The following is a 72,089-nucleotide window of genomic DNA, read 5'->3' on the forward strand; positions in this document are numbered from 1 at the left end:
GGGATGTATCTAATTAATTAATTAATTGCTGTAAATAAGTGCATAGTAAAATTGACAAAATACAAATGAAATATATATGTGTATTTTTATGTGTATAATCTAGGACTGCACAATTGATTGCGAACGAACAATGGAATGTTTCCTAGCCCTTTGAGTAGAAGCCTGTGTGAAACAGTAATCCGTGGCTGATGTTGACTGCTGTCCTCTCTGATCTCAGCGTGTAGACTCCCGGCGAGCTGGGAGACTTGCTCCACACGCTCCTGCTACGCTCTTCTTCGTGGGTTTCTGAATCCTCTTGGCAACAGCTCCTCAAGCTCCACTCTGTTGTTGATCTCAATCGTTTCTGTCTGGTTAAATCCGTGGTTAAATCACCACATCAATGTCTCTTTCTACTCTGAAAAAGAAAGGTTGACACACAAAACCGTCAATTCACCAGTCAATGGACAGATAAGTTTTTGTTTCTAACTGTCACTGTGAAGCCTGTGTTTTTTATGTCAAGAGTACAACTTGATAAGGCATTTTAAGAAAAATCATGCTTTAACACCACTTTACCACTGGAGTGTAAAAAATACTCTGCATTTACATTACGTTAAATTTTGTCAGTCGAGTTTTTGATGAATAAACTAATGTTTCATATGTACTTTTAAGATTACTTCAGTTACTAGTTACTTTACCAATCAGTTAATGTAGTGGAGTAAAAAGAAGAGTATTTCCACTGATTTGTAGTGGAGTAGAAGTTTAAAGAAGCATAAAAAGAAAATACTCAAGTAGGGGGCAGGAGCCTCAAACATGTACTTTAGTACAATAATTGTTGAGTGTAAACCTCCGGTTAACAGGCAAGTTCCTTTATAAGGATTGCTACTATTTATATTGCTAAATAAATACGTTAAGTATAGACCTTTTTTAAGTTGTAAACATAAACATTCTACATGTGTCCAAGTTTGATTCCTGTTGCAGTGAATGTGAACAACATCAGCTGACAGGAAGTTAACAAGGACCAAGGCTGTTGCCTAGTAATGGAATTCCATTAAAAGGGTCTATACAGTTAACCTATTCAGAGGGAAATTCAGCTTCTCAGAAGAATTGGGTTTATCAAATAATCGATCGATTGATAAAATGAAACAACTATTGGTTAATGAATTATAATTTGCATCCCTAGTTGCCATGGGACAGTTGCCCAATTCGCTTGGTTGGTAATCCAGCCTTGGCTGTTGGTGCCAAAACCAATCATCTTGTCACTGATGTCAATCCTACTGCTATAGTGTATTTCTGCCGTACAACAGAACATGTCATAAAAATGAATGGTTCACAGAAAAAACAGGAAAACATGCCAGCACCATACCCCTTTAAAATAGTTAAATCAGACAATGCTAGTATTTAACGGACAAGAAGTTTAAAGTTTGAATGTAAGATGAGGACAAAATAGCGGCCGTGGAGAATCCAGTAAGATCCACCAAGATGCCTCTGTCAGTATCTTATAGAGTAACATGAGGGCAGCCATCAGCAGTACTTACTGCAATATAGGTAATGCTAATCGTTTAGCTGTGTTGTGTGTAGAAAAAGTAATATGACGTTGGGGAGCCCGAATCGCTAAATCCTCCTGAAAAACACACCCGTCACAGCTTATTGTGGTCGGAAACACACATGATGGAGCGGAGGTATTCATTTCCAAAGAGACGCCGGCATTAGTCCTTTTCTTCAACATAACCAGCGAGGTTATAAAGTACAAGGATTTGATTAGGTTTTTTTTTACTGGTGGTAACATTATTAGTATAAGTAAGAATGGCAAGCTTATAAAATTTGAGTTAAAATGACAGAATGGTGCTGTTCTTGTAGGTCATCTGCTCATGGTTGACTCCAGGTGTCATGAGAGAACCTCAGTTGTGATTTGGTGCTATTCAGATAAAATTGAAAAGTTGGACTAAAATATGGTGTTTTATTCATCTATTCGTCTGTCTGTTTTTGTGACATATTCCCCACCATAATTATTCATATTCTTATTTCTACTACCTTTATTCCCATTATTTCTACTATTCATTGGGATGGGAATCTCTAGGCACCTTCAATTTGATTACAATTCAGAGGACTGCACTGCGATTATAAAACGATTATCAATGCATCGTGTTTCATCTCTGTGATTGTTTCTATTATTGTACTATACAACTGCAAAACATATAAGTTATACTCACATTACTATAGCTATTATTATACTTACTGTTTTACTTTTGTGGTTGCTTGCATCTCTGGAACTGTCTCTCTTTCTGTGTTTGTGTCCGTCTTTGTCTCTCTCTCTTTCCATCTTTGTCTTTTCCCTCTCCTTTTCTTCCTCCCCAACCGGTCAAGACAGTTGTCCGTCCTCCATAGAGCTGGGTCTGTCAGACGTTCTTGCCTGTTAAAGGGAAGGTTTTCAACGCTACTGTGCTCAAAGGGGGAATTGTTGGGTCTCTGTAAATCCTATATAACTCATAGATTGTGGTCTTTACCTACTTTGTAAAGTGTCCTGAGATAACTTTTGTTATGATTTGGCACTGTAAATAAAATTTCATTGAAAATACTTTTTCTATGAAGAATTTATTTTTTCACAATGACTACTAAGTACATTTTAAGCAAAGTATTAGTAATGATCCGCAATGAATTTACGTACAATATATTTTATAAAAAAAACTAAAACAAATAGAAGTGATGTGACATTTACCAGCATATATACCTGCATTACAAAGAAAATGAAAAATCGGCATTGAAACAACAAGTTTTAACACTTAAAAAAAATGTTCAATTGAAAATAAAACACAAACATTAAAACATTATAATCTTACGATCATGATATGTTCTTTTATATTGATATTTCTAAGCATTATGATTTTTTTTTCAATCTCAATCTTTAATTTTTTTCTTGAGTGTCTTTTTTCAAGGTCACCGGTTTTCAGTTTCAACTTTCTGTCCCTCTTTTGGAGTGGAGAGGAGGGGCTTGAGGGGAGGGACAAGGAGGGGGCCTTTAAGGATAAGTTGCATACTTTAAGCACCGTGATCTGTGATCAATGGCTTCCACAATTTTACCAGATCTCAAGTAAGTCTGTATTTCTGCCACTGTTTTTTCAAATAAGAAGCAGCCTGGTTTAATGTTAACTTTTAATGGTCGCTGTGCTGTTTTGGCAGAGGTTAGCTGAACAAGCGCCAACGTTAATGATGGCTAATACCTCAACTCAGCCCCCGGATGTTCATCTGTCCTCTATGATCTAGTATTTATCGTCTACTAGGTCTTTCAGGGCAGTGTTATTGCTGATACACAAGGCCTCATAAATGTGGTAATTATTGAAAAAACACAGACATCAAGAAAAATCTATAGATTCAAATTGAAAAACCCATCATAATGCATAAAAATATTAAAATGAAAATGCAAAACATGATTGTGAGATGATTTCTTTTTTTTGTATTTTATTTTTAAGTTGAACATTTTTCAGTGCTTACTTTTTTTTCTTCAATACCTCAGTTAACTGTCACTGTTCTAGCTCCATACCTTATGACCTCAGCCCTCCCCTGACGGACACCTCTACGGTGTCCTTCACGCATGACCTGGTGAGAAGACAGCAGACAAGACTCCACTCTGAAATTCGTAGACACCAACAGACTGAACAAACTGATCAGGAGGGCCGGTGGAGAGTCTGTCACCTCCTCTCGGTAATTCAGACTCAACCACACACAATCTTTGATCATCTTTATACTTCACTACTGTAATTATTAATTTCTATAAATTTACATTTGAGTCTTTTCTAATACATGTTTAGTCTGTATAATACTTGTTTGTATATCTGGAGTTGTGTAACAAAAATAATTTCCCCTGGGGATTATTCAAGTATTTCTGATTCTGATTCTGATTAATGCTGAGTAGTCCTGAGCAGCTAACATTATCAGTCATTGTGTCTAACGTGTATTTAACAGGGTGACACAGTAACGGGTCTGAAAAGTTAACCAACAGTGAGACAGAAACTGTGGCAGCTGCTATACTTACGATTTAATCAGCAGAGATAATATGGAGCCAAGTCAGCAGAAACACAGAAGATAAACAAGACTGTAGCTGAATACATTCGCATGGACCAGATCACCGTTTACACTATGGAGAAACCTGACTAACAACAACTGATTTACCAACTGAATCCAAGGTTTAACCTCCTTCATGGAATCATTTAATGTCCACACAAATCCCTGAGCTCTACAACACAAGAAAACAAAGAAGAGAACTTGAAAATATTTGTCATATATAGACCCTACAGTTATGTGCTTTCTTTCAACTTTTCACTGCATCAGGGGGCTGTTGCAGGAAGGCAGAATTAAAACGTCCGCGATAAATGAAAAAGCCAAACTTGATCTAGTCTGTTCTGATCATTCTGGTTAAATTAGTTGCACATGCACCAAACCAGAATGAGAAGCTACGGCTTTGTCAAGCGAGGTGTACCAGTGGAACTAAACACCTTTAAAGGAACAACACACAGCTATTGGTTCAGATATGTGGACGACAGATGGGTTAAAATCAAATCCAAACACTGTCTGTCTGTCTGACTGTCTGACTGTCTACAGCAGGTACACAGAGTTATACTATTAACTGTCACTGATATATACACATATGAAGGGTCTCTGTCTCGCTCTGGGCTAATTTTATTTACAGCGCAGTGTATCTTAATCTATTACAATATATGGTATTAATTTGTTGATAATATTTTGTATTAAGAATCTGAATCGGTAAAATAACTAAGAATGTAGTGGAGTAAAAAGTACAATAGTTCTTCTGTAATGTAGTGGAGTATAAGTATAAAGTAGCATCAAATGTAATAAATCAAGTACCTCAAAATTGTACTTACTTGAGTAAATGTACTCAGTTACTTTCCACCTCTGCATCTGCGTGTGTGTGTGTGTGTGTGTGTGTGTGTGTGTATATATATATATATATATATATATATATATATATAAATAAATATATATGGTGTATGTTTGCCATTGTGCATTCTCATAAAATAAGACATTATTGGAAAATGAATGTAGGTGTGCGATATTAACAAAAATCAATATCCCCATATGTGCACGCACTATAGTCACGGCTGCCGAATTGAGATTTAATTTCCAAACCAGAAAAAAAACCTGGCAAAACCGCCTAAATCTTTTGGCTGATAAAAGTCTAATCTGGCAACAGCGGCAGTAGTCCGCTACTAGTCTTACGAGGCTTGATCATGCAGTGAATGTGTGGCCTCTCAAAATGGTGTGTTTTGATTGTTTTTCGCAAAACGAGGGACATTCGATTTTGTGATGTCATCTATCGTGAAAAACAACAATTTAGATACTATCGTAGACCATATACACTACTGTGCAAAATTTTTTAATTTTTCGATACCAAGGAAGAAAATTCAAAAAAATAAAGGCAGAATTAAAAAAAAAAAGATTAGAACAATAAAAACAACATCAATAACACTTTTAAAAAGTTGTCTGACATAGTGCAAAGAAAAACTAAAACACACAACTGTAGGGTGTATATATGACATATGTTCGAATTATCGCGTGTGATCTATTGTGCCGTATAGAGCAGGGATTTGTGTGGACATTAAATTATTCCACGAAAGTTGTCTTGGGGCTATTGCATGGAAGGTAGATAAGGGATTAGGCTGGGATATGCCTGTTATCCTGGTTTACTTTATCGATGACTCAGTTGCACAAGAGGCCATGGAGATTTATTCTGTGCTGGTGGCCCAGACCAGGCTAACAGCCAGGCTCGATTCATTCTGCTGCTTTATCTGTTCAGTCAGCTGTCACTCCGATCAAATCAAACCTGTTTTACAATTGTTCCATGATCTTTTAGCCTAAGAGGGAGACCGAGCCTGGAAGGACACTGTCGAGGAGGAGCTGCTGACCCCGACGGTGCAAACCAGGATTACTTTATCTTTTTTATTAATGTACTTATAAATTAATTTAGTCAATGTACTAAATCTGCTTTTTATTTATTTTTAAATTAATTTAGTCAATGTACTTGATCTGCTTTTTATTTATTTTTTAATTAATTTAGTCAATGTACTAAATCTAAATCTTCTTTATATTTTTTATTTTAAATTAATTTAATCAATGTACTTATCTACTTTTTATTTTAAATTAATTTTGTTAAAACACTAAATCTGCTTTTTATTTATTTTTAAATTAATTTAGTCACTGTACTAGTCTGCTTTTTACTTATTTTTAACTTAATTTAGTCAATGTACTTAACCTAAATCTGCATAATATTTATTTATTTTTAAATTAATTTAATCAATGTACTAATCTACTTTTTAATTTAAAATAATTAAGTCAATGTACTAAATCTGCTTTTTATTCATTTTTTAATTAATTTAGTCAATGTACTAAATCTGCTTTACATTTATTTTTAAATTAATTTAGTCAATGTACTAAATCTGCTTTACATTTATTTTTAACTTAATTTAGTCAATGTACTAAATCTAAATCTGCTTAATATTTATTAATTTCTAAATTAATTTAATCAATGTACTAATCTACTTTTTAGTTTAAAATAATTTAGTCAATGTACTAAATCTGCTTTTTATTCATTTTTAAATAAATTTGGTCAATGTACTAATCTACTTTTTATTTTAAATAAATTTAGTCAATGTACTAAATCTGCTTTTTTATTTTTTAAATAATTTCGTCAATGTACTTAATCTAAATCTGCTTTATATTTATTTATTGTTAAATTAATTTAATCAATGTACTAATCTACTTTTTATTTTAAATTAATTAAGTCAACATACTAAATCTGCTTTTCATTTATTTTTAAATTCATTTAGTCACTGTACTAGTCTGCTTATCACTTATTTTTAACTTAATTTAGTCAAAGTATTAAATCTGCTTTACATTTATTTTTAAATTAATTTAGTCAATGTACTAAATCTGCTTTTTTATTTTTAAAATGATTTAGTCAATGTTCTAAATCTAAATCTGCTTCATATTTTTTTATTTTAAATTAAGTTAGTCAATGTACTAATCTACTTTTTTATTTTAAATTAATTTATTCAATGTACTAAACCCACTTTTCATTTATTTTTAAATTAATTCAGTCACTGTACTAGTCTGCTTTTTACTTATTTTTAAATTAATTTAGTCAATGTACTAAATCTGCTTTACATTTATTTTTAAATTCATTTAGTCAATGTACTAAATCTGCTTTACATTTATTTTTAAATTCATTTAGTCAATGTACCAAATCTAAATCTGCTTAATATTTATTAGTTTTTAAATTAATTGAATCAATGTACTTATCTACTTTTTAATTTAAAATAATTAAGTCAATGTACTAAATCTGCTTTTTATTCATTTTTAAATTAATTTAGTCAATTTACTAAATCTAAATCTGCTTAATATTTTTAAATTAATTTAGTCACTGTACTAGTCTGCTTTTTACTTATTTTTAAATTAATTTAGTCAATGTACTAAATCTGCTTTTTTAAAATAATTTAGTCAATGTACTTAATCTAAATCTGCTTTATACTTATACTTATTTTTAAATTAATTTAATCAATGTACTTATCTACTTTTTAATTTAAAATAATTAAGTCAATGTACTAATTCTGCTTTTTAATTATTTTTTAAATTAATTTAGTCAATTTACTAAATCTAAATCTGCTTAATATTTTTAAATTTTTAAATTAATTTAGTCACTGTACTAGTCTGCTTTTTACTTATTTTTAAATTAATTTAGTCAATGTACTAAATCTGCTTTTTTAAAATAATTTAGTCAATGTACTTAATCTAAATCTGCTTTATACTTATACTTATTTTTAAATTAATTGAATCAATGTACTTATCTACTTTTTATTTTAAATTAATTCATTCAATGTACTAAATCCGCTTTTCATTCATTTTTAAATTAATTAAGTCAATGTACTAATCTACTTTTTATTTTAAATAAATTAAGTCAATGTACTAAATCTAAATCTGCTTTATATTTTTTATTTTTAAATTAAGTTAGTCAATGTTCTAATCTACTTTTTTATTTTAAAGTAATGTATTCAATGTACTAAATCCACTTTTTATTTATTTTTAAATTAATTTAGTCAATGTACTAAATCTGCTTTATATATTTTTATTTTTAAATTAATTTAAGCAATGTACCTATCTACTTTTTATTTTAAATTAATTTTGTTAATGTACTAAATCTGCTTTTTTTTAAAATAATTTAGTCAATGTACTTAATCTAAATCTGCTTTATACTTATACTTATTTTTAAATTAATTGAATCAATGTACTTATCTACTTTTTAATTTAAAATAATTAAGTCAATGTACTAAATCTGCTTTTTATTCATTTTTAAATTAATTTAGTCAATTTACTAAATCTAAATCTGCTTAATATTTTTAAATTAATTTAGTCACTGTACTAGTCTGCTTTTTACTTATTTTTAAATTAATTTAGTCAATGTACTAAATCTGCTTTTTTTAAATAATTTAGTCAATGTACTTAATCTAAATCTGCTTTATACTTATACTTATTTTTAAATTAATTTAATCAATGTACTTATCTACTTTTTAATTTAAAATAATTAAGTCAATGTACTAAATCTGCTTTTTAATTATTTTTTAAATTAATTTAGTCAATTTACTAAATCTAAATCTGCTTAATGTTTTTAAATTTTTAAATTAATTTAGTCACTGTTCTAGTCTGCTTTTTACTTATTTTTAAATTAATTTAGTCAATGTACTAAATCTGCTTTTTTAAAATAATTTAGTCAATGTACTAAATCTGCTTTATATATTTTTATTTTTAAATTAATTTAAGCAATGTACTTATCTACTTTTTATTTTAAATTAATTTTGTTAATGTATAAATCTGCTTTTTTTTAAATAATTTAGTCAATGTACTTAATCTAAATCTGCTTTATACTTATACTTATTTTTAAATTAATTGAATCAATGTACTTATCTACTTTTTAATTTAAAATAATTAAGTCTATGTACTAAATCTGCTTTTTATTCATTTTTAAATTAATTTAGTCAATTTACTAAATCTAAATCTGCTTAATATTTTTAAATTAATTTAGTCACTGTACTAGTCTGCTTTTTACTTATTTTTAAATTAATTTAGTCAATGTACTAAATCTGCTTTTTTTAAATAATTTAGTCAATGTACTTAATCTAAATCTGCTTTATACTTATACTTATTTTTAAATTAATTGAATCAATGTACTTATCTACTTTTTAATTTAAAATAATTAAGTCAATGTACTAAATCTGCTTTTTATTCATTTTTAAATTAATTTAGTCAATTTACTAAATCTAAATCTGCTTAATATTTTTAAATTAATTTAGTCACTGTACTAGTCTGCTTTTTACTTATTTTTAAATTAATTTAGTCAATGTACTAAATCTGCTTTTTTTTTAAATAATTTAGTCAATGTACTTAATCTAAATCTGCTTTATACTTATACTTATTTTTAAATTAATTGAACCAATGTACTTATCTACTTTTTATTTTAAATTAATTCATTCAATGTACTAAATCCGCTTTTTATTCATTTTTAAATTAATTAAGTCAATGTACTAATCTACTTTTTATTTTAAATTAATTCATTCAATGTACTAAATCTGCTTTTTATTCATTTTAAAATTAATTTAGTCAATGTACTAAATCTAAATCTGCTTTATATTTTTTATTTTTAAATTAAGTTAGTCAATGTTCTAATCTACTTTTTTATTTTAAAGTAATGTATTCAATGTACTAAATCCACTTTTTATTTATTTTTAAATTAATTTAGTCAATGAACTAAATCTGCTTTATATATTTTTATTTTTAAATTAATTTAAGCAATGTACTTATCTACTTTTTATTTTAATTAATTTTGTTAATGTACTAAATCTGCTTTTTTTTAAAATAATTTAGTCAATGTACCTAATCTAAATCTGCTTTATACTTATACTTATTTTTAAATTAATTGAATCAATGTACTTATCTACTTTTTAATTTAAAATAATTAAGTCAATGTACTAAATCTGCTTTTTATTCATTTTTAAATTAATTTAGTCAATTTACTAAATCTAAATCTGCTTAATATTTTTTATTTTTAAATTAAGTTAGTCAATGTTCTAATCTACTTTTTTATTTTAAAGTAATGTATTCAATGTACTAAAGCCACTTTTTATTTATTTTTAAATTAATTTAGTCAATGTACTAAATCTGCTTTATATATTTTTATTTTTAAATTAATTTAAGCAATGTACTTATCTACTTTTTATTTTAAATTAATTTTGTTAATGTACTAAATCTGCTTTTTTTTTAATAATTTAGTCAATGTACTTAATCTAAATCTGCTTTATACTTATACTTATTTTTAAATTAATTGAATCAATGTACTTATCTACTTTTTAATTTAAAATAATTAAGTCAATGTACTAAATCTGCTTTTTATTCATTTTTAAATTAATTTAGTCAATTTACTAAATCTAAATCTGCTTAATATTTTTAAATGAATTTAGTCACTGTACTAGTCTGCTTTTTACTTATTTTTAAATTAATTTAGTCAATGTACTAAATCTGCTTTTTTTAAATAATTTAGTCAATGTACTTAATCTAAATCTGCTTTATACTTATACTTATTTTTAAATTAATTGAATCAATGTACTTATCTACTTTTTAATTTAAAATAATTAAGTCAATGTACTAAATCTGCTTTTTATTCATTTTTAAATTAATTTAGTCAATTTACTAAATCTAAATCTGCTTAATATTTTTAAATTAATTTAGTCACTGTACTAGTCTGCTTTTTACTTATTTTTAAATTAATTTAGTCAATGTACTAAATCTGCTTTTTTTTAAAATAATTTAGTCAATGTACTTAATCTAAATCTGCTTTATACTTATACTTATTTTTAAATTAATTGAACCAATGTACTTATCTACTTTTTATTTTAAATTAATTCATTCAATGTACTAAATCCGCTTTTTATTCATTTTTAAATTAATTAAGTCAATGTACTAATCTACTTTTTATTTTAAATTAATTCATTCAATGTACTAAATCTGCTTTTTATTCATTTTAAAATTAATTTAGTCAATGTACTAAATCTAAATCTGCTTTATATTTTTTATTTTTAAATTAAGTTAGTCAATGTTCTAATCTACTTTTTTATTTTAAAGTAATGTATTCAATGTACTAAATCCACTTTTTATTTATTTTTTAATTCATTTAGTCAATGAACTAAATCTGCTTTATATATTTTTATTTTTAAATTAATTTAAGCAATGTACTTATCTACTTTTTATTTTAATTAATTTTGTTAATGTACTAAATCTGCTTTTTTTTTAAATAATTTAGTCAATGTACTTAATCTAAATCTGCTTTATACTTATACTTATTTTTAAATTAATTGAATCAATGTACTTATCTACTTTTTAATTTAAAATAATTAAGTCAATGTACTAAATCTGCTTTTTATTCATTTTTAAATTAATTTAGTCAATTTACTAAATCTAAATCTGCTTAATATTTTTAAATTAATTTAGTCACTGTACTAGTCTGATTTTTACTTATTTTTAAATTAATTTAGTCAATGTACTAAATCTGCTTTTTTTTTAAATAATTTAGTCAATGTACTTAATCTAAATCTGCTTTATACTTATACTTATTTTTAAATTAATTGAACCAATGTACTAATCTACTTTTTATTTTAAATAAATTAAGTCAATGTACTAAATCTGCTTTTTATTCATTTTAAAATTAATTTAGTCAATGTACTAAATCTAAATCTGCTTTATATTTTTTATTTTTAAATTAAGTTAGTCAATGTTCTAATCTACTTTTTTATTTTAAAGTAATGTATTCAATGTACTAAATCCACTTTTTATTTATTTTTAAATTAATTTATTCAATGTACTAAATCTGCTTTATATATTTTTATTTTTAAATTAATTTAAGCAATGTACTAATCTACTTTTTATTTTAAATTAATTTTGTTAATATACTAAATCTGCTTTTTATTTATTTTTAAATTGATTTAGTCACTGTACTAGTCTGCTTTTTACTTATTTTTAAATTAATTTAGTCAATGTACTAAATCTGCTTTACATTTATTTTTAAATTAATTTAGTCAATGTACTATATCTGCATTTTTATTTTTTAAATAATTTAGTCAATGTACTAGATCTAAATCTGCTTTATTTATTTTTATTTTTAAATTAATTTAGTCAATGTACTAATCTACTTTTATTTTAAATTAATTTTGTTAATATACTAAATCGGCTTTTTATCTATTTTTAAATTGATTTAGTCACTGTACTAGTCTGCTTTTTACTTATTTTAAAATTAATTTAGTCATTGTACTAAATCTGCTTTTTTTTAAAAATAATTTAGTCAATGTACTTAATCTAAATCTGCTTAATACATATATATTTTTAAATTAATTGAATCAATGTACTTATCTACTTTTTAATTTAAAATAATTAAGTCAATGTACTAAATCCGCTTTTTATTTATTTTTAAATTAATTAAGTCAATGTACTAATCTACTTATTATTTTCAATAAATTAAGTCAATGTACTAAATCTGCTTTTTATTCATTTTAAAATTAATTTAGTCAATGTACTAAATCTAAATCTATTCTATTTTTAAATTAAGTTAGTCAATGTTCTAATCTACTTTTTTATTTTAAAGTAATTTATTCAATGTACTAAATCCACTTTTTATTTATTTTTAAATTAATTTAGTCAATGTACTAAATCTGCTTTATATATTTTTATTTTTTAATTAATTTAAGCAATGTACTTATCTACTTTTTATTTTAAATTAATTTTGTTAATATACTAAATCTCCTTTTTATTTATTTTTAAATTGATTTAGTCACTGTACTGGTCTGCTTTTTACTTATTTTTAAATTAATTTAGTCAATGTACTAAATCTGCTTTACATTTATTTTTAAATTAATTTAGTCAATGTACTATATCTGCATTTTTATTTTTTAAATAATTTAGTCAATGTACTTAATCTAAATCTGCTTTATATTTTTAACTTAATTAAGTCAATGTACTAATCTACTTTTTTATTTTAAATTAATTTCATTCAATGTACTAAATCCACTTTCTATTTATTTTTAAATTAATTTAGTCAATGTACTAATCTACTTTTTTATTTTATATTAATTTATTCAATGTACTTGATCTGCTTTTTATTTATTTTTTAATTAATTTAGTCAATGTACTAGATCTAAATCTGCTTTATTTATTTTTATTTTTAAATTAATTTAGTCAATGTACTAATCTACTTTTATTTTAAATTAATTTTGTTAATATATTAAATCTGCTTTTTATCTATTTTTAAATAGATTTAGTCACTGTACTAGTCTGCTTTTTACTTTTTTTAAAATAATTTAGTCAATGTACTTAATCTAAATCTGCTTTATACTTATATATTTTTAAATTAATTGAATCAATGTACTTATCTACTTTTTAATTTAAAATAATTAAGTCAATGTACTAAATCTGCTTTTTATTCATTTTTAAATTAATTTAGTCAATGTACTAAATCTAAATGTGCTTAATATTTTTAAATTTTTTAAATTAATTTAGTCAATGTACTAATCTACTTTTTATTTTAAATTAATTCATTCAATGTACTTAATCCGCTTTTTAATTATTTTTAAATGAATTTAGTCAATGTACTAATCTACTTTTTATTTTAAATAAATTTAGTCAATGTACTAAATCTGCTTTTTTATTTTTTTAAATAATTTAGTCAATGTACTTAATCTAAATCTGATTTATATTTATTTATTGTTAAATTAATTTAATCAATGTACTAATCTACTTTTTTATTTTAAATTAATTAAGTCAATGTCCTAAATCTGCTTTTCATTTATTTTTAAATTAATTTAGTCAATGTACTAAATTTACTTTCATTCATAACATACGGCCCGCAGTTGTTAGCGGTCTAAAACCATGCCAACACAGTGTTTGGATCAGGAAGCAGAGTCGCAGTTTACTACACCTCTCTGCTCTGCCTTTATCACAGATACCCAGGGAGCAGAGTAGCAGTCTTATACGCCTCTCTGCGGTCCCTGTGGAGCGTTTTCCAGCTCAGTATATTATACAAACGCTGTGAACAGAAGAGGCGCTATACAGAAAAACTTGATACAAATCAACACCAAATCTGTGATAATGCAACAAAATCAGAAAATAAAATGTGGACTTTTAAACATCAGATCTCTGCCATTTAAAGCCGTATTAGTAAATGATCTGATATCAGATAACCATACTGATTTACTCTGTCTGACTGAAACCTGGCTGTGTCATGAAAAATATGTTAGCCTAAATTAATCCACTCCTCCAAGTCATATTAATACTCATATAGCTCGAGGCAGTGGTCGAGGAGGAAGCGTTGCAGCTATTTATGACTCAGGCCTATTAATCAATGTGACGGAGCGCCATTCAACGCCCGTCATTCCCAGACCGGCGCGCTCTTTCTCTCAGAGAGTGCCGGTGCTGGGAGCGCACGCTGCGCTCTCATTGTTCCGGCGGAGCCAAGCTCCATCCCAACTGTCTTCTAAAAGACCGCATCTCGCGGTCTAGCAGTGATACAAACGTTCGCACATTTCGCTAAACTCCCTAAACCACCGTACATCGTTCAGGGTGCACACTATGCAACTACGCAACACACATAGACGAACACACACGCTCACCTGCTGTTACTGTAGAGGTCTGTCTCGGGTTCACGGGCCGAACCGAAGCAGTTCCGGATCCTGATATAAATAGCGCTGGTTGGCGCGCTTTAATGGGTCAGCTGACCGCAGGCTATACTAAGATTATAATTTATGATGAATGTATGGGGAATTGAGGTGTTCTGTGTAAACAATGGCACAGCCATATGGAGGGTTTTTAGTGCAACATTGTGACGTGAAAGTTAATGTTTTTTTTTGTTTGTTTGGGTATTCTGTTTCTCTGTTTATGTGTTGAAACCCCTGTGCTGGGATAATTGGTTTGCCCGGGGGAGGGGCCAAAGGGTATTTAAAGGAAGCTTGGCTCACTTGAGGGGGGCATTTCAGCTGAGAGGCATGTGGGTCCAATTGCTGCTGTGAAATCCCGATCGATGTCAATATTTTTTCTCTGTCCTTTTGTAAATATTTTTTCTCTCTGTCCTGTTGTTAATATTCCTGTTACTTTTGCTTTGCCACCTGTGGATATTTTTCTTTGGTTTTGGGTGTCAATAAAAAAAATCACCACACTGAAGTTTGCCGACTGGGCCAACATCTATCCATCGCGAAGTCCGAACCCCGACATTTGGTGTCAGAAGTGGGATGGCCAGTTGACGAGGAGCATGCATCCGGTACACAGGAAGACGTACTGGATTGCACCCACAAAAGCAGGAACCAGCTCATCAGGAAGATGTTGAGGAGGGAGCCTGGTCCACAGACTAGGAGTGCGGAGGAGGTGCTGCAGCTCCAGTCCTGCAGGTCTGCCCTGGAGCTCCAAGTGCAGGAGAGGAGCTGCTGGCGGTCATGCGGACCTTCCTGGAGGGACAGCAGAAAAGAGAGGAGGGATTTCTGGCAGAGCTAAGGGGACCCCGGGCTGCGTGGCCAGCCCCGCAACTGGGTCAGGCAGTGGCAGAGCTGAGGCTGGACGCACCTATCCAAGCACCATCCAGGGCCCCATCACTATCTGAGTTGCTGATGAGCCTTAGAATGGACTTGCCTGCACCCGCTGCACCGCACCGCAGTTCACCCTTAAGGCCACCAAGGTTTAGGGTGAGCAGCGGGTCAGAACCTCCTAGGCCGGAGAGCAGACCCTTTGGCGACCCCAATATCCCACAGTACCTGGCTGGAGAGGACATCGGAAATTACCTGCTCCGCTTCGAGGGTATTGCCAGAACGTGGGGTTTGCCAGATAAGGAGTGGGCATGTCGCCTGGTGCTTCTGCTCAGAGGGAAGGCGCTCGAAGCATACACAACAATGGACGAGGACAGGGCTCACTGGTACCCGGACCTCAAGACAGCGCTCCTGACCAAGTTTGACGTATCGCCAGCAGTTCCGGTCCCTGGCAATTCCACAGGGAGAGGACCCAACAGAGACTTACCACCGCTTAAAGGGTCTCTACCGTCGATGGATTCGGCCAGAGCAACATACAAAGGAGCAGATCGGTGAGCAGGTCATTTTGGAGCAGCTGCTGCATGTCTTCCCCGTCGACATCCGCACCTGGGTGAAGGAGCACGAGCCGACAGATGGGCTAGCTGCAGGCAAGCTCGCGCTGCAGTACCTCAACGCCCAGAGGGGAGGCCCGACTGCTTACCAGGGCAGCCCAGGTAAGGAGCTCATCTCTTTTTACTGCAAGCAGGCAGGGCACAAGGCTTCTTTGTGCCCTATCAGAAAAGCGAAACTTAACGGGGCATGTTACACTCTGAGGTTGCAAGTGCTGGGAGAGGGCAACAGCGTTTTAAAGACATTACCATTAACGGTGAATCTGTGACTGCACTGGTTGACTCGGGGAGCTTCCTGACACTGGTCCGAAGGGAGTTTGTGCCAACGGGCATTGTGGATTATAGCAGACAGGAAGACATTTTGTGTGTGCATGGGGACAGCCATTCCTATCCCACAGCAAAGGTGACGGTGGTGGTGGACGAGCAACCTTACCTGCTAACTGTGGGGGTGGTGGAAAGGTTACCCGTTGCTGTTATCCTGGGTTGGGACTTACCTGTGCTACTGGACCTGTTGCTGGAGGCCGGTCCCAAAGACGGTGACCTGGGGAAGGGTTTGTCTGGTCATGTGATCACTCGCGCCCCGGGCAAGAGCGGGTGGCGCCTGACCCGGGGCAGGCAAAGGGGCCTGATCCAGAACTCTTTGCAACCCTGGACAGCAGTATGTTTGAGGGGGGCACAAAGGTGCCCAGCAAGTCTCGCCGCCAGTGACGGTTTGAAAAGGGGCTGAAATACCTGGAGCCAGACTGTGCAAAAGGCATGTGGGAAGTGCCAGGGGACATTGGGGCATTGAAAATGGAGGACGGGACTCTGAAGCCCTTATTCGCTAAGGTCGTTGGGGGGCTGGATATGGCAAAAGGGGAGACAGAATGTTTTGTTGTTGACAGTAATGTTTTGTATGCAGTGGCAGACGGTGTCAAACGCCTTGTGGTTCCTGTGTCATGTCGGCCAATGATAATGTACCTGGCACACACCTTGCCTTGGGCAGGTCATCTTGGTCGCAACAAAACCTATTTGCGCATATCCTCCATATTCTATTGGCCTTCCATGTATGTTGATGTGCAGGCCTTCGGGTAGCGTGACCCACCACCGCATTATACAGACCCCTTTACGTTGTCCTCGGGTCAGTGTGACCCAGCGATGCGTTATACAGATCCCTAATGTTTATGCAGCCCCCCTGACATTGTCCTCGGGTCATCGTGACCCACCACCGCATTATACAGACCCCTGGTGTGTTTATACAGCCCCCCTTACGTTGTCTTCAGGTCAGCGTGACCCACCACCGCATTATACAGACCCTTGGTGTTTATACAGCCCCCCTTACGTTGTCTTCAGGTCACCGTGACCCACCACCGCATTATACAGACCCCTGGTGTTTATACAGTCCCCTGACATTGTCTTTGGGTCACCGTGACCCACCACCGCGTTATACAGCCCCCTTTACGTTGTCCTCGGGTCAGCGTGACCCTCCGCCGCATTATACAGACCCCTGGTGTTTATACAGTCCCCTGACATTGTCTTCAGGTCAACGTGACACAATGCAAAAACCAATCAGCTTATCCTATGATGCTGCTGCTGTCACAACTGGCTTCTATGACTCGTAGCGGAGAAGATACTGGATATTTTTAAAGCTGAGGGACACAGCAAGGACAGCCTCCTGGCATTTCTGAATTATGCCCTCAGCTTTAAAAATATGTATGAATACTCCTGCAGCCTCTTCTTTTTGCTGGTTCTAGATCAGATATACAGTGTACCCTATCTCATTTTCAGGAGCCAGCATAAAGTTTTCCCCCTTGTATTTTCCAAATTGTAGGATGTACTCTCCCAGTCCTGCAGTGACGGGTTATCCTTCAGCAGTTTGGCTGCCTTGGTGGGACCATCATTTCTGAGGCATCACCCCTTCTAATGACAACCACAGTCCGAGCATTATCCCTGATCTGCTCCTCCTTCAACGCAGCAGACTTGTCCTGCAGTGACAGGTTGTCCTTCAGCAGTTTGGCTGCCTTGGTGGGATCCTGGTGGAGATATCCGAGCAGTCCAGTGCGAAAGACCACACTGACTTTCCAGGGGAAGAAGACGTGTTTGTGCATTTTCCCTGTAATGAAGAAAACTATTTTGTCGTTTAATAGGTTATAGACAGGCACTGTTTTGTGTAACATGTTGAAAGATTAGGACTCAATGGGAATCAGGAAACGGGGAGGTTTGAATCTTTGAATCCTAGCACTTTTAGGGCCCATGCACACGGAGATGCGTTTTCCTGTAACCGCACAACTTTAGTATCGTTTTGGCCGACCATCCACACGCAGCCGGCGAAACCACAGACTTTGTTGAACGATGCTGTCGTCATCCAACCTCCAACCTCTAACCCTGCGATATCATATACCAACAAAAACAAATGAGGTGAAAACAAAGTATATGGATGTATACACTCTTTACAATCATCCTGTGTGAAGCAGAACATATACCAGAGTAACAAGGCATTTTATGACTTCAGCACAAGCCAAATCACAGGTAACATAACAGATGAGAACAGAAGAAATGTTAAAATTTCACTGAACATCATAGTGCACAGATTATTTTTTTAATCAACATCATCTACATCTGAGTCTGTCAGGTGTGCTGGGAGGCTCTTCCTCATTGTATTGGTTGGCACAGGTTTGTAATTTGCACAGGTTTGTGCACGTCCACTCTGGTAGTTTGCATGACCGCACACTGCACTGATACTAATAATAAGAGAGCTCAAAAGAGAAGACGAACATCAAGGTGATATTCACATTTCTTGTTTAAAAAACACTAATTACACTAATTACCCATAATAATGTAAAATGTTGAGGATTCAAACCTCTTTATACATATTTCTTCTTATTTTTTAAGGGGAAACTTTGAACATTTAAGATTTGAACTTTTAACATTATGACTGTTATTTTTTCAATAAATTAAAGATTTTTACTGTATGTTTTCTTCCATATTTTTACGGACATATCAGTGGTCTACTGATGCACATATAGGCCTATATTTCCTGCTACAGTGTGCTGGGATTTTTTTTTTATCCGGGCACACAATTACAGCATATTTAAAATATTTCCACATTGTTTATTCTCTCTTTTGGACTCTGTTTATTCTCTCTTTTGGACTCTGTATAATCTTAAAGGTGCAACTTGTTCTTATGTTGTCATCTTCAGGCTATGTAAATGCATGTTAATACTTAAAACCAAATTCAGCCTTATTGGGTTATGTATTATATTATTAACAGCATAATAGACAGCATGGAAGAGTGATGCATAAAGTGGGATCTGAAGCTGCACCTCAGTAGGGAACTGCCTCACAAACTGACACTCTAACCATACTATCAGTTCTTCTCAGTGTCAGGAAGACATAAATAGCAAAAATATATTTGAAATATCTTTAAACTTAAAATGTCCACAAATGTTAGATATGTGATTTTTTTTTTTCAAGCACACTAAACAAACACCATAAACAAGTAGTCCTGTAATAGTTTGTAGTAGTAGTATTTGAGCAAACTAAAGTAGATCTGGCATCGACTGATGTGGTCTGTTTTCCCTGGCATATGATTGGTGGAAAGCAGTTCACATCTATTGGCTGAGAAAATTGAGGGGACGAGATCATTAGCATCTGACTGTTTAATATGCATATCCTTAACACTCATCAAAAAGCGTGTTTGAAATGCAAATAACGGCGTAATTTACACGTTGCGGGATGCGCAAAGTCGTTCAGAACGCGCTTTAGGATGCACAAAAACTACGCACGAACTGTGCCACATTCGGCCTGCCATAATAAACCGAACGGTACACTCATGTCCCGAACTTTGACATGCGTACGGAACAGGACGGATTTAAAAGTGTGTGTGTGTGTGTGTGTGTGTGTGTGTGTGTGTGTGTGTGTGTGTGTGTGTGTGTGTGTGTGTGTGTGTGTGTGTGTGTGTGTGTGTGTGTGTGTGTGTGTGTGTGTGTGTGTGTGTGTGTGTGTGTGTGTGTGTGTGTGTGTGTGTGTGTGTGTGTGTGTGTGTGTGTGTGTGTGTGTGTGTGTGTGTGTGTGTGTGTGTGTGTGTGTGTGTGTGTGTGTGTGTGTGTGTGTGTGTGTGTGTGTGTGTGTACGCGGCGCCAAGCTCCATCAAAACCGGGTCCAACAGTGACACAAACTTTCGCCCATTTCCCTGAACTCTGTTTGCCCACCGTAGGTCGTCGAGGGTGCACACTCGGCGCTTACGCAACACACACACGCTCACCTGCTGTTGCTGTAGAGGTCTGTCTTGGGTTCACGGCCGAACCGAGGCAGTTCCGGATCCTGATTTAAATAGCGCTGGTTGGCGCACTTCAATGGGTCAGCTGACCGCGGACTATACAAATAATATGATTAATGATAATTGAGGTGTTCTGAGTAAACATAGGCACAGCTATGTCGTTAGTGCCACATACAGATGTAAAAGATTATGGGGTTTTTGTGTTTAGGTATTCTGTTTCCCTGTTTATGTGTTGACACCCCTGTGTTGGGATAATTGGTTTGCCCGCGGGAGGGGCCAAGGGGGTATATAAGGGAAGCTCAGCTCACTTGAGGAGGGCATTCGGCTAAGAGGCATGTGGGTCCTAATTGCTTCTGTGAAATCCTGTTGTAAATATTTTTTCTCTGTCTTGTTGTAAATATTTTTTCTCTCCGTCCTGTTGTAAATAATCCTGCTAATTTTTGCTTTGCCACCTGTGGATATTTTTCTTTGGGTTTTTTGGTGTCAATAAAAAAAATCACCACACTGAAGCTTGCCGACTGGGCCATCATCTATCAACTTCAAAGTGCGAACCCCGACATTTGGTGTCAGAAGTGGGATGGCCAGTCGACGAGGAGCATGCGTCTGGTACACAGGAAGACGTACTGGATTGCGCTCACAAAAGCAGGAACCAGCTCATGAGGAAGATGTTGAGGAGGGAGCCTGGTCCACAGACGAGGAGTGCGGAGGAGGTGCTGCAGCTCCAGTCCTGCGCTCCGGAGCTCCAAGTGCAGGAGAGGAGCTGGTTGCGGTCATGCGGACCTTCCTGGAGGGACAGCAGAAAAGAGAGGAGGAGTTTCTGGCAGAGCTAAGGGGACTCCGGGCTGCGTGGCCCACCCCGCAACTGGGTCAGGCAGTGGCAGAGCTGAGGCTGGCGCACCTATCCAAGCACCACCCAGGGCCCCATCAGTTTCTGAGTCGCAGATGAGCCTTAGAATGGACTTGCCTACACCCACTGCGCCGCGCCGCAGTTCACCCTAAAGGCTACCAAGGTTTGGGGTGAGCAGCGGGTCAGAACCTCCAAAGCCAGAGAGCAGACCCTTTGGCGACCCCAAGATCCCACAGTACCTGGCTGGAGAGGACATTGGAAATTACCTGCTCCGCTTCGAACGCATTTGCCAGAATGCGGGGTTGGCCAGATGGGGAGTGGGCGTGTCGCCTGGTGCCTCTGCTCACGGGGAATGCGCTCGAAGCATAAACAGCAATGGCTGAGGACAGGGCTCACTGGTACCCGGACCTGAAGGCAGCGCTCCTGACTAAGTTAGACGTCTCTCTGGAGACGTATCGCCAGCAGTTCCGGTCCCTGGCAGTTCTACCGGGAGAGAACCCAACAGAGACTTACCACTGCTTGAAGGGTCTCTATGGTCAATGGATTCTGCCAGAGCAACATACAAAGGAGCAGATCAGTGAGCAGGTCATTTTGGAGCAGCTGCTGCGTGTCTTCCCGGCAGACATCCGCACCTGGGTGAAGGAGCACGAGCCGACGGATGGGCTAGCTGCAGGCAAGCTAGCGCTGCAATACCGTAACGCCCGGAGGGGAGGCCCGACTGCCTACCAGGGTGGTCCCAGTCGTCACGTTCTGCCACAGCCCAGACCAGCAACCAGAGCCAGCCAGCATCTGCCAGCCCACACCTCGCCAGCGCAGCCCCGGTAAGGAGCTCATATGTAGTTGCTATGCCGCCGTACTAGGTGGCAGCCTGTAACAGCAGCTCCCGTGGGTTTTTAAGTTTTTAAAAAGTTTTTGTTGTGTTTGTGTTTTGGTTTTTGCTGAACTTTTGGCGACTCTTCTCCGGAGACTGGGAGAGGACGAACACCTTTCTTTTTTTGAACTTTCACGGCACTTTTTGTGTTGTTTTTGTGATGGTTTTGCTAACCCTAGCAACGGAGGGTCAGGAGCGCATCACTGAGCGCATTGTTTACACAAGCGACCAGCTTATTGCGCTGTGTAAACCTGTACTGCTGCCTGGAGCCAGACCTGAGGTCCTGAAGGAGCTGCGGAGGAGACGCCGTGGCTGCAGAGCTGGAGTGAAACGGAGGGTGAAGAGGAGACACAGACTGGCTGTACCGGCGATCGTCATGGGAAATGTGAGGTCTCTGGGGAACAAGACAGACGAGCTCGCCGCGCTGATAAAGGCGCAGAGGGAATATCGTGAGTGCAGTGTGTTGTCTTTCACGGAGACATGGCTTCACTCACACATCCCGGACCACAGCGTGGCGATTCCCGGTTTCAGCACTGTTCGGGCGGACAGGGACGTGACAAGCAGCGGAAAGAAAAAAGGAGGAGGGATTGCACTGTACATGAGTGAGAGGTGGTGTAATCCCGGACACGTTCACGTGAAGAAACGTCTCTGTACCCGGGACATTGAACTGTTGACTGTGGGGATGAGGCTTTATTATTTGCCCCGGGAATTCACGTCTGCCATCATTATCGGTGTGTACGTTCCTCCTTCAGCTGATGCAGCGCTGGCCTGTGACGTCACCCACTCCGCTGTTGCCCAGATACAGACGCTGCATCCTAACACATTTATTGTCATCACTGGGGATTTTAATCACGTCTCACTGGATAAAACCTTCCCAACATTTCACCAGTATGTTGACTGCACCACCAGAGACTGTAACACACTGGATCTGTTGTATGCAAATGATAGATAGATAGATAGATAGATAGATAGATAGATTTATCCCCGAGGGGAAATTAGGTAATCGTAGCAGCGGTACAGAGCAATCAGAAGTACTAAAAATAAGATAAAATATAAAATACAAAATATGAACAACAATAAAATAGAGGTACAGTATCGCAGATAAAACACTATATTAAAATGTGCTATGTGTATTTTAATGTGCAAGTGAGATAAGGTGCATGTCAGTGATCACTTTGAGTAGTGTGAGTTTATTCCCTGAGCGTCGCTCAGCGTTGTTGTGCAGCATTGTAAAGTCTGACGGCAGCAGGTAGGAATGATTTCCTGTGCCGTTCCTTAAGGCAGCGGGGTTGAATGAGTCTGCTGCTGAAGCTGCTCTGAAGCTTGTCCAGGGTTTTATGGAGGGGATGGGAGACATTGTCCATGATCACCAGCAGTTTTGCTAGCATCCTGTGCTCCACAACCTCCTCCAGGGTGACAAGCTTAGAGCCAACAACAGACCCTGCCTTCTTTATGAGTTTATTCAGTGTGTTCGCGTCTTTTGCTTTGATGCCCGCACCCCAGGACACCACAGCGAAGAAGATGGTGCTCGCAACAACAGACTGATAAAACATCTGAAGCATCCGGTTGCAGTCGTTGAAGGACCTGAGCCTCCTCAGGAAGTAAAGCCGGCTCAGGCCCTTCTTGTAGACTGCCTGTGTGTTTGTGGTCCACTCCAGTTTGTTGTCCAGCACCACACCCAGGTACTTTTAGGAGTCCACAATGTTTATGTCCGTCCCACCAATGCAGACTGGAGAGGGCGGGGGCTTGTTCCTCCTTAAGTCCACCACCATCTCTTTCGTCTTTGCCACGTTCAGTTGCAGGTGGTTCTCCTCACACCACTTGACAAAATTGCCGACCAGGTCCCTGTACCCACCTGGGTGGTAGTGCAGAGTGGTGACTGCTGCAGAAGTTTGTAGGTAGCAGTGGGGGATGTGCGAGGGTCATGGGGGACGGGGGTGTGAGACAGACTGTGGTGGGGGCCAGCAGGGAGGTGGGGGGTGGGGAAGGGGGGCAGGAGGTGGTGGAACCTGGTGTCTGTTGCGGGGGTTGGGGTGGGTTGTGGGGCTGGTGTAGAGCTGTGGGGGGGTTGTGAGAAGAGGTAGTTGCTCGGAGGAGCAGCAGGGGGGGCTGCTGGGGGAGCTGGGGTCAAACCTGTTGAAAAACAGGTTAAACTCGTTCGCACGTTGTTCATTTCCCTCTGCTGTTCCTCCTCCTCCTCTCCTCTGGAAGCCGGTGATCTCACTCATCCCCCTCCATACATCCCTGGTGTTATTGTTCTCCAGTTTGGATTCCAGTTTTCTCCTGTAGTTTTCCTTACTCTCCTTGATGCTGTGTTTAAGTTCTCTCTGAACACGCTTGAGCTCAGCACGGTCCCCTGACCTGAAGGCCCTCTTTTTCTTGTTAAGTAGGGCCTTCAGGTCGCTGGTAACCCATTGTTTGTTAGTTGGGTAGCAGCAGACCTCTTTACTGGGGATGGTGTTGTCAATGCAGAACCCAATGTAATCAGAGACGCAATCAGTAATGCCATCAATGTCCTCACCGTGTGGTTTGTACAGTGCATCCCAGTCAGTGGCTTCTAGAGCACCCTGCAGTGACTCCATGGCCTCAGGAGACCATTTCCTCACAGTTCTTACTGTCACTGGTTGCCGCTGAACCACAGGCGTGTATGATGGGGAGAGCAGGACGAGGTTGTGGTCTGACCTTCCCAGGGGAGGGAGGGCAGTGGAGCTGTATGCCTCTTTAACGTTTGCATACAGCAGATCTATGGTTTTATTGTCCCTTGTTGTGCATTTGACAAACTGGTGAAACGTTGGGAGAGTGGATGAGAGAGAGACGTGGTTGAAGTCACCTGTGATGATGACGAATGCTCTGGGGTGTTTCGTCTGTAATGCCGCAGTCGCAGAGCTGATGACGTCAAACGCTGCGTCGGCATTTCCAGACGGCGGAATGTAAACCGTAATGGCGATGGCGCTGGTAAACTCCCGTGGCAGATTATAAGGACGCAGTCCGATGGCAACAAGCTCGATGTCCGGGCTGCAAAACCGGTCTTTCACGGAGATGTGCCTGGGGTGACACCACCTGTTGTTGGCGAGCATGGCGAGTCCTCCTCCTTTCTTCTTGCCGCTCGCGGTGGTGTCTCTGTCGGCTCGGAACTGTAGGTACTTTGGGTTTAATTGGATCAATAGTGACTATCAAATGAAATATTTGATAAGGAAAATTAATAAAGAAAAATTACTAAAAATTAATAACTTCAATTTATTAAAAACGTCACACGGAGAACCAATCAAATATAGTGCCTTGACTCACGTTCAGATTATGAGATTGAGTATTCTCAATAAACTTACCGTTAATCAAGGAAATATTAGTTATCACCAATAATTATCAAAGATAATAATAAAAATGACTCTAGTTAAACCAGAGTTCCTCGGGGCACCACCGTCATAGACGGAGTGATAACTAATATTAAAGTCTCGTAAAATATATTAAACTACTAATTAAGGGTTAGACACCAATAAATATAATAGTTTAACTAGTTGAAGGATTTAAAAGTTCTTTTCTTAGTAGAAGCTGGCTCATTCATCTTTGTGTAATATTAAATAATCAGACATATGGTAAACACAAACATTTATTAACAGGTTAATAACTGCAACAAACAAAACACAATAAACTAACTAAAGCTAACAGCAAACGTATGTGTGTGTGTGTGCGTGTGTGTGTGTGTGAGAGAGAGAGAGAGACAAAGAGAAGAGGTGGGGGCTCGAAGAAGGTGTGAACATTCTCTTTGTTACACAAAGGCCGGAAGCCTGATCTCTCAGTTCTTATGACAAAGTTACAATGGTATCTAGCCGTGCATACAGTCCTATAACATGTAGTAATGCCCAGTTGGTGATTAGTTACCAGTCCATGAGATGGGAGATGTTGCGCATTGCTTGATGCCAGCAGCTGGGTTGAAGAAAGAAAGCTCCGTGGTAGTTCTTGTCTGATTGTGGCTCTTAGGCAAAAGAGGACTCGGATCGCTCTGTGCGGGGCTCAGTTGAGGATAACCGGTTGGTTAACCTTTGTGGTGATCCCACGCCATAGGCCAGGTCCAGGGCCGAGGGGACAGCTGGAAGCTGGTCTCCTGGAGTTGAGTGATTGCGTAGAGATGGAGGAGAGTAGGAGGAAGATCCGGTCGAAGGATCCAGTAGAAAAGATTCAGTAGAAAAAGGGCGAGAGATTGTGTGCTTCACTTTATATAGGCCCAGGTGATGTCATAGTCCGGGGGTCAATTCAGCCAATGAACAGTTTGGGTGCCTTGGAGGATTCACACCTGGGTGTGACCTGTTGTGGGGGTGAAGGCATTTTGAGGTCTTTGTTCCAGCAGGCTGTGGGTTCTACGTTTAATCAAACTGACAGTTCGAGTTAATCCAGAAAATGAACAATCATCTTTGGGCGCCGGTTGCACCTACAGAACGTATGGAAGCCGGGGATGGTGGCGTTTGAGTCCGGTATCTGGTCGTGTAGCCACGTTTCCGTGAAACACATGATACTGGACTCGCTGTATTCCCGCTGCCTCCCCTTGTTCAGCGGCAGCCTGTCCACACTAGGAGTGTGAGGAGGTGAACTCAGGAGGTCGCTGACGCACTACAGGACTGCTTTGAGTCGACAGACTAGGATGCACTTGTTGAGCCACATGGAGAGGATCTGGACAGCATGACCGACTGCATCACAGAATACATCAGGTTCTCTGAATACACCACCATGCCAACCCGGACTGTGAGCTGCTTCCCTAATAATAAGCCGTGGATCACCAATGACCTGAAATCCATTCTTAACAAGAAGAAGAGGGCGTTCAGGTCTGGAGACAGGGAAGAACTGAGGAGAGTGCAGCATGAACTCAGGGATATGCTGAGGACCTGTAAAGATGCCTACAGGAGGAAGCTGGAGGCCAAACTCCAGCAGAACAATGTGAGGGATGTGTGGACTGGAATGAAGCAGATCACTGGGTGTAAGGTGAGCGGCAGACAGTTATCAGGCAGCCTGGAGAGGGCAAACGAGCTGAACAGATTCTTCAACAGGTTCAGCTCACAGCCTTCTGTTGTCTCCATGACACCTCCAAACCCCCACACACCCTCACTGCCCCAAATGCTTCCTCCCCTCCCCCCTCAATCCCCTGCTGTGAGCTCTCCTGTGCAGCACCTCTCCTCCTCCTCTGCCTCCTCCTCCTCCTCCACCTTCACCTCCTCGTCCTCCCCTGCATGACTGTGACTGCAGGCCAGGTTAGGAGACAGCTGGAGAGACTCCACCAGCATAAGGCTGCAGGCCCTGACGGTATCAGCCCCAGGATCCTGAAGACATGTGCCAGCCAACTGTCTCCTGTCCTAAAACACCTCTACAACCTGAGCCTTGGTCAGGAGAGAATACCAGTGCTTTGGAAGACTTCCTGCCTAATTCCTGTTCCAAAGAAGTCGACACCATCAGACCTCAATGACTATCGACAAGTGGCCCTCACATCTTACGTCATGAAGGTGCTGGAGAGACTAGTTTTGGTCAACCTGAGGCCGCAGGTGAGAGCCCTGCTAGACCCTCTGCAATTTGCTTACCAGCCCCACTTGGGAGTTGATGACGCTGTCATCTACCTGCTGCAACGAGCCCATTTGCACCTGGATGGTGGAGGAGGTACTGTGAGAATCACATTCTTTGATTTCTCTAGTGCTTTTGACACCATTCACCCACTGCTACTGGGGGAGAAGCTGCGGGTGATGGGAGTAGATGACACAATGATCTCCTGGATTACTGACTACCTGACAGGCAGGCCGCAGTTTGTCCGTATGGGCAGTGCTCTGTCTGATGTGGTGGTTTGTGATACAGGAGCTCCATAGGGGACTGTACTGTCTCCTTTCCTGTTCACCTTATACACCACTGACTCTCAGTACAACACTGAGTCGTGTCACCTGCAAAAGTTTTCTGACGACTCGGCTGTTGTTGGGTGTATAAGTGAGGGACAGGAGGAGGAGTACAGGGCACTGGTAGACAACTTTGTGAAGTGGACTGGACAGAATCACCTGCGGCTGAACATCAGCAAGACCAGAGAGATGGTGATAGATTTCAGGAAGAAGAGGAAGATGACTTTCCAACCTCTGTGCATTCTGGGAAAGGATGTGGAGGCAGTGGAGGATTACAAGTACCTGGGTGTTACCATCAACCACAGACTGGACTGGAGATCTAACACTGAAGCTGTTTACAAGAAGGGGATGAGCAGACTATACTTCCTGAGGAAGCTGAGATCCTTCAACGTGTGCAGCAAGATGTTGGAGATCTTTTATCAGTCTGTGGTGGCCAGTGTACTTTTCTTTGCTGTGGTTTGTTGGGGAATCAGCATTGGAGCCAGCGACAAAAACAGACTCAACAAACTGATCAGGAAGGCTGGCTCCGTGATTGGCTGCAAACAGGACACTCTGGAGGCTGTGGTGGAGAGGAGGACACTGAAAAAACTGTTATCCATCATGGATAATCCTATCCACCCTCTCCAACTCACACTGGTCAGACAGCGGAGCATCTTCTCCAAAAGGCTGCTTCAGCTTCGCTGTCGTAGCAACAGATTCAGGAAATCTTTCCTGCCACAATCCATCACTGTGTAGGACCTCATGAGGAAGGGCTGTTTAAGGAGTTTTTGTGTCTGGTTGTCTGCTCAGCGTCACAGGAAGACAACAGTAGATAAGACATTTGCATACTTGTTTCGATAGGAGATAAGGTGTGGTTTACAACCTCAAACCCTCCTAGGGTTATAAAAAAACCAGAACTCCAAAAGAAAGACCCCTTTTAACCTAAATCAACGTCAAATATGACCGCAATTTGAGGACAGTCTCTATTGGGAGACAGAGGGACTTTCAGTAATAAAATCTACACAACAGAACTTTGTGTAGAAGTTTGGAAAACAGTTAAAGTTCGATGTTTCATCGCAACTGGCTGTTCGAAGACAGTATATGCATTATTTGTATCTTGTTGTGATTATGTTTATGTGGTTTCAGAAGTGCAAAGTCTTTGTCTAATTCCTGAAATATGTTGTGTTTTAATAATAGGCCCATCAATAAGAATCTGTATCTGTTAAAACTGTCTGCCTAAAGATTTTGGTTAAATTAGATATCAGAAAGCTTAATAATGGAAAATCAACCAAAGATAGTTTAATTTTAGAATTCCGGCGTAAAAAGCAGTTGATTCGCTCAGAGCCAAAGGGATGGGTTAAACCGAGTCTCCTCCTTTTCTGAGTAGAAAAGGAAGAGACTGCTGTCTCTGCTCTCTCTCACTCTGCAACTCTCTTGACCTCTCTCTCTTCACACCCCTCGCTCTCTGCACCTCCTCTCCTGCATCTCTACCTTTTTGCACCTCTGACCACCCCTCCTGCTGTTTGTTACTTTGTTAACCCAAAGTTAGCAAGAGACGTACTTTATATTTTTCTTACTAAAGTATTTTCGTTTGTTAATCTATTTTTATCACGTGACATTTTTAAGTTTTCTAAGACAAGTTTTTTTTAATCTTTTATAATTATAGTTAAACCCCTCATGCTGTCTTTGCCTTTTTGTCCGGCCGGGAAATTGCACCGAACTCGCGACTCCAGCCCCACAGAACCGATCAGAACCCTTTTGTTAACCCACAAACCACCTCCAGAGGCAAGCCACCTGAAGAGCCCGACGGGACCAGACGAGACCCGCCGATCCAAACGCGCAGCTAACCCAGTCTACAAACCGAGCCGAGGTCCGCCAACCCCCGGGACGCGGACCCATGGAACCTGCAACGGTACTGTAAGATGCCAGGGCGACTGTAATATCAACGGCAAAGTAAGGTTGGCCTTTTAATGCAACTCTTGGTTAAACGTTGGTGACAGTTAAATTCTGATCCGAGTTCTGTTGGACGGCTAATTAGAGCAAGTTTTTTTTCCCGCCAGTGATATTATAAACAAGCCCGTAGGTTTGAATCACTCTAGTCTCAAGATTTTTTATATCCACATATATGAATATTGTCTATTCAGTGTTGCACTATCCTGTATTCTCCTTGTTAGGTAGTCAAATAAATGTTTATAACCTTAAGTCGTTGTGAGAGTCTTCTGTTCTGTGCAGAAAGTGTTGGTCACTGATAAAGGCTGTGGAACGAATTGACACGTTCAAAACGAGACTGATAAAATTTAAACCATCAATTACTTTAAATTACTAACAGGTATTAAACCTTCACCAAAGTTTAATAAACATCCTGTCTTATTTTGGTGTGGTGCCCTTACTTCTAGGTAAAATAAATCCTGAATTTTGACGAGTCGTGTTAATTCATAATTAATTCATCGACTAATATATATTCTAGCCATAATAAAAGTAGGCTTAATCTCCTACAACTGTATATAATAACTCTCTCACCTCTGCCTGACAGAGAACTCTGCTCTCTCTACTGTTTTGTATATATTATTGTTATAGTATATTTTGCATATTTTGTTGTATATATTATTATTGCTTATTGTTTATAGCACACTATGCACTGTATATATACTATACACTATGTATATATTGGATTCGATTTATGTTATGTACAAAGTTTTTATTTGCTGACCCACTACTGCTGTTACAAAATAATTTCCCAGTCTGGCATCATTAAAGTAATTCTATTCTATTCTATTCTATTCTTTTTTCCTGCCAGCAGGCAGGGCACAAGGCTTCTTTGTGCCCTATAAGAAAAGCGAAACTTAACGGGGCATGTTACACTCTGAGGGTTACAAGTGCTGGGAGAGTGCAGCAGCGTTTACCATTAACGGTGAATCTGTGACTGCACTGGTTGACTCGGGGTGCTACCTGACACTGGTCCGAAGGGAGTTGGTGCCAATGGGCATTGTGGACTATAGCAGACAGGAAGACATTTTGTGTGTGCATGGGGACAGCCATTCCTACCCCACAGCAGAGATGACGGTGGTGGTGGACGAGCAACCTTACTAACTGTGGGGGTGGTGGAAAGGTTAACTGTTGCTGCTTTCCTGGGTTGGGACTTACCTGTGCTACTGGACTTGTTGCTGGAGGCCGGTCCCAAAAACAGTGACCTGGGGAAGGGTTTGTCCGGTCATGTGATCACTCGCGCCCAGGCAAGAGCAGGGGTGGCGCCTGACCCGGTAGCAAAGGGGCCTGATCCACAACCCTGGACAGCAGTATGTTTGAGGGGGCACAAAGGGGCCCAGGAAGTCTCGTCGCCAGCGGCGGTCAGGAAGGGGGCGGGACTCTGAAGCCCTTGTTCGCCACGGTGGTTGGGGGGCTGGATATGGCAAAAGGGGAGACAGAATGTTTTATTGTTGACAGTGATGTTTTGTATGTAGTGGCAGACGGTGTCAAACGCCTTGTGGTTCCTGTGTCATGTCGGTCGATGATAATGCACCTGGCACACACCTTGCCTTGGGCAGGTCATCTTGGCCGCAACAAAAACTACTTGCTCATATCCTCCAGATTCCATTGGCCTTCCATGTATGTTGATGTGCAGACCTTCTGCAAAACCTGTCCCACCAGTCAGAGGACTTGCTATGTCCGCCAGTCAGACCGCGCCTACCTCCAACCCCTCCCTGTGATCTCCACTCCATTTAGGCGTATAGCCATGGACATTGTTGGCCCATTGGTCAAGAGCAGTGGAGGGCACCAGTACATTCTGGTACTCTGTGATTATGCCACACGGTTTCCGAAGGCTTTTCCCTTGCGCACTGTCACTGCTCCTGCTGTGTTGCGTTGTCTTGTCCAGCTGTTTTCCAGGGTTGGTGTTCCGTACGAGATCATTACCAACCAGGGGACCAACTTCACCTCCAGACTCCTGCAGCTCTTCCACCGACAGTTGGGGATTTCCGCGATCACCCCATACCACCCTCAGACGGACGGTCTGGTTGAGTGCTTCAATCAAACCCTGAAGAAGATGCTGCAGAAGTTTGTGGCCGACACTGGGACCAGTGGTTGCCCTACTTGCTGTTTGCCTACCGGGAGGTTCCCCAAGCGTCCAAGGGATTCTCCCCGTTTGAGCTTCTGTATGGCTGGGACGTACAGGGGCCTTTGGACCTGCTGCTGAAGGTCTGGGAGGCTCCCAGAACTGGCGTCAGTGATCATGGTGTGGGCCAGTTCGTGTTGGAGATGAGGGACCGGTTGGCAAAGTACCAGGACGAGGCCGAAGTCAACCTTTGCGAGGCCCAGCAGACCCAGAAGGCATGGTATGACCGACAGGCCAGGCGCAGAGAGTACCACCCCAGCCAGAAGGTCCTACTCCTCCAGAAGGAGTCTACCCTCACCCAGTCTGCTGGACCTGCTCTCGACACACACACACACACACACACACACACACACACACACACACACACACACACACACACACACACACACACACACACACACACACACACACACACACACACTATTTTAGCCTTTTTTAAGCTATGAAACACCTAAAACCATGTTTGCATGGAATAGACTAAGTTCTGTTTGGAAGCTTTAAAATACAAATCTCACAGTATTATATGTGTAAGGTAGCCTACATATGAAGAATATGTGTTTGGGATCACATTTTTATGTTATTTGGCCGATTCACATATGAAATGTCATTTCCAGCCTTAACAAGCTTAAAAACATCTTTTTCAGCTTTTTCAAGCTGTCACGCCATGGTGAGGTCTGTCCTGTCTTTGGGTTTTGGTCTTGTACATTTCCTGCTTTATTTTGAAAGATAACTCTCCTCTCGTTCCAGGTCAATTGCCCTTCCTTTTGTGTTACCAGTCTGACGTCATTCCCTGTTTCCACCTGTGGTTCCACTTCCCTCATGTGTGTAAAGTCCGTGTCTTCCCCCCTGTTCCATGCCAGATTATCTCATACCATGTGTCTAATGGCGTGGCCGTGCATTTCAGACCTGCGCCTGCAGCGATGCCCTACCAGACTTAATCCACCTCTTAAAACCATAATTATGATGCCATGGCTCTACACATTATGCATTTAGACCAAAACACAGCACAACTGGGCGTTGCATCACCTTAACATATAGTCAAGTACAACAGAGTTATATTACTCTACTGAGTTTTATTCACTCAACCAACAGTATGAGCTTTAACAAGTTTGTTCACAAAACAGCGCAGAGCGCACTGTCCAACCAATCAAGTCGCAGCCGAAGCAGCGTCACAGAAACATTCGTTAATATATTTTTTTAACAATAATATTAACTCTGCAAAATAAAGAAAGCTGCAAAAGTCCCCAACTCAAATACAAAAATAACTCAACTATAAGCTGTACTGTGGCTTTCATTTGCTCAGTGTATTCCACCACGGGCTCACGCGCCATTATATATCACACAAAGGCATAATTTCAGAAAACAATAGAAGGCTTTTAAGTTATAATACAAAGTTGTATGAAGTCCACCAACACTACAGCGATGGGCTTTAACAAGTGTGTTCTCCAAATAGCGCATCATCACACACAAACCCGCAGTGTCATAGAAACATGTTTGACGCACACACAGACACTGTTCATTAAAAAATAAACAATTTACAGAATATTTGCCAATTGAGGTTGTTAATACATATTTAACATTACTAAATAAAATGGGCAAGGCATACAAATCTAATAAAACATAAAATGCTTTGTACTCACTCAGATCAAGTGTGTTTGAATAATGCTGAGTCAGGCTTGCTAGCGTCGGGGTCGGACGGCCTCTCTTTACAGTGTCTAGCTTATCTTGAAAAGTTTTCTAGAGAATGGCGTTGTAAAATAAATCTGCGATCAAATCGTTATCTTCGCCTCCTTCAGCTAAGGTGGGTTAAATAAAGTAAAACAACTTGTCGCGCTACACAAATTAGAAATGTCCTTATTTCCCGTTTATCACATTGACATTTGTGCTCAGGACTGCTTTGCATAGCTCTGCATACCTCTACCTCTCTAGCGCATATCCAATCAAAAGACGTGCACGCGATGACGCTGTAGGCCTGCTAGCAGGCGCCAGTGAACCCAACTTGACGCTGATTGGTTAATTCCACAGGTCCGTTATCATTGACTTTAAGCTACCATGCGCCTGCACTCTTGCTTCTGAATGCGTAAGGGCAGATTTGGGACCCTGGCAACACATGATAGCTGAATAATGATTGGATAAAAACTCTAACATAAATGCCAGCCCCCCCAGACCTGGGGCTGGAAGCAGAGCAACCAACTTAGGAAAGCTATGAAATGAAGTGTATAGACTATGGGGAACAATTTAATACATATTTGTGGAAAGAATATATATTAAAAAAATATATTTCTGATTATGTTTAGGCCAGCAGAGAAGGCCTTGCTGGCCTTGAGGGTCCACCACTGGTCGAATGTATCCAGCGTTTTTCCCACAGTCTTGTTTATGCCCTCGAGTTTATTTTTTCCACGTTCAGGTGATAGTATTTCTTGTTTTGTCAAAGAAAGTGTAGTGTTTTTGAATTCTCGTTTTTCCATTGTTTTACCCTCCTGGTTGGACCTTACCTTGGTGGCCTTAAGGGTGAACTGCGGCACGGTGCAGCAGGTGTAGGCAAGTCCATTCTAAGGCTCATCAGCGACTCAGATAGTGATGGGGCCCTGGGTGGTGCTTGGATAGGTGCGTCCAGCCTCAGCTCTGCCACTGCCTGACCCAGTTGCGGGGCTGTCACCCAAAACCAATGAAAAATATCCACAGGTGGCAAAGAAAAGTAACAGGAATATTTACAACAGGACTGAGAGAAAAAATATTTACAAAAGGACAGAGAGAAAAATATTTGCATCGGGATTTCACAGCAGCAATTAGGACCCACATGCCTCTCAGCCGAAATGCCCCGCTCAAGCTTCCTTTAAATACCCTTTGGCCCCTCCCCCGGGCAAACCAATTATCCCAGCACAGGGGTTTCAACACATAAACAGAAACAGAATACCCAAACAAAAAACCTCCCATTAACTTTCACGTCACAATGTTGCACTAACAACCCTCCATATGGCTGTGCCATTGTTTACACAGAACACCTCAATTCCCCATACATTCATCATAAATTATAATCTTAGTATAGTTCGCGGTCAGCTGACCCATTGAAGCGCACCAACCAGCGCTATTTATATCAGGATCCGGAAGCTCCACCATGGAAGCTCAGTCTTACGCTACGGCAGCTAGCCGGCCCCCTATAACTTTAGCCGGTGCGAAGCCACATAGTGTAGCGTGAGCCCCTGCTAGCCCTCCCGCGGCAATTCCTGAGCAGCCAGGGTCCTCCTGGGTGACTGAGAGGAAGCATAGTTCTTAATTGAAGCCAATGGCCATCCACCCGTTCACGTTTCAAACAGGGGCCAGAGCGGGCGACATTGAATCCTATTTGAAATGGCTGGCTAAGGATAAACGTAAATATGGTAAGATTGTTATTCACGTCGGCGGTAATGACACCCGATTACGTCAATTGGAGGTCACTAAAATTAATGTGGAGTTAGTTTTTGCATAAGCACACACCATGTCGGACTCTGTAATTTTCTCTGGTCCCCTGCCCAACTTGACTTGCAATGACATGTATAGCCGCATGTCATCATTCCGTCGCTGTGCGGTAAATAATGTGGGCTTCGTAGATAATTGGCAGTCTTTCTGGGGAAAACCTGGTCTTATTAAGAGAGATGGTATTCATTCTACTTTGGAGGGTGCTGCTCTCGTATCTAAGAACCTGGACGCAGTTGTTAGCGGTCTAAAACCATGACAACCCAGTGTTGGGATCAGGAAGCAGAGTCGCAGGTGCCCAGGAAGCAGAGTGGCAGTCTTACACACCTCTCTGCGCTCCCTGTGGAGCATTTTCCAACTCAGTATAGTATACAAACACTGTCTGCCCCACGATCATTTAAATTAATCAGATCAAAAATGAACAGAAGAGGAGCTATACAGAAAAACTTGATACAAATCAACGCAAAATCTGCGACTATGCAACAAAATCAGAAAATAAAATGTGGACTTTTAAACATCAGATCTCATCAGGTCATCTAAAGCTGTATTAGTAAACGATCTGATATCAGAAAACCATATTGATTTACTCTGTCTGACTGAAACCTGGCTGTGTCATGAAGAATATGTTAGCCTAAATGAATCCACTCCTCCCAGTCATATTAATACTCATATTCCTCGAGGCAGTGGTCGAGGAGGAGGCGTTGCAGCTATTTATGACTCAGACCTGTTAATTAAACCTAATCTAAAGTATAATTCATTTGAAAGTCTTGTTCTTAGTCTTTCACATTCAATCTGGAAAACTTTGCAGCCAATTATATTTGTTATAGTGTACCGTGCTCCTGGTCCGTACTCTGAATTTCTGTCTGAATTCTCAGAGTTTCTGTCAAATTTAGTCCTTAAATCTGATAAAGTAATCATTGTAGGAGATTTTGATATTCATGTGGACGTTGTTAATAATAGCCTTAGTACTGCGTTTATCCCTCTATTAGATTCGATTGGTTTTAGCCAGAGTGTACATAAACCTAATAACTGTTTTAATAAAAATCAGCCCGTATAGGGAAGGTTTTCGTTGCCTCCGTACTCTACAGAGGAATTGTTGGGTCTATGTAAATCATAAATAAGTCATTGAGTGTGGTCTTTACCTACTCTGTAAAGTGTCCTGAGATAACTTTTGTTATGATTCGACACTATAAATGAAATTGAATTGAATTTAATTGAATGAAGCCTCTTGGATGAGAGGTGAAACGCCTTCCTAGACAAATAGCCAGTCCAGTTGCTTTTGACTGAAATTGCTTTGAGGATAACGATGACCTGGACAAATGAGAACATTCACAGGCCTACTTTTGGGGTCGTTCTATACGCGCGCACACTCTACAGAGGAATTGCTGGGTCTATGTAAATCATAAATAAGTCACAGAGTGTGGTCTTTACCTACTCTGTAAAGTGTCCTGAGAAAACTTTTGTTATGATTTGACACTATACATAAAATTGAATTGAAGTACAATTTTGAGGTACTTGATTAATAACATTTGATGCTACTTTATACCTCTACTCCACTACATTACAGAAGAAATATTGTACTTTTTACTCCACTACATTCTTTTGGTAACTTTAGTTATTTAACTGATCCAGATTCTTAATACAAAATATTATCAACAAATGAATGCCATATATTGTTATAGATTAAGATACAATGCGCTGTAAATAAAATTAGCTCAGAGAGAGACAGAGACCCTTCATATGTGTATATATCAGTGACAGTTAATAATATAACTCTGTGTACCTGCTGTAGACAGACAGACAGTGTCAGTGTTTGGATTTGATTTTAACCTACGTGTCGTCCACATATCTGAACCAATGGCTGCGTGTTGTTCCTTTGAAGGAGTTCAGTTCCACTGCTCACATTTGCATTGTGTTCACCTGTTCATTTGTGAAAATGAAAGGGACACAAATGACAGGTATATATTTTTGAACATTTGCTTATTCAATCCGTCTGATATTGCCCATCACCCCTTTTTTCATTGTTTAATAAAAGCAGCTGAATTTCCTTATATACTTATGACATGCTTCACTTCCTGATACATTTCCATTAGATTTTGCTGTTGAGGCAGAGAAGGGTGCTGCATATGCCTTTTCCGTGTCTGTATCAGTAAATCTGTGCTCGACCTTGCGGTCTCCCTTTGAAACCCGTGAACCTGCACTCGTCAGAATTACTTATACCTCGCTTGACAAAGCCGTAGCGTCTCATCCTGGTTTGGTGTATGTGCAACTAATTTAACCAGAATGATCAGTACAGACTAGATCAAGTTTGGCTTTTTTTTTTAATTCTACCTTCCTGCAACAGCCCCCTGATGCAGTGAAAATTTGAAAAAAAGCATATAACTGTAGGGTCTATAAATGACAAAAACATTGGCAGAAATACAGACTTACTTGAGATCTGGTAAAATTGTGGAAGCCATTGCAGATATGTGGTCATATCAGGCATCTGAGAGGATGGCCACACTGTCGTGATCACAGATCACGGTGCTTAAAGTATGCAAATTATCCTTAAAGGCCCCCTCCTTGTCCCTCCCCTCAAGCCCCTCCTCTCCACTCCAAAAGAGTGACAGAAAGTTGAAACTGAAAACCGGTGACAATGAAAAAAGACAGACCTCAAGAAAAAAATTAAGATTAAGATTGAAAAAAAATTATTGCTAAGAAATATCAATATAAAAGAACATATCATGATCGTAAGATTATGTTTTAATGTTTGTTTTAATTTAATTGAACTTTTTTTTTAGTGCTTAAACTTGTTTCAATGCCGATATTCATTTTCAATACCTCCATTGACTGTCACTTTTTCTAGCTCATGTTTTCCGAATGAGAGCCACACATATGCAAATATGGCACACGTAGGTTCTCTATTGTTTCTTTGTCAACAGGGCCAGCCTTTTATGTTGTTCAGAATCTGCGGAAGTTTGTATTAATTTACTACAAGTATCCTGCTACAGGCAGGTTTTACTCATTCATTCATCTTCAACCGCTTATCCCGGGGGGGCTGGAGCCGATCCCAGCTGACATCGGGCGTGAGGCGGGGTAAACCCTGGACAGTACGCCAGTCTATCGCAGGGCACACAGAGACGAACAGAGACAGACCATTCACACCTCACATTTTTAGAGTAATTAATTAAACAGGTGCATGTCTTTTGACTGTGGGAGGAAACCGGAGTACTCGGAGGAAACCCACGCAGACACGGGGAGAACATGCAAACTCCACACAGAAAGGCCCAGGCGAACCTTGAACCTTCCTGCTGTGAGGCGACAGTGCTAACCACTACACCACGGTGTAGCCTGCAGGTTTTACTACTTCTGTAAATTCTTTGCAATGCAGGGATATATGCAGGCAAATGTCACATCACTTCTATTTGTTTTTGTTTTTTTTATAAAATATATTGTACCCGACCCCGGATAAGCGGATGAAGATGAGATGAGATGAGATGAGATGAGATGAGATATATTGTACGTAAATTCATTGTGGATCATTACTAATACTTTGCTTAAAATGTACTTAGTAGTCACAGTGTGAAAAAAGAAATTCTGTATAGAAAAAAATATTTTCAATTAAATTCTATTTACAGTGCTAAATCACAACAAAAGTTATCTCAGGACACTTTACGAAGTAGGTAAAGACCACACTCTATGACTTATATAGGATTTACAGAGACCCAACAATTCCCCCTTTGAGCACAGTAGCGTTGAAAACCTTCCCTTTAACAGGCAAGAAGAAAAATCAGCATTTCCTCAGCCTTTTAACCCACTGGGGTCTTTTTTATGTTGCCAAGGTATTGGGTATGTTATTGATTTAATGTTAATACAAATTAAAGTGCATTGTGCCATTCACACCCCAGTTCAAGATTCAAGATTCAAGAAGCTTTATTTATCCAGAGGGAAATTATTTCAATACAAAGGTGGAAAAGGATCAGAGTAACAATGAGCATAAAAACATAAATCAAATCAAAATAAAGCTAACATCAGATAAATCAAGCAATGAACTAAGTGTGACAAAGTGCAACAGACATCGTGGTTAAGCGTAGGTATATACAATAGACAACAATACGCGCTGTGCAGTTTAGCAGCAGATTGAAATGAAATAAGTACAAACTAATAAGTGAGAAGGAGCGATAAGTTATAAGTGGTAAAAATGTTAAAAATGTAGCAGCATTTCCTACATAACTAAGTGACAGTATGGCACAGTGGAGTGTAGCAGCATTTTGTACTGAAGTAAGTTACAGTAAGTTACAGTAAACCCCAGTGAAATGTAGCAGCATGTCCTAAGCACAGTAAATGTAGCAGCAGATAGTTACAGTAACATTAATAATAAATAAAGTGATGTAGTGGTGATATAAAGAGACAGTGTAAGTGTAGCAGCAGTAAGTTACAGTACCACAAAAATAAGTGATGTAGTGGTGGTATAAAGTGACAGTGTAAAGTATAGCAGCATTTCTCACTTAAGTAAGAGCGTACTCACACTGTCCTTCCAGACCGTGACCCGGGCTTTAGGGTACTTGTCCCCCCTCCCTCTCCCCCCGCGCCCCACCCCCGTTTGTACTCACACTGCCAGGGCCGGCCAATGCTTCTTGCTGTCCAAACACCATCACGCCGTAACACGTCACACGCATTGATCGTTGTATACAAAAACTCCCGTTTGCAAAAAAACGCAGCGCAACACAGAATATCTGCTGTGATATGAAACGGTACCGCTCAAACAGAGAATTGCCTGGAAATGCAAGAACATCTATAATCAATAGTCTGATAATCATCTCCCGACGAATATATAATTATCTGCGCAGTAATGCTGCAGCTTAATCCACGGGATTGTTATCAGAAGGACACGCCATGGTAGTGAAATAGTCGCCACCTAATATAACTTCTAATGACTGATGTTTTCAGTGATTTTCTGAAAATACAGACGGAACTATGGCAGAACTATACTTCGCCAAAACTCGCCCGCTGACTGAATGAATGAGGAAATGAAACACCGTGTGTGGCTGAAAGAGGGCGGAGACAGAGAGAAACTCAAGGTTTTCTGAGAAAAACCTGGTCCCGACCAGGTTATGTTCAGAGAGCATGTTACCATGGTAACTGACCGAGAGGTTAAGTTACCTCCCTTTGTGAAACAGGCTAGAGTTACCCCTCTCTCTCTGGTTTGAGTTACCTCCCTTTGTGAAACGGAAAACTCAGAGTTTCCCTCATTTCAGGGTTAACATACTCAGAGTTTTCACTAAACCTGCTTTGTGAAACAGGCCCCTGATGATCTTACTGATCCTCTTTGCGTCTGCTGCCCTCAGTCTGCTGCCCCAGCACACAACAGCAAAGAAGATGGCACTGGCTACCACTGACTGGTAGAACATCCGCAGCATGGTGTTACATACATTGAATGACCGGAGCCTCCTCAGGAAATGGAGACGACTGGCCCTTCTTGTAGACAGCCTCAGTGTTCTTGGACCAGTCCAGTTTGTTGTCCAGGTATACTCCAAGGTATTTGTAATCCTGGACAACATCCACGGTCACGCCGTTGATGGAGATGGGTGTGGGGGCAGATTTACTCCTGCGGAAATCCACCACTAGCTCCATAGTCTTGGTGGCGTTTAGAATCAGGTGATTAGCTGCACACCAGTCGACGAAGGAGTCCACAACACCCCTGTATTCCTCCTCCTTTCCCTCACTGACAAAGCCAACAATTGCAGAATCGTCAGCAAACTTCTGCAGGTGGCAGGACTCAGAGAGGAACTGAAAGTCTGAGGTGTACAGGGTGAACAGAAATGGGGAAAGAACAGTTCCCTGTGGAGCTCCAGTACTGCTGACCACAGTGTCAGACACTCCGTCCTGCAGTGTGACATACTGTGGTCGACCCGTCAAGTAATCCGTAATCCAGGAAACCAGGGGAAGGTCCACCTGCATCGCCGTCAGCTTACGTCCCACAGAGCAGGCCGGATGGTATTGAAGGCACTGGAGAAGTCCATGAACAAGATTCTCACAGTGGTTCCCGCTCTGTCAAGGTGGGTGCAGGCACGGTTGAGCAGGAAGATGATAGCGTCCTCCACACCTAGACTTGGCTGGTAGGCAAACTGTAGAGGGTCCAGTGATGAGCTGACCAAGGGCCGAAGAAGTGAAAGAACCAGCCTCTCCAGGGACTTCATCAGGTGCGACGTCAGCGCCACCGGTTTGTAGTCTTCGGAGGCGCTGGGACGCACCTTCTTTGGTACTGGTACCAGGCAGGATGTCTTCCACAGAACAGGGACCTTCTCAAGACTCAGGCTGAGGTTGTAGATGTACTGCAGTACTCCACACAGCTGGGTTGCACATGTTTGAGGACCCTCGGGCTGACACCGTCGGGACCTGCTGCCTTGCCTGGGCGGAGTCTGCACAACTCCTTCCTCACCTACTCTGCAGTGAAGGTCCCCCCTTCAGGCACTGATTTCAGTACTTTTTGAGCATCTCCACATTTGAATAATTCAACGATAATACTGATAACCGTGATTGATCACCGCCAACTGTTTCATCTCTACTGAAGAACAGATGATTTGCTCCTGACACTTTGCCGGTGGACGGGACTGTAGCCAGATGCTGCGTACATTCAGAGCCTCCTGCTGCTCACCCTGTATGACCTCAGCACAGAGCTGTGTATACACAGCCTAAAGCTCAGTGTTGCCACAATTAGCATGACCTATATTGCAGTAAGTACTGCTGATGGCTGCCCTCATGTTACTCTATAAGATACTGACAGAGGCATCATGCATCTTGGTGGATCTCGCTTTATCCCCCACGGCCGCTATTTTGTCCTCATCTTACATTCAAACTTTAAACCTCTTGTCTGTTAAATACTAGCATTGTCTGATTTAGCTATTTTAAAGGGGTATGGTGCTGGCATGCTTTCCTGTTTTTTCTGTGAACCATTCATTTTTATGAGATGTTCTGTTGTACGGCAGAAATACACTATAGCAGTAGGATTGACATCAGTGACAAGATGATTGGTTTTGGCACCAACGGCCAAGGCTGGATTACCTACCAGGCAAACTGGGCAACTGTCCCATGGCAACTAGGGATGCAAATTATTGAGTAATTCATTAACCAATAGTTGTTTCATTTTATCAATTGATGATCGATTATTTGATAAACGCAATTCTTCTGAGAAGCTGAATTTCCCTCTGAATAGGTTAACTGTATAGACCCTTTTGTCAGCTGATGTCGTTCACATTTACTGCAACAGGAATCAAACTTGGACACATTTAGAATGTTTATGTTTACAACTTTGAAAAGGTCTATACTCAACATATTTATTTATCAATATAAATAGTAGCAATCCTTATTAAATGAACATGCCTGTTAACCAGAGGTTTACACTCAACAATTATTGTACTAAAGTACAAGTTTGAGGCTCTGCCCCCTACTTACCTAGTATTTTCTTTTTATGCTCCTTTATACTTCTACGCCACTACAAATCAATCCATTCAATGGTGAATTGCCGGTTTTGTGTCAACCTTTCTTTTCACGTTCAGGATAGTATTTCTTGTTTTGTTAAAGTAAATGTAGTGTTTTTAAATTCTTGTTTGTCCATTGTTTTTCCCTCCTGGTTGGAGCGTCCTTGTTTAATTAATTATTTTGTTCACTTTGCCTTTTGTTTTTTCCTCCTGGACGGAGTGACTTTATTTTGTACTTTACTTTATTGCTGGCGACTTTCTTTTTGTTCCTCCTGTGCGGAGAGATTTTTTTGTTTGTGGTTTTTGTTCTGTGCCACGTTCCTGTCGTCAAGCAAATAAATTCAGTGTTGATCCGCGAACCTCCGCACCTGAGTCCTCTTTCCTGCCTGGGCCTGACAGAATAATTTGGCCAGTATGGACTCGGGAGGCAGGTCGCTTATCGGAGGCGCTGCGCACCCAGGAGGCCCGCCTCGTCCAGCAAGAGGAGTTCCACACGGCGATGGCCACTCAAAAACAATGCATCACATGCAAGGAAAGGATTGGTGTGGCCAGCAAGACGTGTAAGCAGTGCGGGGCCAAGCAGCCTTACAAAAAAAAATTTGAAAATCAAAAGAAGAAATTTGGCCAAAATTGGAAACACAAACAAACAAAAAAATTGCAGCATCAACAAAGTGTATGATGCAACAAATCTACTGGTAGGTTATTTTTTTCTTTCAGACAGTTGTCATAAAATAATATGTAATTAATAGCTGATCTTTAAATTTACATTGCTATATTTCTCTTACATTATTTGCTTTTGCAGCAATTTAACACTCATCTTGGTTTTATTGTGCAAGACAATCCTGAATTCTCGATTTACTGTACCCTTCCCAGTTGTCTTGTCTTGTCTTGTTTTCACTCTGCCTAAGTCACTGGTGAGTCACTCAGTAGCTTCTCCTGAGGCCAGGAGCAGAATTTCTCCTTTCTTCTCCACTGGTCCCCACCAATGACAGGTTCCATTTAGGGCCACAAATACAGTTCCTATTGCTACAGGTGCCCTCGTCTCTTGGTCTCCCCTCAGCCTGCGTACTCTATTCGACCAAGGCATTTTGAGGGCCGGCTTAGACAGAGTGCTTAATCTTGTACCAGGTCTGGAATCAAGTCTTGCTTCCGTCAGGGCCTGGGGGCGGGATAATGATTACGAACAAGAGAAACATAAATGTTCTGAGCGCCATTTTTAAAAACGCAGAGCTTGTGGAAACAGATCATTAACAGTTTCATTAACCTCTTTGGATAAAATATGGATGCAAAATCAAAGTAGTGCTCGGTGGAGGAGACAAACTGTCTCCTAGGAATATGGTCCTCGGCTGAGGTTCAGAAAAAACTAGAGGGAGCCTCGCAAACACAACCTGCATTGTACTCTCATTGGCTCCTGGATTCCCCCACAGTTCCAGATATTTAGCCTGCTAGATATCTTTTGTCGGGGCTTTTGAAGAAGTACAGATGAAGTACAGATCAAAGCCTAATAACTGCATAGTTATTCTGGTGGGCTGCTTATTGCCAACTAAATTAAAACGGCATAAAAAATCTTTGCATACCCATTATTAATCTTTATTTTTCATTGTTAACCAAATTAATATAATAAATTAATATTATTAATAAAATAAATAAATTATTAGTTTGTTTTTGGTTTAATGCAAAGGTTGTTTTGTTTTTTTAACGCTCAACTAAATCAACATGAAATATAAATAAGTTAGGAAGACCCCTCACCACACACTTTCTTGATTATTACATGTGGAATGGTGAATGCCACCTCTAACTCTTGTTAGGATTGACAAGATACAATTTTAATCCAGAAGTAAGATGACGGTAATGTTTAGACATAAAAGATAGCCCCTGTTGTTCTTAAAGCAGAGAGGGGACAGAGCAAAGTAGTGGCTGAAAAAAAAATGCAGATACCAATTTTTGGATGTAAGAGTCACACATACACAACTGTATAATGCAATACATCACATGCAACATGGTCCACCATGTGCATGTGACTATGCAGTGGATATAGAGTGCTGCAGCTATGAGTCCTATGCCAAATTCTCACAACAAAGTGGTCAGTTTGCTGTACTGTTCAAACTACACACCTTTTACCAGGCATAAAATGTGGCAACTTTTAGATCCCATCCTCCTCCTTGCCAGCAGAGCTCCAGATGGGTTTACAGCCGAGTGTGTCAGTCCATGGAAAATGGACACAGAAGATGCCAGGAATGCCCTTATTACAATTAAGAGGATTTATGAAAGTCTCCTTAGCGGTAATTTACACAGTGCATGCTATATTTTCAAGACTCCTTTTGAAATACTGCCTTTGCAACATATTTCTGCATATAGCAAAGCAAAGTCTTTTTTTCTTTAACATGTGAACAACATGGCTTAGGATGGAAATGCAGACCTGGTTATCCATCAGTCTTTAACTGTGTCCTTCCACAATTTGATGTGGAATAATGAATCTTGATTGATTCCATAGTGGTATTATGTCTCTTTCATTTGGTACTGACATGTTCTTGTACAGCAAACTGTTTTGTGCTCTAATAAAGTGTCAAACACCAAATCATAGTATAGGGGGCAGGGGGAGGCAAACTCTTATTGTGCATCGGCTGGTCCCATGGTCTAACCTGACTTGTCAGATAGTTTGTTTCACTGAAACATCTGAGAAGGCGTCATTAAAAACAGATAGGGGAAAGGGTATGCCCTTTCTAAATATATCTGGTAGGTTATTGGATGAACCATCTGTCAATCAAACTCTCAGCAAAATCAATCAGGAGAAGGGAGAAGTCTTCAGTGTCGTTCTCTTCTTTCCCGTTTGGATAAAATGTAGGTAGCAGGCACAGACAAGGGGACTTGACTTGGGTCTTGGAGTTGAAGCATTTACTCATCGACAATAAACTACACACATTGCTCTGCTACATTCACATCGTTACCACATTTTGTAATTAATACTCTCCATCACACACAAATGCACACACACAAACACGTTCTCACTGTCATTTAAAGTGTGTCTGTTTGTGTGTATGAAACTTTCTCCCCGTCCGTCACAGACAGGGAGAGAACAGTTCGGCAGTGGGACAGCCTCGCATTAGTTGTGTTAAAAAGTCATGTAAAAAAGTTATTTTCTTTATTTAAAATCCCTGATGCTTAGCCTGGGGGGGAGTCCATTTAGGCCCAGGAGGGCACTGGGGTAGTTATATACTGAAAGAAACCCTGGTGTGTACAACTGCTTATGCCAACATCACATTTTTTTCTTCCCAAAAGTGGAACCAGAAACCAGGATGGGGCAGACTCTAGCACCGAACAATGAAGCTGAACCAGGGACACCTTCTACTTACCCCAGAGTCTGACACTGAGTTCACCCTCATACGCACTCCTTTGTCCACCTCCCTCCCCGTGTCCACCTCCCTCCCCATGTCCACCTCCCTTCCCTGCCCCTAACTCAGTATCTTCCTCACGTAAAAGAAAAGCAAATAAGAAAGCAGACACAAATGGTATGTGTGGGTTCAACAGTTATTCTCTTAGAATGTTATCATACATAGTCATATAATTGTGTATGTTAATACTGATTTAGCTGAAGTAACAGGACCTGCCTCATTGATGTTTGTTTATGAATTCTTCAAAAGCACATGAAACGCATCACTTTTTTGTACAGCAAGCTATTGAATGTCATGATCAGACAAGCATAGAACCTTTTTTTTGGAAGAAGAAATACTCACATGTCCATATTTACATGTTAATATAACAGTCCTCATTATTTCCAACTAATTTTTGGATGAATATAAAAAGTAATACAAAAAAAGTATACAGCAGTCTGAATTAGACAATCTGAGTATTTTCCCATTTTACAGTCTTTGTAGTTGAGAATTCCCTCTTGTAACTTAGGGCCATAAGAAGGTTACTTAGACATATTTCTCTGACCTGTAGAATATATTTTTGCACAAAATTAAATGATTATATGTGCATTAATTTCTTGCAGTATAATTCCTCTAGTAATGAATTTGTTTGTGGCCAGTATCTACAGGAAAATCTTCACAGCCACCAATGACTAATTCAATATGTGCATGTAAGTATTATTTAAAACAGAGTTCAAGAAATGGATTAAAAAATGATCATTGACGAAAAACAAAATAACACCCACATTTGGTACGTTGTGGGAATTCCCTTTACTAAAAAAATGTCCTCCTTTCATGTAATTTTACTGTCATATCAATGAAAATGGTCCCGTTCAATTGTTTACAGAGAATTCATTTTGATTATATTGTCACAAGACTGTTTCTTTTTTAGTGGTTTGTTTAACCATGACCATGTTTACAAGGCATATGTTGAACCTACAAATTCTATCTTTGTGTATGTTTTCTAAAGTTTGTTACTGTAGATGAGGAAAATCCACTAATAAAAATAGAAAAATGTCTTCAACTTTAACTGCAGTTTAATAAGGGACAGCAAAGTCTGAGGGTCAAGCAAGTCACATAGCAGTCTAATGTTTTGGGCAGTGTATTGTGTATTGGACTTAAAATAAATTCACAGTATATAACATAATCAAGAAACCCCCTGTGCAATATCACTATAATGTGAAATGATTCATAATTGTATCACTTTATAAAAGTGAACGCCACAATTTTCTCAGTTTTGGCCTGGTGTCTAATGCAATCTAAGAAAAAGAACATTCCTCATAAAACGGCACAAAACTGCAAGATTTAACTTGCCCAAAAACATGAAGAAAAAAAGATTCATACTGGCAATACATTCTTTGGTCAAATGAAACCTAAATTTTTTTCTCTGTCTCTGTGACTACCTTGAATGCCAGCTCAGAGGTGTAACAGTTCTTTCCCCCCCATTATTTCTCCATGCCTTTCACACAGATGTTGGGGAGTTTTGTTATACACTGTCTAAATATGATATTGAAAAGCTCATTTTCAAAAAAGAATGCATGCATACCTGTATAATCCATGTCTCATTGTAAAAAGTACAGTGTCATTAATATTTATTCTTAAAATTATGAACAATTTGACAGTAATACTTCTTGCTGTGTTTCTGTCTTACAGTGGGGCAAAATGGAAAATACTCCTGGGAGCTGAAAGAAAATGTTAAGGTCCTGACGATGTCATATACTGTATAGACATGAAAAGAAAGAGAAATATTCACAATATTAATCAATAGCTCTTAGAGGGTTATGCCTTTATTCCTAGAATCTGGAGTTAAAATACGTAACATTTTAAGCACTTTCCAAAGCGTTACAGTGTTACTACGTAATCTTAAGATTCTTCTCCAAACTCACTTGTTAGCTGCATTTGTAAACACTTTTTTAATCAGAGATTTTAGTATCAATCAACTTTTTAACAGAATTTAAAACTTTAGAATAGGGACAAATTATTTTCTGTGCCTACCACAAGGGGAAACGCTGTTACTGTGTGTTGAGTTAATAACGATGGACTATTTTAACGATAACAAGTGTTACCTTGAATCAATGAGGTCGAGACAGTCACATTTTTAGTTTGGCAAATCCCATCAGCATCGGAGCTGGGATGTTTCGGGAGGGACAGCTAGGAGTAACATTGGCTGAAGTCGAACACGCTGCACTGCTTCTGATTAAGCTTCTAATAAGTATGTTGCTGGTGTTATATGTTTTAGACATTTTTTTTGTCCATGACATTAGGTGCCATTTACTGACATCTGACCGGACCCAGGACCAGTCCCAGCCTGGTCAGATGCGTACATGAACTGATGACAAAACCTACACTCTCTGCGCTCCCTGTGGAGCATTTTCCAGCTCAGTATAGTATACAAACACTGTCTGCCCCACGATCATGTAAATTAATCAGATCAAAAATGAACAGAAGAGGAGCTATACAGAAAAACTTGATACAATTCAACGCAAAATCTGTGACTATGCAACAAAATCAGAAAATAAAATGTGGACATTTAAACATCAGATCTCTGTCATCTAAAGCTGTATTAGTAAACGATCTGATATCGGATAACCATATTGATTTACTCTGTATGACTGAAACATGGCTGTGTCATGAAGAATAAGTTAGCCTAAATGAATCCACTCCTCCCAGTCATATTAATACTCATATTCCTCGAGGCAGTGGTCGAGGAGGAGGCGTTGCAGCTATTTGTGACTCAGGCCTATTAATAAACACTAAACCTAAATTAAATTATAATTCATTTGAAAGTCTTGTTCTTAGTCTTCCACATTCAACCTGGAAAACTGTGCAGCCAATTATACTTGTTATAGTGTACCGTGCTCCTGGTCCGTACTCTGAATTTCTATCTGAATTCTCAGAGTTTCTGTCAAATTTAGTCCTTAAATCTGACAAAGTAATCATTGTAGGAGATTTTAATATTCATGTGGACAGTGATAATAATAGTCTTAGTGAGTAGGTTTATGTACACTCTGACTAAAACCAATCGAATCTAATAGAGAGATAAACGCAATACTGTTTTAATCACACCCTCGACCTTCTTTTGGCTTATGGTGTGGAAATTAATGACTTAATGGTCTGATAAAATAGGATTCTGTGGAAAGACTATTATTTAATAACTTTTGAATTCATATTACAGGACTACTCACCTCTGGGTAAAAGTGTCTACACTAGATGTTTATCTGATAGTGCTATAACTAAATTTAAGGAAGTGATTCCATCTGCATTTACTTTAATGCCTTATCCTAATATTCAAGATTCCTGCACTAACGTTTGTTGACAGTGTTGCAGGTTCACTACGAACAACACTCGACTCTGTTTTATTATCTTCTTTTTTAAAGGAGCAACAATGTGATCAATTTCAGAGAAACTGAGGAAGTTAGCTCTGTGGTATAACTCACAAACCCGTGAATTAAAGCAAATATTGCGAAAGTTGGAAAGTAAATGGCACTCCACTAAACTGGAGGAATCTCACTTAGTTTGGCAAGAAAGTCTTAAAACATATAGGAAGGCCCTCTGTAATGCCAGAGCAGCCTATTACTCATCTTTAATAGAGGAGAATAAGAACAATCATAGATTTCTTTTCAGCACTGTAGCCAGGCTGACAGAGAGCCACAGCTCTATTGAGCAATGTATTCCTGTAACCCTCAGTAGTAACGATTTCATGACCTTCTTTAATGACAAAATTATAACTATTAGAGACAAAATCAACTCGCTTGGCACAAATTTTTCATCAAACCCAGGAACCTTAGAAACTGTACGACCTGATATATTCTTGGACTGCTTTTCTACAGTCGACCTTAACAAATTAACCTCTACTATTTCAGCATCAAAACCTTCTACTTGTCTCCTAGACTCTATCCCAACTAGGTTACTTAAAGAGGTGTTACCTTTAGTTGGCACTCCTGTATTAGATATGATTAACATGTCTTTATCAGTAGGTTATGTACCACAGTCTTTTAAAGTAGCTGTAATTAAACCTTAAAAAGCCCAGTCTTGATCCTGAGGTACTAGCCAACTATAGACCTATATCTAACCTTCCTTTTCTCTCTAAGATCCTCGAGAAATTAGTTGCCAATCAGTTGTGTGACTTTTAACATATTAATGAGATATTTGAGGATTTCCAGTCAGTAATTTTCACCAGTGCTGTCTCAGTGCTATGATTCCCCCTTGAAATCCTAACGACCTTCTTATAGCTTCAGACAAAGGACTTGTCTCTGTAGATAGATCTCAGTTTGTACATGTTAATGACAAATCCTCCATCCACATGAGTCCCACAGGGTTCTGTCCTTGGACCGATTCTATTGACCTTATATATGCATATTAAATTTTCACTCTCTGTGTCACACAGGGACTCGAACCAGCAACCCTCCGGTTCCCAGCCAAGTCACCTATGGACTGAGCTACTGCTGATGATACACAATTATATTTGTCGATCAAACCAGAAGAAACCGATCAGTTAGATAAACTTCAAATGTGCATTAAGGAAATAAAAAGCTGGATGACCTGCAATTTTCTGATGTTAACCTCAGATAAAACTGAAGTTATGGTACTTGGCCCCAAAGGCCTCCGAAACTCAAACTGCGCTCTGATAATGCAGGGCTACTCGTCATTCCTAGAGTCTCCAAAAGTAGAAATGGAGGCAGAGCCTTCAGCTACCAAGCTCCTCTCCTGTGGAACAAACTCCCAAATGTTATTCGGGAGGCAGACACTGTCCCCATATTTAAGAGTAAACTTAAAACGTTCCTTTTTGATAAAGCTTACAGCTAGGACTTAAAAGATTTTCTTCTGCTTAATTATGCTGCTATAGGCCGGTCTATCGGGGGATAATACTTTTCCTGATACTCTGAGCTTCTCTCCTCTCTGTCTGTACCATTCATGTCTCATCAATGCATGTTACTAATTCCGCTTCTTCTTCCGAGTTGTTTGTGCTTTGTCGTCTCGCAGGTCTCTGCTGATCGTGGTGGTGCCTGCTGCTGTGGTCCTACATGACGCTTCCTGCTGCTATTATCACTGTTACTCATATATACTATCACTAGTTTAATAAACTATAAAATTTGTAGCCATAAAAACACCACCAGTGGTATGTCTCGCTGTATTGTATCTGCTATTGCCACTACTCATCATTAATCATGTTTGCCACCATAATTATTATCATTGTCATATTCTATCACCTTAGCCGTGCTTGTTTCTACTATTCTGTTGTATTAACTGTCTTAACATATACGTCATATTCACATTACTATAGATATTATTATAGTTACTATTAGACAGGCTTTGCTTGCTTGCATCTCTGGAAGTGTGTCTGTCTCTCTGTCCATCTGTGTGTCATTTCTCGCTTTCTCTCTCCTTTTCTTCTTCCCCAACCGGTCAAGACAGATGGCCGTCCTCCACAGAGCAGGGTCTGTCCGACGTTCCTGCCTGTTAAAGGGAAGGTTTTCGTTGCCACAGTACTCTACAGAGGAATTGTTGGGTCTATGTAAATCATAAATAAGTCATTGAGTGTGGTCTTTACCTACTCTGTAAAGTGTCCTGAGATAACTTTTGTTATGAGTCGACACTATAAATGAAATTGAATTAAATTGAATTGAATGAAGCCTCTTGGATGAGAGGTGAAACGCATTCCTAGACAAATAGCCAGACCTGGACAAATGAGAACATTCACAGGCCTACTTTTGGGGTCGTTCTATACGCGCGCGCACACACACACACACACACACACACACACACACACACACACACACACACACACACACACACACACACACACTTGGCATCCCTAATTGGGGACATACATACTGATGTTTTGACATTATACGAAGATGAAAGTCTATCAGTACTTTTTGGGTCATTCTAAACTCACACACACACACACACACACACACGCAGAAGTCATACCTAATTGGGGACATCCGTATATGAAAAGTCTGTAAGTACTTTAGGAGATGTTCCAAACACAGCTCATTGTCTTTACATTACATCACTACTTGGGTTGCCATTAGAAAAACACTGGACAAAAATACATGCTAAAATAAAATGATTCAGCAGTGGTCTAGGTGGCAGGCAGACACACTCAACACTAAGAAAGAAGAAAATACAGGCAGCAGGCAGACTCTCTTTGGATACACACACTATAACACAAGAATGAACGTGTAGGAGCATTTTTGGAGAATTTTCAGCTTTTTTCAGTAAAGAAATTCTTGCTCAACAGGTCTTTACGTAGTATTTTATACACTGGCCCCTACCTCAGGTCTGTCACTTTCTTTGACACTCGGCTGGCTAACATCAGGTGCCAATTGCTGCTGGAATAGGAAAAAAATGTTATTCACTATTTTTATTACATTTGGGGGCATTCCAACACACACAAACACACGCAGTAGTCATACCTAATTGTTTGGAACATCTCCTAAAGTACTTACAGACGTTCCCAGAGCTCATTGTCTTTACAGTACATCACTACTTGGGTTGCCATAAGAAAAACACTGGACAATAATACATGCTAAAATAAAATGATTCAGCAGTGGTCTAGGTGGCAGGCAGACACACTCAACACTGATAAATAAGAAAATACAGACAGCAGGCAGGCTCTCTGTGGACACACACACTATAACACAGAAATTAATGTGTAGGAGCATTTTTGAATTCTTTCTTGGTAGGGCGAGTTTATAAAATACTACTCAAATACTACTTGCTCCTGACGTTTATTGCTTTCTTTGACACTTGGCTGGCTAACATCAGGTGCCAATTGCTGCTGGAAAAGGAACAAAAAATGTTATGTACTATTTTCATTACATTTGGGGCATTCCAAAACACACACACACGCTCATCATACCTAATTGGGGTACAGTCTATCAGTCTATAAGTAGTTTTGGGGTCATTCCAAACACACACACACACACACACACACACACACACGGTACTCATACCCAATTGGGGACATTAATCTAAGTATAATGTTTAGAAACCAGTATACACGTCTGTCATTACTTCAGGAGACATTTCAAACACACATCATTGTCCGATCAGTCCATTACTACTTGCACTGCTATAAGGTAAACACTGGATAATAATATATACTCTTAAACCAACTGAGTACTACACTGAGAACAAATACCTTAAATCTCTAAGAGATTAAGTAGTATTTATAAACTGGCCCCTACCTGAGGTCTGTCCCTGAAAGCAGGTGTCAGCTGCTCGCTGACATCAGGTATCAGCTGACTGTTGACATGAAGTGCCATTTTCTGCTAGAAAAGGAAACCGGGAAAAAATCAAACCAATCATGATAAAGGTCAAATCACAAGACACAATGACATCAGATTCATATGAAAATGAAGAAAAAAAACTATTATCAACATTTAACAAATTGTACCTGTATGTGCCAGGGCCAGTCTGAATCCCTGTGATTGTAAGTTATTTCTTCACCTGGGGCGATGTCTCTTAGGGCAAACAGGCAAAGATGTGGCATCCCAACAACATCAATAGTTTTTATCTTGCAGTAAGGCTTGATGTGGTCATCATTTACAAGCCTTCCCAGTGACTTGTCTTCAACAGATGCATCAAGACTTAAGGACAATAATATTTATATTAAGGTTAGTTACCTACTTTGCTTGTATACAGTGTTAAGAAGGGCATGTTTTCTTTGAAAGCTGAGTAAGTAATTGAGGTAACTTGCAACAAAATACATTTACAGTATTACTGGGGTGGTGAGTCTCTTGCATGGTTTGTTAGTAATTGGGATATCTTAAGGTTAACAGGCCATTCAAAGCTCATCTCCTAAAACTATTGTTATTTATTATACCTGCCAACAAAAGCATATTTATTATAACTTACCACCAACATCCCCCTTTCCATTTGAAGTTAAACAGGAATACTGCTTCTTTGTCATTGTAGTTCTTCATATAAAGACCATCCTGATTCAAAAGTTTACCACGGTATTCAAGCACAAAATCTCCTTTGTTAAAAACCTCCAAAGCAAGCACACCTCGACCTTTAAAAAAAAACACATTTTTGTATCCACTAGCATAGTCTACCATCTACCATAATATTTTGTAAGCCAAGACAAAGCTGTGCAACAGTAGTGTAACATAAAAATACCCTACTCTATCAGAGATGGGAACTTGAGTTTCAGACTCAGACTTGAGTAGCACTTAAACTTGTACTCCATAACATTTGAGATATGTTTCTAGTGGCCTATTTGGCAGAAAGATGTAACTGCAGGTGAGCCTATTCTTTCAGAGGCCACCATCTTGTCAAGTTCAAGTTCACTATGTGTTGACTTTTTTATGCTCTCATTTAAACTTTATTTATTCAGAGAGTACACTGCTAAATCATTCACCTGTCTACTTCCAGTCCGTCACCTATATGTTACACTCCTAAATCCATGCACATTTTCCTCTTACACTTCTTTCCTCACTGCAGAGCATAGAATAGGAACGGATAGCATATGCCATATAGACGATACTACGATCTCTCTGCTTTGGGTTGGTCAACACGTACTGATCCTTCACGATCTAATATCGTCATATTGCCCACCCCTCCTTCAACTCTATATTAATATTTATCAAAAACATAAGAGACTTGATGCTACCCTCAGAGACTTCAAACTTGTCCTGGACTTGCAAAAAGTGACTTGTGACCATCTCTGTACAGTATCCAACACAAACATGCTTGTTAAAGTTTCCTTCTCAAGACTTAACCATAAAGGGATAGTTCAGATTTTGAATGTGGTACTGTGTAATTCAACATAATTATCAATAGGCTGTGTACAACTGACACAAACACTACTTGCAAAATGCAAGAACTTACCTTTGTCTGGGTTGATAAAATGCTCTGTGAGACCAGCCTTGTCAGTTTTGAGTTTAATGTGTTGTTCGGCATCCTGTTGAGGACGGACCCGTCTTCTCCTCACAGATCTCTCCATTTTCGCTTCATTGCTAGCCATATCATCTATATGACAGAATATTTCATGTATAATTAACTTATATCAGACAACCAGATAAGCTCATATACATTATTATGCATTATGAGTTTCCTTTATACCAGGAAATAATGTTTATATTGATAATTTAGTCACAAACTAATGCAGGCTTTTCCCCCTCATAAATTATTCTCTTAAGTAGCAAATGCATTGGAATTGTGTAATGTATGCAAAGTGAAGCTAGATAAAAATAGATAGATGAAAACTATCCTTCAGCCTATAGGTCCTGCATCTTCTATACCTTCAGTTAGAGGGCATTCGTGTGAAAAGCTTGTGTTGCGGTTTGATGGAGTCTTTGATCATCCTGTCCTGCAGAGATGGCAGGGGCATCCTGACAATCCTCTCAGCAGTTTTTACCACTCTCAGCATGTATTTGTGGTTCATGTCGATGCTGTTCCCATACCGCACAGTGATGCAGCTTATCAATATGCTCTCTATGATGCAACAGTATGATGCTGTTGTGTTTATCTTCTCTGACTATCCTGTTGAATCTCCTTATAGTATATATCTGACAGTGGTAAAAGCTAACCGTCTCTGTGTTGTGTTTTGATGTTGGTGGTGGACTAATGGCTGAGGGTTGGCCAGTTACCTTTAACAAAGAAGAACAGACAGCTCTTATGGCAATGTCCAATTAAACAAAGATGTTACTGATACAGATGGATAGGTACACATAAATGATCACTCTGAATGTCAGTACAGCTACTGTCTCTTGCAGATAGGCTATGAATATTTACAGGTTTTCATTAAACATTACAAAGCGAATAGCTTATACCAAGCAATCTAGTTGGTTGTTAGCCATCAAATAATACCTGCATATCATGGCAATTACATCTAATTCCTTTAAACAATTCAGTATCACTCCACATTGTTTAACCCCTGTAAGTGTTTGAGGAGGATCCCGGGTGGTGGGCCATCAGGACTAACAACGGAGCTAGTGAGGTTGAAAACCTGTTTGCAATCGGGTGGGGTGACTGCTTACTGAGCAACACAACCAGAGCTTGCCCTCATGAGCGTTCAAATATTGCCAGACAGGGACAAACTCTACAGCAATTGCAGAGACTATGCTAGTCCGCAGCTAAAGTTATCTTCAGTGGCCGTGATAACTCACATAGCTTAGTGGCAACATCTCTCTAGAGAAACCCTGTCCGCAACAGCTGAACAGTTAACACAAGCCATCATAGCTTATATAATTACTAGTGACAAATACACTTGATTGATTGACTGATAACCCAAGTTATGAGGTTGGGTTGACTGCAGGGATAATGCTAAACCGGCAGGCTAGGCTAGGATAAGCTTACAGAGCAGCAACAGGCTGAATTTATTCAAGACTGTACACTTCATACTACTGCAAGCCAGGTTGGCCTATTTCTTTTTAAGAACAGTGCTTTAATGACAGTCTTTTGATAATAGAAATCATTTAAATTAGAATCTATGCATCATTTTTAACATTGCAATACTTGGTAACTGTATGAATACTGATACTCAGGTTCATCCACATCCCTATTGCCTAACACATACCCTATATGCTTGAAAACATATTTCAAGCTTGAGAATTGCATCTGCCATATGAAGACATATATACCACTTGCATCCATTCATGTTCATCAAGTGTAGTTATTACGACAGCGTTTAAAGCAATTGACTTTATTTTAAAAACAGAGGTAAATTGAATTAGCAAATGTCTCTTTTGATTCACAACCATTCTATTTAATACTATTATCCGAGAGCATATGTGCCCATGTCAGAACATTTAAAAAGACGATAAACCATTCATGAATCACAGTTAGTTAGTTGTCAATGCCATTTATGCAAACCAGCTGCAATGCTTAGTAGGGTTTGGAGAAGTAGGCTGACTGTCGTAATGGTAGCCACATGCTACCGATACCTTGCACTGTATAGGAATGTACATTTACTAATTATACTAACATTGGCTACACAGAAGAGTGTGAAACGGATGATGATTTTCATAATCTTCAGTGTAAAAAGTTGCTCCACAATTACACTAAAAATAAGCAAAGGTACAAATACATCCTATTGAAGTGCAAGTTATTTTGTTTTTAATTGTCATGAAGTGATACCAGGATGCCCTGTTGAATGTGAGTACTGTTTTTATAACTGACAGGTAAACTGCTTTCAATATGTCCTTTCTGACATGAAAACATTTTATGAATGTGGATAGAGCATTCTTTATACAGCCAACTCAGGGAGGGGTTTCTCCTATATCCCTATTACATGCATACAAATGATGATTTTTAAAATATTTGATACAGATTATAATATCAGGAGATATAAAACTGTACACTTTTGTTGTGTACAAACTATGACACATGGGGCCTGAAATGTCCATATTAATTTATATAATTATTTGGAAAAGCAGGCTTGCTAATACAACTCAAAATAAAACAAATGTATATATTATTTAAAAACCTTTATAATTATATTATAACTTTATATTATATGTATATATATAATATAATACAATATATACTATACTATAATATATGATATATGTATATATGTGTGTGTGTGTGTGTGTGTGTGTGTGTGTGTGTGTGTGTGTGTGTGTGTGTGTGTGTGTGTGTGTGTATATATAATACATGTATGTATTAAAATGTTTATACCAGACAAAATGCAGGCTAACTCTAGCTCTTAACTTGCTTCTATCTATCTATCTAGGTAGCCTGTATTTTAGTCGATAGATATAGTTCTTGACTTTCTTATTATGTCTAATAGATAGTTATCTATCTATTATCTGTAAAAAATACAGGCTACCTTTTAGCTTTCTATATGTAAATTCACATCATCAAAGTAGTTAGCATGTAGCACTAGCACGGAGCGCTAGCACTCTAATGCTAGCTAACTCATTTTAACACAGTGCTTATGCTCTGCAATAAAACTATATATATTTCTTATCAGGCAAAATGCAGTCTACCTAAACCTTTTGACTTGCTTCTCCATCTATCTATCTTTATTATCAGGCAGAATGTAGACCGCCTATGGGGTCCTAGACAATTCCACACACTTCCACTAGGGGCAATGTAGAGGGATACACAGATTGAGTGGGGAGGGGGGATGGAGTGGGGGGCACACACACACAGTCTGAAATAAGTCAATTTTGGGGACAATTGAGAGTTTAAGGAAAAAACACATTCTGGAGCCTGCTGAGTACTATTCAAGTGAAATCTCATGGGGACGGTGGTTTTGGTCCCCAAAGTCAAACGCGTCCCCGATCAACTGATCACCATGATCTACAGGCACCTTATCGATTCATCTGAAATGCTCATTCTTGGCCTGTGTTATAACACCCATAAGAGGAAAAGGTAAGAAGATGCCAGTGAGGGATAACGTTCTTATCGTAGAATCACTTAGCTTAGACTCATAATTGTTTTCCTTTACTAAGTAAATAATTGGGCTTTTGTTTTTTAATACATTTATGACTAGTCATGGGTTTTTAATCATCCTGCAGTCCCATTGGAGAACCGAGGACCCGCCTCCTGGAAGTATTTTCTTCAACAAATCTCTTGATAAAGAGTCCTTAATAACTTCACAATACGATGGGTTAATGCAATGGCCATCGGTTATAATTATTTCTTTCGGATCTGAGAAATGTAGTTTTATTTTGTCAGTTTTGGATAACGGAAGGCTACATTTTGAACCCCAGCCACCGTTGCGCTTGTTTGGCTTGTGTTGCAGGCGGAAGTGGTGTGTTCGAATACTGTTTTGCGCTGCCCTACATTTATGGGCTCCATTCCAACTCAAATTGCCGCATGTCGGCGTCACTAGCTCTGTTGATAAGACATTTTATAGCCTGTGATTGTAAAATATAAATAAATAAATAAATATAAAAGCCTGCGGCCTTATGTCCACAACTTAATCACAACCTAACAGGCTTTACATTTCTTCCTCTGAAATATCTGGAGTGCTGTTGTCCTCGTGGTCACTGTCCTCTTCAACGTCCTCATTGTCTTCCTCCTACATGAAAAAGGAGGGGTCAGTGTCAAAATGGGCGTAAGTGCTGGTGACTGCGCTCAGTTTCTGCTGCAGAATGTGCCGTTTGCGCAGGAGACAACAGAGCAGCCCCCTGTATCCCTCTTCTGTCAGCTCTGTGGGAGGTGCTAAAATAAAATGTAAAAAAAATAAATAATAATAATCAGATAGAAAATAAGGCAACTCTTTATGAACATTAAAATGCAGATTGTCTGCCCAGCTCTGAGACTGTACTAATACATACTATGTTTCGTGATGTTCTCTTGAGTGTGACGAAGGAGGCTGTCTACTTTGTCCAAGGCCTTTCTCAGGTACTGGCAATGCTGGGTCATCTCCTTCACAATTATAACTTTTTCCTCTTCCATAGGCCTGACCAGCATAACCTGGTCAAAAAGTCGCCTCTTCAGGCGAAGACTCACCACTGTTTTGGAAAAGAGAACAGATGGGACAAAAGTAAAACACTTAAGCCCCTTTCACATATACACTGCAAACATAAAATTATCTATCAGTATGTAAGAACACAAATATTTGATCATCAAGTGACATCAAGTGACATCAAGTGGGATTTACCTGGCCAGCTCCTAAGTACAAAGACTGGGTAACCTCTGAGTAAGCTCACATGTGAATATAGCTGCTTTTTATCTTATTATGCATTGGAAAAGTGGAGCAAATCAAACCTTCAATGGTGAAGAAGGTTGATTTACACAAAATGGCAACAAAATTGTCTTAACGGGAGAGATGACGATATTCATGAGCTTTTGTCAGTAAGGATTGACTCTGAAATCATCAGACAATTTAGAAGAATTATGAGAGACTTTGTTGTTTGTGACGAAAATGAGAACCAGATCCATTAGCCTGCTGTAACTACGACATGTACATGCCCCTGCACGCTCTACCCAGGGGCCACTCTGGTTGAGTGCTGCATGTGTTAAAGCAAACTCAGGACTATTCTCGACCGGATTTCCCTTACATTGTCCAGGGATCATATGTGAAACCGGCTTTAATATATTCCACCATAGGTCTAGCACAATGTTCTTCATTGTGTGGCTTGCAAGCTTGAATTGGTAGCCTGCATCACAGCTAATTATAAAAATGCTAGTGAAAGCGCCTCTTTTGCTTCTGTGTGAAATCACAACTGGGGCAGCTTTACATAGCATTAGCTTGGTCTCTTTGACCTAAAAGCTGGCGGAAGGACTGTTATACATTCTTTTCTCAACTTCATTCAGTATTGTGATGTCTGGAATACAATTCATTTTATTGACAATTTAGATTTGTTGCCAGTGGGATATTATTGAATGTATAAAGTGACTTAGTTGTAGCTGATCTAGAAATATTAAATTACAATTACCACATAAATAAATTAATCCAAACTAATCTTCAGAATATATTATCATCTTTAAATAACAAAAAAAGGCAATTATTTGATAATAACAAAGAACCGATAAGAATATCAATAATCAACTGGACCAAAAAGGAGTATTGAGTAAGAGTTGTAGTAGCAATATAATCCTAACAATCACCATCCCAAATTATGATAATCTAGCCAATACACATAATTCCCAAGGAATCGCAACAGCAAACTACAAATATTAATTGGAGAAATTCAAGGAAATACATACTCTGCTCATCCCTGTAAACCTGCATTTAATTCAGATTGCATTGGCTGCATTACATATTGTATGTTGTGAGATGTCAAGTTAGTAGGCATATTTACTAAATAGTTAGGGTAGATTTTGGATGTTTCTTGATAAACATGTCTCTTCTATTGACTGTGTTCTGCCAGTTCAGTTCCCATGAAGACCACTAGTCTAGCATGTGTCTTTTATATCAGTAAGACCAACAATCACATTATCACGACTTTATGTGGCAACATAATACATATTTCCAAAGTCATTTTTGTTGGGTGTCCCTGAACTGTCTATAATGCACTTTGGACTGTATGTTTCAACTTTGTTCACAGCTTTATGTTAAAATGATTATTGGATGTTTCCAAAGCACTCAAAATACAACACATTTCTCTTTGTGCTTCCCAAGGCAGTATTATATCTTCAGAGAGACTGCATGCTGCTTCTGTGTCAATTCTTTCTTCACATGAAGCAACGGTGTTGTAGTGCAGTATCTTCTCTCTGAGTTTGTTCTTAAGGCCAGTTAGTCTCTTTCTTTTGCGTTGCCTTGTTTTGTTGCTATATAAAAGGTAAAAAATATATTTATAAGAAAAAACTACAACAAACAAGCTTAAGTTGTTGAGTGAGGAAATAGCAAATACCATTTTCTCGATATAGCGCATGCTTTTTTCTTCATCAATTTCTGTCTGGAGCTCTTCCTGGCTACTATGAGCTACATGTCTCTCTTGAAAAACAGAAACAAGCAAAATTGATCATTAAAAAATTGTATTGTAAAACATTTAGCGAAATGTATGGCAAGACTACCAAATCTATACACCCCCCACCATAATACATACCAGTGGCTGCCCACTGCTTGATGTCACACGCCCATTGCTCCGTGTCCTCCAGAGAGATGTTGAGCTTCTGTTTGAGACTCTCAAGATAAGCTCCTTCGATTTCTGCTCTCTGTTAGTCTATTTAGAATGTTTTAAAAAAACCAAACATAGATAAGGCATGGTGTGATCCGTAAAAAGGTATGTTAACATAGGGCATTAGAGATAAGAGAATAAAGATGGTTTCACATATGAACCCAGAACAATGTCAGAGAATCAGGTCCTGCAGCAGCACACACTTAGACGTGTTCACACTTTATGTAACTACTTGGTTTGGTTTAGGCAAGGGGAGCGTGCAGGGGGGAGTACATTTTGTGGAGACAATACGCTAATGGAGCTGGTTCTTAATATCATCACAAACAAAAAAGTCTATAGTCATTGCCTATAAATGTCATCAACTCCGTGGATACAGCAGGCAAAAATCGTCTGGAATTAACCAGTCTTTGCACTACTAAGCTGGGAGGGTAAACTCCATTTGATGCCCGGTCCGACTGAATCTGATATTTGTGTACACAGATAGCTGTACCAGGAACTGTTCAGATAGTTTCAGGTTTGCAGTGCATGTGTGACAGGGGCTTAAGATGTAGGACAACTATCTGGTGGAATTTAATATACCAAAAGTATTTCATATTATCAGACAAAATATGTTATTTTTTTAAAAAAAAGGGGACAATATCAGTGAGTGTATCTCTAATCATGATTGAAAAAACTAAATGACAACACACAAAACATTCAAGCACAAATTCATGAGGATATTCTAAGTATGTCCTCAAAAGAGAATATGTGCCTCATGAAACAATTATTTCCTTGTTATAACAAAGGCTATTTTATGGTGAAAGAATGCAATATGATATAAGAATGCTAATTGGATAGAAAGGACATCAAGTTGTTTGCTGCAGTCATTTGATGTCAAAAACACTAAATGGTGATTGTTGTTAGTTGTCATGATGACAACACACGCCAGTGGGGCCGAAAATTGTGCCACAGCTCGTTGGGAGGATGCTTGGGAGACGTTCTTCAGAGCGAAAGGTGTGAGGAGAAGGGACTGTTAAACTCAGTAGCAGTGAGTCAGTGGACCATAAGCCCATTGTTCTGCTCAGTTTTTGTAGCCAATGCAGCACGGAAACACAGTGAACCAGCAAGCAAGCAGCCAACCAACATATGGCTCTGCCATGCCTCCACACCACACCAGTCACAGGACATGAGCTGAACAAAGTTGTCACTCCTTTAACCTGTGATGCCAGTATTCAATCCCACAGAAAGTAACCATGAAATGACAAATGTTAACTTGCAGTAAAGACTTCTTACTTTGACAAATCTTTTTGCCAGTGTCTTGTGCAGACTCTCTGTCTTCCTATTGTTCCATCCCATGGCAAGCACAGTTATCATATCCGCTCTGCCTGTAAAACACACACACACACACACACACACACACACACACACACACACACACACAAAAAAAAAAAACCAACAAATTTTACAATCTGGTACCGTGTCAAGCCTACCCTTTTTCTGACTACACACCAACCTGACTTAGTCATGAATTTTGTAGTCAGAGCAGCCCTCGAGAGAAAGCTGTTGACCTGTTCCACCTCCTCACCAACTGTATTTCCTGCACCATCCTGGCTTCTGCCACCCCACTTCACCTGAAAACACATGTACAAAACAGTGTTGCATATAATATACTAAATGATTTCACTAATGTGGACTACCATTCAGGAAACACCAATACTTGAAGGGATAACAAGCCATATCAATGTTTCCTGTGCAGGAGACTGTAGGGGTATGTTCTTCAGAAAGGTATTGTGACACAAACATTTAACTTTTACACTGTACCTCACATTTGCCAGTGTGAGCCTTGGCATGTATCACAGAAAGAAAAGGCTTCATCACTGTAAGTGGCTGAAGCTCAGGCAACTTCTCTGCCATTTTCTCCAACATATGGCCAATACCTGTAATGGGAAAAACCAATCTGTGAATTTGCGTGCATTAGGGAAGGGCACTAGTAGTTAATTCCAAGATCAAGGAATTGCATTAGTTCCTTGCGGGCCAATCGAGTACTCGTTTTTCCAAATCTATTTTTGAAGAAGTGAACGCATCTTCCTGCAGGAATAATGATGCACAGCAATACAGCCTACCCAACACCTAATGCTTATTCTCAATCAAAACAGTCACAGTTACCCTTTAAGGATTTATTTTTTCACAACCAGAACTTCAAAACATTGTTTCCTTACAAAAACGTAATTAAATTCACATTTGCACTCTGTTAATGATCATTCCTGCTGTGGAGAACATGCGCTCCTCTGGCACAGAGGTGGCAGGTATCAGCAGCTGATAATAATAGAGATGAGGACTACTCGAGGAATCAGTCACTCAGGCCCTCCTTATGCCATCATCCCTAGCGTGCATGATGGCATAACGGTAAGGAGACATACTAGGACTTTGGAAAACACCAGTGCAATCCCTGTAACCAATCAAATAACAACATGTTGCCAAATTAACATTAATGCCGTCTTGGATCTGCTGGGCATGCAAATGCTTCAGATAACACAATAGGCATATACATTTTCTAGGGTCATATGATCTCAAACTTGTGATTGTTAGCAAGTTGTGGTGTTGTTTTTTATATAGTCTATGGTTGTTGCCCCTACGTGGCCTACAAATACGTATTATTACCACCTAAACATTCATTAAAACCTCAATTATGGTTTGTTTATGACTACCTGCAAGTGATGTCCATACAAAAGAAGGTCGTTTTGGCAGCTGGAGCCAGCTCCTTCTGCAGGAACATCGGGTACTTATATATTGCACCACGGTAGTGATTCAAGCCTTGCAGCAAGATTCCATGTCTGCACACAGCTATTTGCAGACCCTCCTCATCTACCTTGGCCCTGGACTTCTGTGATGTTTCTCTACCTGCTGTGAAAGTGGCTGGCCCCCAAGCATCATGACCAGGCCTCTGAAAGTAGATACAATCATTTACATGTAACCCGGGACAAGTGAAAATTAAAGAGAGATTACAAGGTTGCATTAATCCTTACACTCGTCATTTGGCTTCTGATATTTTCAACAAAGGCAGACACTTTGGCATCTTGTGCGATTAACAGTCCATCAAAAAGAGGTGGTTCTTCTGTCCTGTTAGATTGGAATAATTTGTATCCATATATTTTTTAGTCTCTCCGAATCTGAATGTGACAAATCAATACTGCTATTTAACATTAACTTCATTTAGAAGTTATGGTTTACTGTAGAAGTTAAAAAAAATAACAATCATAAAGATGTAAGGCATGGATTAGAACCATTAAAGGGAGACAGAAAGTTCCTTGACAACATAAAGGATTGTTGTCATCAAATGCAAACGTAAAACAAACACTAAAATCTTCAAGTTGGATTAAATGTATTAATTGACTAATGGAAACAATGAACATCAATTATATATATATAATGTTATTTTCCATGTGTCCATGAATTTGGAGTATTATTAATATTAACATTTTCAAAATAAAAACATATTTTCAGAGGCTACAAAATGATTGAAATTATATGTATATGGAAAGTTAAATGTTTTTGCCATTAAACTGAGCATAAATTATTATATATATTAACTGACAAAAGACAATTTTCCCACTGACCCTTTGGACTTCTTGAATCTGTAATGCTTTCTGTTGCCATCTGCAGATATATCCAGCATGTCTGGGGTGCAAGCTGGGCATTTAAAGGGCTCCACAAGACACAGATGTTCCTTTCTAAAATTGCAGAAGGCAAACTCTCTGTAGACTCTGTGGAAGGTGTCACCACAAACACTACCCGTCTGGAAACAAGCATGGCAATATTTTGGTTAATAAAAGGTTTTTAAAATTGGAATTCCAAAATCTTGCAAATAAAAAGTATTTTTACACGTCCGGTAGAAAGGGCCTGATGTTCAAGCATTTTGAGAAATGCTTGTTGGGATAAAGCTGGACTGGCCAACTTCATTTGTTCAAATGATGTGAAAACATCAAACTTGAATAACATCTGGCAGCTGGTGGTTGCTGGCCATCATCTATAGTCAATTAAGTCACTGATGCCTGGGGCCCATTTGGAAGAGCAGAGTGGGCAGCACACATCAGGCAGGCACAGGTTGTATTAACTTGAAAACAAATAAAAATATATTTACTATTTGACCAGTATATGTCCAACACAGGCCAAAACTTCGGTTGGGATATAAAAAGGGAGTGACATCTTACCATTGATAGTCACCAAGACAGTCTGCTTTCCTGGGACAATGGTGAAGTCTTGGCTTGAACCAAAGGAGCAGGTTGGTGTTGGTGGAGGAATTGGAAGTAGACACACTGCAGTGAATAAAGGTCATATTGTTAAATAAAAATACACCTAAAGCAAACTTCACACATAGCTTATATTGTGCCACTGTACAAGCAGCGCACATTATGAAAACATGGGAAGACGACATTACTAAATTCTTTGAACACACCTTGTTCACCGAGTTGATAGTGGCCACTTTCATTCTCTACCACTTTGGATGTGATAGGAATAGGTCTGAAAAAAACACCAATCATGGCTTCTCTATCATGGAAGATTTTTTTAGCATGAATGATTGGGTCACACGCAGAACAGAGAAACTGAGTTCCTGAGGGAACACAGTCTAGGCACCGGACCACAGCATCAGCTGTTACAGTCTCTGCGCCCAATTTCGAATTCAAGAGCTCTGGCATTGCAGCTCTGAATTTTTTTTCAGACATTAGCTGTCTCCTTGTCAGTGCTGACATGGTCAGTGTCTCCTCCACTTCTGCTGATTCAAGGACTGAACTGACAGAACATCTTCAGAGACTAAAAACTAGGGTTTTTAGTCTCTGAAGATGTTGAGCTAAAATAATAAAACACAAAAATTGATGTAAAGGACAGTGTATTTAAAGACAGAAAAGTAATTTCCGAAATGGCTTTGTTACTGCATGTGCATAAAAAAATCATGGCCACTACTTTAGTCAGTTGCCGAAATTTCACATTTTTAAATGGAAACATAAAGGTTGTCTTTAAGCTATTTAAGCTATCAAATGTCAATATGCGTACCAAGACTTGGGACATCTTGAGGAATGTCATCCGTCAGCAACTCCTCCACTTCTGGGGGCTTCCTAGCGCCACAAGGTTTAACTATAAACACAAAACATGATGTAGGAAACATTACTGCTGGCCAACTTGTGAATAACAGTATAACTTTATTATATTTTACTGACCAGATCGATTCTTCCTAAAGTATTGAGCTATAATGTTCCCAATTGTGTCCCTCTTCCTCCAGGTAACTTTGAAAACTTTAGGCCCTTTCTGTTTTCTTTTCTTCCGAGGCTAAAAGTAAAAAAAAATAAGGTGATAGTCGAACCTCAGATTGAAGAGGAACAATGTGGATTCCGTCCTGGACGTGGAACAACGGACCAGCTCTTAACTCTCGCAAGGATCCTGAAGGGGGCTGAGGCTCTCGTCTCTGCTTTTTGCAGATGATGTGGTCCTGATGGCATCATCGGTCAGTGACTTTCAGCACTCACTGGATTGGTTCGCAGCCGAGTGTGAAGCGGCTGGGATGAGGATCAGCACCTCTAAATCTGAGGCCATGGCTCTCAGCAGGAAACTGGTGGATTGCTTACTCCAGATAGGGAATGTGTCCTTACCCCAAGTGAAGGAGTTCAAGTACCTCGGGATCATGTTCACGAGTGAGGGGACGATGGAGCGTGAGTTTGGCCGGAGAATCGGAGCAGCGGGGGCGGTGTTGCAGTCGCTCTACCGCACTGTTGTGACGATAAGAGAGCTTAGCCGGAAGGCAAAGCTCTCGATCTACCGGTCAATCTTCGTTCCTACCCTCACCTATGGTCATGAAAGCTGGGTCATGACCGAAAGAACGAGATCGCGGGTACAAGCAGCCGAAATGGGTTTTCTCAGGAGGGTGGCTGGAGTCTCCCTTAGAGATAGGGTGAGAAGTTCAGCCATCCGTGAGGAACTCGGAGTAGAGCCTCTGCTCCTTTGCGTTGAAAGGAGCCAGTTGAGGTGGTTCGGGCATCTAGTAAGGAAATTCCTAAAACTTAAGTCACACACCTGGTATGTTAAGTGCACACAAACATATTGCTTTGAACCTGCATTATGCTAATCACTAGAGTTCATATTAATATGATCTTGGTAGGTCATCATGGGACATTGGTTTCCAGACAAAGTCGGTTAAAGAATGTTAAATCACAACTCTAGAATGTTAAGTCACAGTTCTAGAATATTAAGTACTAGAATGTTAAGTTACAATTATCAAATGTAAAGCAACATACCTGGTATGTTAAGTGCGCAATAGCATATTCTATTGATCCTGCATTATGCTATTCACTAGAGTTCATATTAATCTGATCTTGGGAGGACATCATGGGACATTACTTTCCAGAGAAAGTAAGTTCAAGAATGTTAAATCACAATTCTTGAATGTTAAGTCAAAGTCTAGAATGTTAATCACAATTCTAGGATGTTGAGTCAAAGTACTAGAATGTTAAGTTACAGTTCTAGAATGTTAAGGTTAAGTCCTAGAATGCAAAGTCACAGTGGCACAATGTTAAGTCGCAGTTCTAGAACATGAAGTCACTGTTTTACAATGTGAAGTAACAGTTCAAGGATCTTATGTTACAATTCTAGAATGTCAAATCACATTTCTAGAATGTCAAGTCAAAGTTCTAGAATGTTAAGTAACAATTTGAAAATATTAAGTCACTATTCTAGAATGTTAAGTCAAAGTTCTAGAATGTTAAGTAACAATTCTAGAATGTTAAACCATAGTTCTAGAATGTTAAGTAACAATTCTAGACTGTTAAGTTACAGTTCTAGAATAATAAAATACAATTCTCAAATGTTAAGTCACATACCTGGTCTGTTAAGTACACACAAACATATGATTGCTTTGATCCTGCATTATGCTATTTACTAGAGTTCATATTGGTCTGATCTTGGGAGGTCATCATGGGACATTGGTTCCCAGAGAAAGTCGATTCAAGAATGTTAATTCACAATTCTAGAATGTTAAGTCAAAGTTCTAGAATGTTAAGTTACAATTCTCAAATGTAAAGTCACACACCTGGTATGATAAGTGCACACAAACATATTGCTTTGATCCTGCATTATGCTATTCACAAGAGTTCATATTAATATGATCTTGGTAGGTCATCATGGAACATTGGTTTCCAGACAAAGTCCGTTCAAGAATGTTAATATTCTAGAACTGTGACTTAACATTCTAGAGTTGTGATTTAAGTCAACGTTCTAGAATGTTAAGTTACAATTGTCAAATGTTAAGTAACATACCTGGTATGCACATTAACATATTCTATTAATCCTGCATTATGCTATTCACTAGAGTTCATAATTATCTGATCTTGGGAGGACATCATGGGACATTACTTTCCAGAGAAAGTTTGTTCAAGAATGTTAATTCACAATTCTTGAATGTTAAGTCAAAGTCTAGAATGTTAATCACAATTCTAGAATGTTAAGTCAAAGTTCTAGAATGTTAAATTAGAGTTCTAGAATGTTAAGGTTAAGTCCTAGAATGTCACAAGTCACATTGGCACAAAGTTAAGTCGCAGTTCTAGAATATGAAGTCACTGTTTTATAATGTTATGTAACAGTTCCAGGATCTTAAGTTACAATTATAGAATGTTAAATCACAGTTCTAGAATGTCAAGTCAAAGTTGAAGAATGTTAAGTAACAATTCTAGAATGTTAAATCACAGTTCTAGTATGTTAAGTAAAAGTTCTAGAATATTAAGTTATAATTCTCAAATGTTAAGTCACATACCTGGTATGTAAAGAAGACATTAACATATTCTATTGATCCTGCATTATGCTATTCACTAGAGTTCATATTAATCTGATCTTGGTAAAAGACATCATGGGACATTGGTTTCCATAGAAGATCAGTTCAAGAATGTTAAATCACAATTCTAAAATGTTAAGTCAAAGTTCTAGAATGTTAGGTTACAGTTCTACTTCGTTATGGTTATATCCTAGAATGAGAAGTCACAGTGTCCCAATGTTAAGTCGCAGTTCTAGAATATGAAGTCACTGTTTTACAATGTTAAGTCACATACCTATAATGTTAAGTGAACATTAATATATATTTTTTTATCCTTCATTATGCTATTCACTAGAGTTCATATTAATCTGATCTTGGTAAAACACATCATGGGGTATTGGTTTCCAGAGAAGTTTAGTTCAATAATGTCAAATCACAATTCTAGAATGTCAAGTAATAGTTCTAGGATGTTTAGTAACAATTCTAGAATGTTAAGTCACAGTTCTAGAATGTTAAGTCAAAGTTCTAGAATGTTAAGTAACAATTCTAGAATGTTAAATCACAGTGGCAGAATGTTAAGTCAAAGTTCTAGAATGTTAAGTTACAATTGGCAAATGTTACATACATACCTGGTAGGTTAGATGCACAATAACATATTCTATTGATCCTATATTAAGTATATATTGAGTAAAAATTCTAATATTTTAAGTCACTATTCTAGAATGTTAAGTCAAAGTTCTAGGATGTTATGTCATAGTTCAAGAATGTTAAGTAACAATTTTAGAATGTTAAGTCAAAGTACTAAAATGTTAAGTTACAGTTCTAGAATGTTAAGGTTAAGTCCTAGAATGCAAAGTCACAGTGGCACAATGTTTAGTCGCAGTTCTAGTATATGGAGTCACTGTTTTATAATGTTATGTAACAGTTCCAGGATCTTAAGTTCCAATTATAGAATGTTAAATCACAGTTCTAGAATGTCAAGTCAAAGTTGAAGAATGTTAAGTAACAATTCTAGAATGTTAAATCACAGTTCTAGTATGTTAAGTAAAAGTTCTAGAATATTAAGTTATAATTCTCAAATGTTAAGTCACATACCTGGTATGTAAAGAAGACATTAACATATTCTATTGATCCTGCATTATGCTATTCACTAGAGTTCATATTAATCTGATCTTGGTAAAAGACATCATGGGACATTGGTTTCCATAGAAGATCAGTTCAAGAATGTTAAATCACAATTCTAAAATGTTAAGTCAAAGTTCTAGAATGTTAGGTTACAGTTCTACTTCGTTATGGTTATATCCTAGAATGAGAAGTCACAGTGTCCCAATGTTAAGTCGCAGTTCTAGAATATGAAGTCACTGTTTTACAATGTTAAGTCACATACCTATAATGTTAAGTGAACATTAATATATATTTTTTTATCCTTCATTATGCTATTCACTAGAGTTCATATTAATCTGATCTTGGTAAAACACATCATGGGGTATTGGTTTCCAGAGAAGTTTAGTTCAATAATGTCAAATCACAATTCTAGAATGTCAAGTAATAGTTCTAGGATGTTTAGTAACAATTCTAGAATGTTAAGTCACAGTTCTAGAATGTTAAGTCAAAGTTCTAGAATGTTAAGTAACAATTCTAGAATGTTAAATCACAGTGGCAGAATGTTAAGTCAAAGTTCTAGAATGTTAAGTTACAATTGGCAAATGTTACATACATACCTGGTAGGTTAGATGCACAATAACATATTCTATTGATCCTATATTAAGTATATATTAAGTAAAAATTCTAATATTTTAAGTCACTATTCTAGAATGTTAAGTCAAAGTTCTAGGATGTTATGTCATAGTTCAAGAATGTTAAATAACAATTTTAGAATGTTAAGTCAAAGTACTAAAATGTTAAGTTACAGTTCTAGAATGTTAAGGTTAAGTCCTAGAATGCAAAGTCACAGTGGCACAATGTTTAGTCGCAGTTCTAGTATATGGAGTCACTGTTTTACAATGTTAAGTAACAGTTCAAGGATCTTATGTTACAATTCTAGAATGTTAAATCACATTTCTAGAATGTAAAGTCAAAGTTCTAGAATGATAAGTAACAATTCTAATATGTTAAGTCACTATTCTAGAATGTTAAGTCAAAGTTCTAGAATGTTAAGTAACAATTCTAGAATGTTAAATCATAGTTCTAGAATGTTAAGTAACAATTCTATAATGTTAAGTTACAGTTGTAGAATAATAAAATACAATTCTTAAATGTTAAGTCACATACCTGGTATGTTAAGAAGACATTAACATATTCTATTGATCCTGCATTATG

Source organism: Echiichthys vipera (genome assembly GCF_963691815.1).
Source record: "Echiichthys vipera genome assembly, chromosome: 14".
Taxonomy (NCBI): Eukaryota; Metazoa; Chordata; class Actinopteri; order Perciformes; family Trachinidae; genus Echiichthys; species Echiichthys vipera.